The sequence below is a fragment of the Chenopodium quinoa genome, unplaced genomic scaffold (assembly GCF_001683475.1).
Source record: "Chenopodium quinoa cultivar QQ74 unplaced genomic scaffold, ASM168347v1, whole genome shotgun sequence".
Taxonomy (NCBI): Eukaryota; Viridiplantae; Streptophyta; class Magnoliopsida; order Caryophyllales; family Amaranthaceae; genus Chenopodium; species Chenopodium quinoa.
In genome coordinates, this window is record NW_018744813.1 from 1664674 (window position 1) to 1736762 (window position 72089).

The 72089-nt window shown below is 37.7% G+C and overlaps 1 protein-coding gene and 2 long non-coding RNA genes across 3 annotated transcripts; 1 reads left to right on the forward strand and 2 right to left on the reverse strand.

Annotated features, from left to right (window-relative positions):
- The first annotated feature begins 4282 nt into the window (after positions 1–4282).
- Positions 4283–5652, forward strand: LOC110704014. Its single transcript, XM_021881804.1, has 2 exons — positions 4283–5423; positions 5613–5652. Exon 1 carries the CDS (start codon positions 4431–4433, stop codon positions 5148–5150), a length of 720 nt encoding a protein of 239 aa, XP_021737496.1. The 5' UTR covers positions 4283–4430; the 3' UTR covers positions 5151–5423; positions 5613–5652.
- A 35704-nt stretch (positions 5653–41356) lies between these two features.
- On the reverse strand, positions 41357–43829 carry LOC110704015. Its single transcript, XR_002507844.1, has 4 exons — positions 43745–43829; positions 42288–42425; positions 41638–41804; positions 41357–41536 (listed from the first exon to the last, which is right to left on the reverse strand). It is a non-coding gene; the product is annotated as an uncharacterized LOC110704015 (long non-coding RNA).
- Positions 43830–44366: 537 nt separating this feature from the next.
- Positions 44367–45336, reverse strand: LOC110704016. Its single transcript, XR_002507845.1, has 2 exons — positions 44617–45336; positions 44367–44524 (listed from the first exon to the last, which is right to left on the reverse strand). It is a non-coding gene; the product is annotated as an uncharacterized LOC110704016 (long non-coding RNA).
- Positions 45337–72089: the final 26753 nt, after the last annotated feature.

Consider the following 72089-nt stretch of genomic DNA (forward strand, 5'->3'; position numbering starts at 1 on the left):
TAGAATTTAGACAAAATACATGAGATTACAAGCTTTCATTGGATAGATGTTCTTCATCTTCCACTTGTGTACTCATGACCACTTGAAAAACACCACTCATTTCGTTCCTGAAATAAGAGCATAAAACGAGTCAATTTTTCCGGCATCTAATACCTTATAAATTGTTTATTTTCAAGTGTGTAGATGATACATGAGATTGAGGCTATCTTTCCTCTTGCCTCATCTTCCAGATACTCGCTACATTCTCTTTTATAGTGGCCTTGCTTACTACAATAGAAGCAGCACATCTTTGCCTTGTTTTTGAACTCCTTTTTCTTGAGCCTTAGAGAAAACTTAGCCGCCTTGCAAGAATAGGTTTTCTTGAGCTCTTGGACAACTTCCTTGTAGGACAGTTTGTTCCGATTGTTGGTAAGTCGCATCTTAATTGCAACGTATCCCGAGTGGAGTGAGCTTAAAAGCATATGAATCGCTTGCTCATCCTCCACCAATTTACCAATCAGTTTCAGATGGTTAAATAACCTTCTCATCTTTTGCACATGGGTTTGAAGTGGCATCCCAGGTCTAAGTATTGCACTATAGACCCTAGCCCATACTTCTTGCCTTTCTTTGCTAAGACATCCATCTTGCGGTGGCTTGATCCTCATGTTAGACAATGACCTAGTCACTTCTTCCACGAGCCCATTATAGTTGCCCTTATCGCTCTTTGTTACCCTCAAATTGACCACATCTTCTAGAGCCTTGAGAAGTACATCCGGAAGGTAGTTGGATAATTTCTTCTTCCACTGTTCCGGAATGGAGTTTTCCATGAATCGAGAGACTCTCTTGCAATCATAACTCCACTCCTCATAAGCCATATCGCTCATAATCCCTTTTGAGTAGAAACTCGGGATGGGCGTATCCAAGATATGCTCTAGGTAGCAATTGCGGAGGGTCAAACGGAGTTCCTCTTCCCATTCCTTGAAGTTAACCAAATTCAAGCTAAATGATAACTTCTCGGGAAGTTCTGGGAACATAAGATTGTTATCGATAGTTGAAGACATGATTCTACATTTGAAAGACTTATGAAATGAAAAACCATTCATGATATTTAAATAAGATTGAATTCATGCATTTTTAATCAAACTTATTTAAAACATCTTATTCACACATTCAAAGTTGTCCCTAATTTGGTGAGAATAAGTCGATTCCAAGATCCGAAGAAACAAAGAGTGGTTAAGCATGCTTTGGCTTGTGTTAACACTCATCTCCTAAGGTAAGCAACGCTTTGCTAATGGCTCCAAGACACTCTTGGTTAAATAAATCGTCGCATCTAATGCTCTCTCAACAATTTATTCACTTTGCCACGACATGTTAGGACTCCATCACTCATATTGTTGAGTACAACCAAAACCAACTATCTTACCCGGTATGCCTTACGCTCCTAGGAGAGGTAGGGATGCCTCTCTTTGGCGTAGCCCACCACTATCGTCGTTCGGTTGGTAAGTGTTTTTTGGAATGGCAAGTTTTACTCAATATTTAGGGACCTAGGGTTTCTACGTTGGTTGATTTAAGTGAACTTAATTAATCATCACAACATTCGAAATCCTAAACATGCATCTAACATATAATTCATATACATAAACACACACATATATATATATAATTATATATATACATTATTATATATATATATATATATATATATATACACATAATTATATATATATATGTGTGTGTGTGTGTGTATACATATATATATATATATATATATATATATATATATATATATATATATATATATATATATATATATATATATCGGAGAACATAAATATAGATGCATTTGGCAACTAGCATGACCCTTTGAGATCTTCAAATTTTCAAAAGGTCTTCATTTGCAACTTCATGGCTACGTCTTCCAAGAACCTCCATTTTCAAGACTTGATCATAATTAAATGCAACTACTAGTATCTACGATTAGGACTAATCTAAATATTAAGGTACAAAAAATACTCAATGGTACGCAGACCGTATTTAGATTTACAAAAATATATCACGGATCGCAGTCCGTATTTTCTATCCTAATCGGGTCCCATTAGTTGCCATTTCATAAAACCTGTGAGAGAATATTCATTCCATTCATCCATTCACTATTTGTGAATGACCCATGCATTTTACAACGATAAACAAGTAACAATGCATAAACACGCGTGAACTAGTAACTAATTTAGGTGGTTAATCCAATTAACACGCCTAATTAAAACTAGTCAAAGTTGTTTTAACCAGTTATGTAAATAAACACAATTAACATTTGAAGCTCCCACTAAATTCCGCATCCAACTTAATTAATCCAATTAATTAAGCCGGTAAAATCCAAAATTTGTTAAAATAAATTTTGCCAATGCCGCTCAAAACCGAGGCCTAGCCTCCAAAATTTATTAAAATAATTAAAAATAAATTAGATTAATAAAAAAATTAAAATGACAATTTAAGCAAAAATTACGTAGTCCAAAATGTCTAAGTGCTTAGCACTAAGACGTGGAGTGCTCACATTTTGCACAACCGTCTAATGCTCAATGAACGTGGGAGTGGTCCCGATGTCGCTAAGCGTTTGATAAGTCCTATTTTGCACATGTTTTAGGTGGGTATCTAAGCTCATTTTATTACAAAATTAGAGATCTTTGGTGCATATTTGCATTATTTGCTTAAGTTGTGCTCTACTACTCTTCGTTTGTGTGTTTTGATGAATTTCAGGTGATTTATATGCAAATGGAGTATGGTTGGCTAATATTGAGTATAATAATCATGGAGTATGAAAACATATTGCTTAAGAATATCAAATCATGTGTTCGAGACGAACTTGAGTGAAAATGAAGCAAAACGTTGATGAAATACTTGACAAATATGACACCTGTTCACTATTATGCTCATAACTTTTGATATACAAATGATAATGGAGTGATTCAAATTGCATTGGAAAGTAGACTTGAAGACCTTTCCAACGATATATTACACGCCTCAAACAGAGCTCCGGATATGAAGTTATGACTGATTTAAGATGAGTTAAATACAAACTATTTGCTGCAGCCTCTACGTGCCCGATCGGGCATGGTCCGCCCGGTTGGACCGGGCACATAGGAGTTAGATGATTTTTGGTATTTTCGAAGGTAGAAAGCAATTTATGAAGACCGCCCCACGCGCCCGATCGGGCAAGGTCCGCCCGGTTGGACCGGGCACGTGGTGGAAGAAGTGCTACGAAGGAAAGCAACTCCGTACTCTCACCGCCCGATCGGGAGGTGCTTGCCCGGTTGGACCGGGCACAGTTATGCGACACTCCGTATTATTATTTTCTTATTTTTAGGTCATTAAGGGTATAAATACCCCTTGTAATCTTCATTAGAAAGAAGTTTTAAGTTTTCCATTATTCCTCTTTCTCTCTCTAGAGTTCTAGTTTATTACTTTGAAGCAATTTTAATTCTTTCCATTAGATTTGAGCATTGTTTTTCAACAATTTAATTCCTTTCAATTGAAGAATCCTTGGTATTCACTTCTACTTCATTCTCTTTCAATTATAATTGCTTTTCAATTATGTTTTCCATATTCATGATTGTTATTGTTTCTTTCAATATGTGTGAGTAGATTTTCTATTCCAAGATCTAGGGTAGCCCAATTATGATTGATGCATGAATTAAAACTTTAAATTCCCCAATAATAATCCCAATTGACATGCTTAATTGATTGTGTTTATGCCAATACTAGATTAGGAATAATTAGTATTGTTATCATCCCTTTGTTCTTATTGCAACGGAAGTTGGGTATTAACGGGATTAGGTTATTCCAATTAAGGGTTTGAAGATCATCACGGAAGTAGATGATTGAATAATTAGGAATCTAGGCATGGTGTTTAATGTCCCTTATTCGCTTGATTCCACGGAAGTAGGCTTGATAGTTAATTTGGGAAGCCATTGATAACTTGGAAGAGACCTTTGGTATTATTATTAGGGATTGCTTTTCTTCTTGTCAATTGATTTATATATTGGGGGTAGATTTATTAGTTTATCAATCATAATCGTGGTAATGCTTGATCTTGGATGCTTTAGTTTATTGATTAATATTTCCTCTAGTTAATTGTGTTATTTAATATATTAGTTGATTATTATCATCCATTATTGATTGGTGACGTGCTTAGTGATTAATTGAGTCTGATTAATTGAATGAACCATAGTCTCTTGGGATTCGATCCTTACTTGCCCTACTACACAGTTAGAAGGAATAGTTAGGTTATTTTTGTTAGGTACGCGATAAGCCTATCAAATTTTGGCGCCGTTGCCGGGGACTAACGGTTTTCATCTAATTATTTGTGATTCGTTTTTGCTAAGATTTTGGTTTGTTGCTTTGGCTATTATTAACTTCTTTTTCTCTTATGAGTTGATGATATACATGCCTTGGAGATGGATGATTTATTGTCACGTCTTGCATCTGGCCATTGTTCTTGTTATTATCTTTATCATGAAAACCCTGATTGCCCTTATAGTGAGTATTTTGTTCGAGCTCCGGATGATTTTAGAATCTTTCCATTCATATATGATTATTCTAAAAAACGGTTTGTTCTAAATGAAATTTATTGGAGGATTCATGATGAATATTATCATAATTTGTATAATACGTCGGAGGAAGAATCATTTGTTGAAAAACCGATGGTTAAAGAGTCATTGGTTATAGAATCAGTGGTTGAGGTATCATTGGTTCCAATAGAAGAAGAATCATTAGTTGTAGAACCATTGGTTGAAAAGTCATTGGTTGTAGAACCAATGGTTGAAAATTTTTTTTCTTTTGCTAATGAACTTATTCGTGAGCGTAAAATAATAGAGACGTTATTGGGTGATGATAAAGAACAAGACTACCTCCATGTTCGTTCTATTAATTCTAAATTTTTAGCGGAGGAAGCAGAAGGTTGTGGTGTATCTTCATCTTTTTCTTTTGATTTTTCTTTTTACCTTGAGTTATCTTTGTGTGCTCCTAATCTTTTCTATGTAAGGATTACTGTGCTTGCAATTGAGCCCTATATAGTGCTTAATGAAATGTTTGCAGGAGCGTATGATAAGTTACTCAAGGCGTTAAATTCTTCTGATGGAAGGAGAATGGTCAAGCTTAAGACCTTGATAAACTAGCGCTTTGCGGGAGGCAACCCGTATTTCATTATTTTTATTTTAGTCTTTTCTAATTTTTGTGTGTTTTCATTTTTCTTTGATTCTTAGAGAGGTAAGGAGAGTACATCTTATGCTTGTGGGAGTTCTCTTGGTGCAGATTTTGATCTAAAAGGCTGATTTAAAAGGAGAAGAATTCGCTGGACTGCGTTCGAGTTCGATCAGGAAGAGCTCGCCCGATCGGGCGCGCGTATGGATCAGCAAAACTGCTCAATTTCGACAGGCCATAACTTTCTGGTTAATTATCGGATTTTTTTTATGTGACCTATCGTTGGAAAGATCTTTAAGTATACTTTCCAATGCAATTAGAATCACTGCATTATATTTTATACATCAAAAGTTATGATCAAAACAGTGCACATGACTCAATTTTATTCTTTTTCCCACTAACACTTTGTTTCGTTTTTGCTCAATTTTGTTCCAAAGAGATGCATTGCAATCCTCGAGGCTTTGGTGACATTATTTTGGGTGATGATGAAGATGAGGTTTGACTACAAGTTTCCCTTTAAGACAATGAGGACATTGTCTGATTTAGCTTGGGGGGAAGTTCTTGTGTACACAAGGTACATCTTTCACTCTCTCTTTCTACTTTAGTGTGTTTTCACTAGCAGTAAGGTTTAATGCTTTCTTCTGGAAAAAGAAATGAAAAATAAAAGAATCATGATAATGAACGGCCAACGGCCATTGAACTACTTCCCTGTGCCCCTATCCTTTATGCCAAAAGGTTTTGATTTATTTTCGATTGAAAGACTTGCATAGTGGACTAAAAGATCATGATTTGACCTTGAATTTGTTGATCCCTAGTAGGAGTCAAGGTTATTTAACTATGTATGATTCAGGAGCTTGACTGTGTTAACCGTGAGGCTTGAGCCTTATATATTCATTCTTGTGTGTGTTTAGTTCCTGGTGTAGCATTGATCTTAGTTTTGACTTTAGACTCTTAGTAGTGTGTCGTAATGCATTGCACGTGCACATTGAAATGACGAAGGCCATGTTCATTAGGTAGCCTCCAGACAAAATTAGAACATCAGTTCCCTTCTTGCTTACCCATGTTGTAGCTTGACTATATTTTTCATTAACTCCACAAAAATTACCCCTTGGCCCCAATTTGATTACTTTTCCCAAGTCTAGCTTGGGGGAGCTATTTTATGCGGTATTTTTGCGTGATTCTGTTTCAAGTTGCAATTGATGCGAAAATATTGAAAAGAAAAGGAAGAAGAAGAGAAAAAGTGAGAAAAGGAGGTTTGATTGAATTACTTGAAAAAAAAAGTAACATTTCTTGAAAAAGAAAGAGAGAAATAAAGAAAAGAAAGAAAAATATTTGGAAAAAGTTTCAAATGAAAAATTGTTGGATTGAAATAAAAAAAATAAAAAGATAAAAAAAAAAATATAAAGAAATGAAGCAAACAAGTAAAAGAAGGTTGAAGAGTTGAGAATGTAGGTGGATGAGATGATGGTTGTGTTTTCATTGTAATTGGGTTTGTGTTTCATTGATCGAAGTTGATGAATCGAGGTGTGACTCATCGCATTTGATAGTTCCCCCCGGTTAGACTATTATAGCTCTCATTCCCCAAATTATTGTCCTACCCATTCTTATTCCCGACCTACGTTACAAGCTTCACAAAGTCCTTCCGATCTTCGTGCATAGCATTGCGTTCATGTGAATTGAGTCTTTTGTCAAAATGCTGGAGTATATGTTGCATTTCAAGTCGACATTGACTAGGTTGAGCGTTATTATAACCCTCTAAACACGCGAGTGTTGTGAGATGGGGGGATTGCATTGTTGGTGGGGATGGTGAGAGATCGAGCTCATTTTTAGCTCGCCACATAAAAAGTGTGTTGAGTGACCACCGATGTGAGATACTCTAGTCTTCGATTCTTGAATTATAAATGGTTGGTCTCATTTGACGATTAATTAGGTGGATCGACGGTTTGAGTAATTTGATTGGTTGATTAGGATGCATGCTCGTTTGATTTCGATTTTGAATCCTTGTTTGATTTTGCATTATGGGGTGAAGCATGTTGTTTGGTTGTTGATTGTTGTTGATTATTGTTAATTGTCTTGCTTGAGGACAAGCAAGAGTTTAGCTTGGGGGAATTTGATAAGTCCTATTTTGCACATGTTTTAGGTGGGTATCTAAGCTCATTTTATTACAAAATTAGAGATCTTTGGTGCATATTTGCATTATTTGCTTAAGTTGTGCTCTACTACTCTTCGTTTGTGTGTTTTGATGAATTTCAGGTGATTTATATGCAAATGGAGTATGGTTGGCTAATATTGAGTATAATAATCATGGAGTATGAAAACATATTGCTTAAGAATATCAAATCATGTGTTCGAGACGAACTTGAGTGAAAATGAAGCAAAACGTTGATGAAATACTTGACAAATATGACACCTGTTCACTATTATGCTCATAACTTTTGATATACAAATGATAATGGAGTGATTCAAATTGCATTGGAAAGTAGACTTGAAGACCTTTCCAACGATATATTACACGCCTCAAACAGAGCTCCGGATATGAAGTTATGACTGATTTAAGATGAGTTAAATACAAACTATTTGCTGCAGCCTCTACGTGCCCGATCGGGCATGGTCCGCCCGGTTGGACCGGGCACATAGGAGTTAGATGATTTTTGGTATTTTCGAAGGTAGAAAGCAATTTATGAAGACCGCCCCACGCGCCCGATCGGGCAAGGTCCGCCCGGTTGGACCGGGCACGTGGTGGAAGAAGTGCTACGAAGGAAAGCAACTCCGTACTCTCACCGCCCGATCGGGAGGTGCTTGCCCGGTTGGACCGGGCACAGTTATGCGACACTCCGTATTATTATTTTCTTATTTTTAGGTCATTAAGGGTATAAATACCCCTTGTAATCTTCATTAGAAAGAAGTTTTAAGTTTTCCATTATTCCTCTTTCTCTCTCTAGAGTTCTAGTTTATTACTTTGAAGCAATTTTAATTCTTTCCATTAGATTTGAGCATTGTTTTTCAACAATTTAATTCCTTTCAATTGAAGAATCCTTGGTATTCACTTCTACTTCATTCTCTTTCAATTATAATTGCTTTTCAATTATGTTTTCCATATTCATGATTGTTATTGTTTCTTTCAATATGTGTGAGTAGATTTTCTATTCCAAGATCTAGGGTAGCCCAATTATGATTGATGCATGAATTAAAACTTTAAATTCCCCAATAATAATCCCAATTGACATGCTTAATTGATTGTGTTTATGCCAATACTAGATTAGGAATAATTAGTATTGTTATCATCCCTTTGTTCTTATTGCAACGGAAGTTGGGTATTAACGGGATTAGGTTATTCCAATTAAGGGTTTGAAGATCATCACGGAAGTAGATGATTGAATAATTAGGAATCTAGGCATGGTGTTTAATGTCCCTTATTCGCTTGATTCCACGGAAGTAGGCTTGATAGTTAATTTGGGAAGCCATTGATAACTTGGAAGAGACCTTTGGTATTATTATTAGGGATTGCTTTTCTTCTTGTCAATTGATTTATATATTGGGGGTAGATTTATTAGTTTATCAATCATAATCGTGGTAATGCTTGATCTTGGATGCTTTAGTTTATTGATTAATATTTCCTCTAGTTAATTGTGTTATTTAATATATTAGTTGATTATTATCATCCATTATTGATTGGTGACGTGCTTAGTGATTAATTGAGTCTGATTAATTGAATGAACCATAGTCTCTTGGGATTCGATCCTTACTTGCCCTACTACACAGTTAGAAGGAATAGTTAGGTTATTTTTGTTAGGTACGCGATAAGCCTATCAGCGTTACACCGCCCACATCAGCGAACTTTCACACATCAATAACGTGGCCCTTGATAGCCATGTTGTACGAACTCATTACACTACATTGCTTCGCAAGCAACGTCTACGCATATCCCCTATTAAACGACACATGCACCAAGTCCCAAGCCACGCACCAACATGCTCTTGCTTGCACCAGCCGCGGCCAGCCAAGCAAGGCAGCACACACAACGCGCACATCACCATGCTGCTGCTGCGCCGTGTTGCTGCTTGGTGCTTGCTGGCGCGCCATGCTGCTGGCAGCAAGCAGCAGCCACGCATAGGCTTGCGCGCAAGCACAGGCACCATCCTTGGCAGCCACATGCGGGCTGCTATGCAGCCCGGCTAGCCAAGTGATGTTCTTGCCTCGTTTTGCGTGCCATAGCCTCGGGATTTTGATCCCAATTTTGTGTGACATAATTATTAATTCTAAATCAATATTAGAACTAATTTATTTGAGAAAAATAAAAAATTTAAACAAGTCTAACTTAAATAAAATTTTCAAAGTGCATGTAACCAAAATAATTCCCAAAAACCAATCTATAATTAAATTTGTTTAACTTGGTGCAACAAAAATAAGAGGGAAATTACTCACTATTAATTTAATTAATTTAAATTAATCTTGAGTTTTTGACAAAATAAGAGTTGGAAAAACGAACATAAGTTCAATAAATATTCCAACTTTAATACTTTTGAATCCTTGAAAAATTATATCTTCCAATATGATGATAAACAATTTTCTATCACAAAAATTCAAACTTTATGATTCCAATCAACTAAAAAATGATTAAATCAACAAAGTTTAACAAAAATTCATGGAATTTAGTAATATAAAGTTTCAATCACTTAACATAATTAAAGATTGAATCTTTAATACTTGGAAGCCTCAAAGAACAACAATTTCACACTTAACGCAATGAGTTTGCAATTATGTGAAAAATAAAACCAAGCTTTCAAGCACAAATTACTACCAAGTAATCATGCCTAAAGAGGTTTAAAATTGCATATAAAATATGTATTGAACTAATTACATAACCACCATAACTATGCAATTGAAAACCCTAGAAAATTGCATTTCTGGTCATTTTTTTGGGTAAAAACCGTCCCTAGAAGAATGAAACCATTTCCATAACACATTTTCCACCCAAAATTCACTATTTTTGGGTCGAAATCTGGGTTAGGGGGCTGAAGATAGCTTAAATACGAGGTTAAAATAAATAAAACGAGCTACTAATCTAATTAGCACTTCAAGACCAGAAAATTAAGCCATAAAAAACACCTTGAAAAAGTATTATGATTTTAAAAATAAACGAGCATGGCTCCGATACCGCTATTGGGGTTTGACAAGTCCAACTTACCACGGAAACAACCCCGACCCAAAGAACCACTCGCAATTAATAAAACCATAAAGCATAACAAATAAACATAAAAGGATAAAATTGAAATTTACTTTTGACGCGTGCTTCGCCCTCAAAGACGGGCTCTTACTTGAAAGCTTAGCCCCGCTAACACGAGAGCCTCTAACGAAAGTCCATTCGCAAAAACTACCAGCGACTTTTAGGTCTGTTACCTCGATGTTAGCGAGGTTCGACCAAAACCCGAGTATTATGTGAGTTTAAGAGTTTTTGCTGATGCAATGCTCTATTGTACTCCTACTCAAGCACTCTTCCCAAAAACCCAAGATGGGTATTTATAGGCAAGAGCGAGAGTAGGAATTTCTATCCTATCAATGTGGGAGTCATGAAATTCCACAATTTATTTTAAAGCTAAATTAAAAAAAATAAGCAAACTAATAATACATCTACAAGTGGCACTATCATATGTAAAGGGTGGTGAGGACCACATGGAGAGTAGGGGACCATACTTGCTCCCCACTCAATACTTTCCTTGTGCCACATGTCCCTCACCCCACTTGCTTTCCATATGCTCCCACTTGCTCCCTTAGTACACGACCGTATGGCCCAACCACAGCCCGCCGAGAGCCCAGCCCGTGCGTGCGCTGCTAGCACGCACGGCTTGCGGCATCAAGCTGCTGCTAGCACGCATGCTTGCGGCTGCTAGTTGCTGCTAGCTGTGGTGCGCTAGTACGCACCAGCTGGCCATGCATGGCTCGGCTTGGTGCGCTTGCTAGCCACCTATGCTAGGACATTTTTGCCCCTAGCACTCGAATGCTCGGGGCACTCCGATGCTAGGGGTATTTTGGGAAATATTAGTGACTTATTATTATTTGTGCGTCTAGTCATTTATTATTTTTGACTCGACTTCCAACGCTCGGTTTCGACTCTCTAAGCTCGAATTTTCGACGTTTAAATATTTAATACTCAGGCGACGAATTAATTTCTTCCGAATTAATTCGTCGAGTCGGTTCGTTTACTGCAAAGGATATGACCCGAATGGTTCAGTCAAGATTAAGCTTTAATATTAATTATGCATTAATATTACTGATCGGAAGCGGCCTCCACCTACACATTCCGATAACTTGACCTTACTGAATATATTAGCTTTCTAATAATTCTGAACCCACTAACGGAATAGTACACTTGTTCGAAGGACACCATTCCCTTCATTATAATATATTAATTTCATCGTGTTTGAAATCTTCTAGGAGTAATATAGATATCTGAATAATCTATAATAGATGACCTATGATATGAGAATGTTATAATGGTACCATTGAGAAATGTTTTCAAACATCATTGTGAAATAGATTGCTAAACGTCCTTGAAAGAGTTTTATAATGCCGGCATATGATGGAACCGATAAATATTATGCATATGCAAAAGGAGTGGACTTGCGAATAAGGGATTTGAAATAAATGTCCACTTTCCTGTCGACATATTGATGATATTCAAAAGCTTATCATGGACCAGAAGTCTAACGAAATATAAATGATGATCATGATCAAAGTTTTCATGGACCAGAAGTCCATGGAAAAAGGGATTTTAAGAATCCGCTCTAATACAGTGTCTTGCATTTTTGAGTCTTATGTGCATATGTGAATCATAGGTAAATTATCATTTAATTATTGCATGTGTAGGAAGTCATTAGATGCATCATTCCTTACACACATTTTGTTCAATTGCATCATTCATATGTCATGAATTCTACGTCTCATTTACATGCATTAATTCTATACAATAATTTTGTGGTATATAAAAATGTTCATTATATATATAGTAAGACATATTTACTACAACTTTGATGGAATATTATAAAGACATGTTTATATTCAAATGGGCTTATAATTATGAAGAAATTATATATGACGTTGATCTAATATTATTTATGAATCATGTTAGAATAGTTCCCGAAGAACTTATATGCAACGTATTTTATAGCCGTACAAATTTTATATTTTGAACATTGTAATTATTATCAAAATTTTAGTCAATGTGAATACATCATTGGCATCTCAACCTGAAGATGGCGCATATGAAAGTTAGTGAAAATTCCTATTTGTATTTGCAAGAGAACTATCATGCCAATTATGAATATTATAAATAATATCAACGGAATACTTATGCGTGGAGCTGTTTTATTATAGTCTAGAAGAACCATGATCAATGTATATAATTACATGTGTTATATTAATTCATACGAGATTGAAAGCCAACATTAATAATATCAATGTGTTTCCATTAAGGAATGTTTGATCAAATAATGATCATCAATTTATATTATTCATGACCTCTAGAAGAAGGCATAACCGCATAAGTTTAACAATTAAAGTAACTTTATTTAAATAGAGGTCTTGAATGATATAGAGATAAATCCATACATGGTGAAAAGGCACTTCATATGTTCACGTGAAGACTTGAAGATGCAAATTCAAATTAGGAGGGTCGAAGAGCAAGATAAGGAATGATATTGTACTACATATGAGATGACACCTAACCATGTTGGATTCATTGCAGCACTAGATAATATCCAGTTGTGTATTCATCGGGGGGAGAAAATACGCGTTGCACTTTTTTTCCCTTAACCATGGTTTTGTCCCACGTTGGGTTTTCCTGGTAAGGTTTTTAATGAGGCAGCATCTCGAGCGTGGTTACATACGAAGAATGTTGTAATCTTTTTCCTTCATTAGGTTTTTATCCCACAGGGTTTTTCCTATTAAGGTTTTGATGAGGCATAGTCTTCGATAATAGACATCGAATGGGGAGTGTTATGAAATATTTGTGGATGTCTATATACTCATGTACCCTCCGAACATTCTAGATTTAGGGTTTATCATAATCAAAGCAAATCCTAGCATTGTATTTGTATATATCCCCTACTCTATGGAATAAACACATATAGATTAATTCTCTCTCAAACTCTCATATTTCCCCTTTATTTCACAACAACACTTTTTTTTTTTTTTTTTATTTTAAAACAATTTGAGGTTAGACTAGAGAAATGGGTAATTTCTCACCAAAAAAAATAATAATTATAATAAAAATAAAAAAGGAGTTGAGGAATTAAGGGGAGGGGCTCTAATTTCCTAGAGAGAATAGAAATAATACTGGACTTTAGTCACTAATTAAATATATATACATATATATATATATATATATATATATGTATGTATATATACAATTATTGTTGTTGGAACATTAATACTTAAATCCCTCTACAAAAATTTAAGAACGCACCTGTGTGACCGTATCAAAACACGAATGTATGAATTTTAAAAAGAAAACCCAATTAAAATTTCTTTTATGTATTGATATCTATTAAAAAAAATGTTGTTTGATTGATACAGATTTAAGGTAATTTTCCCTTTTTCGTGTTTAATTGGTGTGTGTTATTAAAAGTGTACATTGTAACATAATTATCTATATTGAGCTATCACACGACTGTTGATGTGAAACATTGAGAGGGGAGTATTTTGGATTTTCTATCTTCTCCATTAACCCCACATCTAAATAATAATAATATACACTATAGTGATTGTGGTTTTTACAAAACTAATGCATTTCTCCACGAAAAATAAAAACTCATTAAACAAATATAAAGTTTGTCATGGGAAAAGAGCTACTCGTGGAACAAATGTTAATTTTGCCACAGAAAAGAGCTACTTGTGGCACAAATATAAAATTTGCCACGGGAAAAAGGGCTATTCGTGGCACAAATATAAAATTTTCCACGGGAAAAGCGCTACTCGTGGCACATGTGTGATATTTGCCACGGGAAATAATTACCCGTGGCATAAATTATTCTTCTAACTTGGGTTTTGAATCATAATTCATTTTTCCCGTGGCTAGATGAAATTATGCCACGAAATTTAAATTCTCATAGCATAATTCATGGCATAAGTGATGATTTGTTGTAGTGTTAGGGTTGGCCCAAGGCTTGTTGCTATTCAACTCATTGTGTGACTCAATGTGTTTGACATGTGTGACTCGTCATGACTCAAGTTGTAAATGACTCGTGCGTGCATTGTATTGTAATTGTGCTCGTGCGAATCAAAATGCAGAAAATTTAAAAAATCCCGTCATTTTTTTTTACTGACTTTCTTCCGAAAAATAAAGACGTGAAAAGAAAGAAGTGAAGTGTTTGAGGGTGCATGTTGAATGAATTTAGTCAAATGTATGTGCTGATGTTATAACTCATGGTGCAAGGATTGTAGCAACCTAGGCTATCTTAATATTAATATTTAGACGTCGAAAATTTGAGCTTGGAGCGTCGAATTCAATCATCGGAAGTCGAGTCGAAATAATGAAGGCCGAGACTGTAAAATAATAATAAATAAACAATTACTGAAATACCCGTAGGATCGGAATGCCCTGAGCGAACCGATGTCTAGGGGCATTTGGTAAAATCTGAGGTGGATAGCAAATGCACCAAGTAGAGCCTAGGCTGGCTGGTGCATGCTAGCACACAACGGCTAGCAAGTGTCAGCCACAGCAACTGGCCAAGGGGTAGCAGCCGCGCTAAGGCTAGCTAGTTTGGCTGAGGCAACACTCGCAAGCCGCGCCTTGGCCGCAGTAGTTGGGCCTTAGCAGCAAGCCTAAAACTGGCAGTCTTGGTGCTTCTCTTGGGGTGCCACGTGGTAGCTACTGGTTGGGTATGGGAGATGCAAGGTGGCTGGCCATAGTGTGCTCCTTGAGGATCAAGTGTGGTCCCCTTCCATCCTTGTGGTCCTCACATAACTCTTCTCCTAAATGTGTCACTTGTTGATTTATTAGTAGCTTGATAATTAATTTTATTTTTGATGTAAAAATAAAAGGAATTATCAATTCTCCTACATTGATGAAAGAGCAAATCTCACTCTTGTTTTTCCCTATAAATACCCAAGTTGGGGTATTGGCAAAATCACTTGAGTAAGGTGCTTAAAAAGGCATCTCCGTTGAGAAAACGTTTGAACACATATAATTATTCGGGTTTAGGAGAATCTTATATAACCTCTAAGCATTGGACCATTGTCGGCGTCGAGTTGCAGGTGGAATTTCGTTGGAGGTCTTCGTACGAGCGAGATTTAGAGCTTTCGAAGTAAGAGCTCTTTTAGTGAGCGAAGCATGCGCCAAAGGTATTAATATTTCTATTATCTTGTTGTTTAATTTAATTATGCTTTATGATTATATTAATTGTGAGTGTGGTCTTGGCTCGAGGTTTTCTTCCGCGGTGAGTCGGACTCGTTGAAACCCAACAGCGATATTGGAGCCTTGCTCATTAATTTTTAGAATCTTATTTTTCAAGGTGTTTTTATGGCTTAATTTATCTGCTTTTATGTTGCTAATTAGATTAGTAGCTCGGTTTTTTTAATATTAAGCTCGTATTAAAGTTGCCTTCAGCCCAGACCTAGATTTTCGCCCAAAAATAGTGATTTTTTTGTGGAAAAGGTGTTTTGGAAATGGTTTTACTCTTTAAGGACTGTGTTTTTAGCCAAAAACGGACCAGAAATTCCTTTTTTGAGGGATTTTTTTCGATTTGAAAAAAAAAATTGAAGACTTTCTAACCTTGAATATTAATGGCATATTTATGGTGGTTATGTATTTGGATCTTTCCTTAATTTATACCAACTTATTACTACTGTTGTTGTTATTATTATTATTATTATTATTATTATTATTATTATTATTATTATTACTACTACTACGACTACTATTGTTACTACTACTATTACTATTACTATTACTATTACTATTACTATTACTATTACTATTACTATTACTATTACTATTACTATTACTATTACTATTACTATTACTATTATTATTATTACTATTACTATTACTATTAGTATTACTGTTGGTGGTGGGATTTTCTAAGTAAGTGAGTAATAATATTATTTAGTGGGTGTTCTTTATTGTTTTTTCGAAGAAGGTGAAAGATGGAAGCGTGGGACTATATTGTTTTATTTTTAATTATGCATGTTAATTGAATTAACGACCTAAATTAGTTACTAGTTTGCACGTATTTTATGCATTGTTACTTGTTTATTGTTGTAAAATGTATGGGCCATTCACAAATAGTGAGGATGACTAGAATATATATTCTCTCACAGGTTTTAGAAAATGGCAATTAGTGGGGCCCGATTAGGATTTAAAATACGGACTGCAATCTGTGATGTATTTTTGTAAATCTAAATGCAGTCTGCGAACCGTTGAGTGTTTTTGTACCTTAATATTTAGATTAGTCCTAATCGTAGATACCAGTATTTGCATAATTATGGTCATGTCTTGAAGATGAAGGTTCTTGGAAGAAGAAGCCATGAAGTTGCAAAAGTCGTCCCTTGACTTGAAGACTTAAGGGGTCATGCTGGTTGCCAAATGCATCTTTATTTATGTTTTCGATATATATTTATGATTATATATATATATGAATTATATGTTATATGCACGTTTAGGATTTTGAATGTTGTGATGATTAATTAAGTTCACTCAAATCAACCAACATAGAAACCCTAGGTCCCTAAAATATTGAATGAAATTGTCATTCCAAAACACACACTTATCGACCCATTGAGAGTAATGATGGGCTACGCGAAAACAAGGAATCACTATTACTCCCTAGGATACGTATGGTATACCGGGTATGCAAGTTGGTTTTGGTTATACTCAACGATATGAGTGATGAAGTCCTAACATGTTGTGGCAAAGTGGATAAGTTGTTGAGAGAGCATTAGATGCGACGATTTATTCAACAAGAGTGGCTTGGAGCCATTAGCAAAGAGTTACTTACCTTAGGAGATTGAGTGTTAAGACAAGCCAAAGCATGCTAAACCACTCTTTGTTTCTTTGGCTCTTGGAATCAACTTATTCTCACCATAAGGGGAAAGGTTAGAAAAAGACCATTCTGCCTAAGTCTAAAGCTACCTACGATAACAAGGAGAAGAAGGTAGCGTCTTCTAAATCTGATTCAGAATGCTTCTATTGCAAGAAGAAGGGATATTGGAAGTGAGATTGCCTCAAGTTTAAGGAAGATAAGAAGAACGGAACCATTGCTTTTGGATCAGGTATATTCGTTATAGACTTAAACTTTGCTAGCTCAACATCATGGGTATTTGATACCGGATTTGGCTCACATCTTTGTTCCAATTCTTAGGGACTAAGGAACATTAGGAAGCTAGTGAAGGGAGAGGTTGAACTGCGGGTAGGCAATGGAGCCAGATTTACAACCGTATTTGTAGGAACTCTCAGTTTCTCTTTGCCCTCTCGGCTTGTTTTGGAACTTGAAAACTGTTTTTATGTTCCCAACATTACCAAAAACATCATTTAAATTTCGGCATTGGACGCCAAGGGTTTTGAATTTCAAGTAAAAGACAATGAATGTTTGTTTTATCTCGATAATTTTTTAAATGGTACTACACATTCTGAAAATTTTCTTTATATGCTTTCTTTAGACAAACAAGTTTATAATGTGAATAATACCGCCAAAAGGGCTAAGACCATAGTGTCAAATCAAACGTACTTGTGCCATTGTCGTCTTGGCCACATTAACATCAGACGCACCAAGAAACTTGTACAAGAAGGTGTTCTTGACTCTTTTTATTTGGAATCGTTTGAGAATTGCGAAGAATGTTTATTGGGAAAGATGTTTAAGCAGTCATTCTACAAGTAGGGAGAAAGGGCAGGAGACTTTTTAGGTCTAATACACACCGATGTATGTGGAACAATGAGATCCGCCACAAGGAACGAAAATTGATATTTTATCACCTTCTTAAATGACAATAGTAGATATAGCTATATCTATCTCATTTCGCACAAATCTTAATCGTTTGAAAAGTTCAAAGAATTTTAGAGTGAAGTTGAAAATCAGCTTGGCAATAAAATCAAAGCCCTTCGATCAGATCGAGGTGGTGAATACTTGATCCAAGAATTCGATGACCATCTGAAAGAAAAGGGTATACTTTCAGAATTGACACCTCTAGGAACTCCACAATAGAACAAAGTATCCGAAAGGACAAATCGAACCTTGTTAGACATGGTACAATCTACAATGGGTCTTAGTGATCTTCTTATCTCTTTTTGGGAACACGCACTTCTAAATGTGGCACCAACATCGAACCGTGCCCCATCAAAAGCTATATAAAAGACTGCATACAAATTATGGACGAATAAACCTCTTAGGTTGTCCTTTCTAAGGATATGAGGATGCGAATATGTCAAGAAATTGATTTCTAACCAACTTCTTCCCAAATCTGACAAGGTTTACTTTGTGGGCTACCCAAATGAAACCAAAGGGTATTACTTCTACAAAAAATCGGAGGACAAAGTGTTTGTTGCTCGCGATGGTGTCTTTTTTGAGAAGGAACACCTTTCCAAATGACAGGTGGGAGGAAAATCTAACTCGACGAATTTCGTGAGGATGAGCAACAAAATCAGAATGACAGTCAAAGTGCTCAAACAACATCTGTTGACGCTGGTCAAAATGTGCAAAGTCAAACCGACAATGCAAATGCTAAGTCCGTTACCCTACGTATGTCTCAGAGGCCGAGATCTCAGGCTGATAGATATCTTGGTATAGTATTAACCGAGAATCAGGACATCCTGATTATGGATGGAGATGGACCAGAAATTTACAAGAAAGAGATTTCAAGCACAAACTTTGGTAAATGGCAAGAGGCCATGAGATCTAAAACGGATTCCATGTTTGAAAATCAAGTCTAGGACTTGGTTAACTTACCCAAGGGTTACATACCTATCTGATGCAAGCGGATTTTCAAGTTGAAAACCGACAAAGATCACTAGGTGAAAAGAGTGCTTTGGCAGCGGTTCAAACCCGGTCTAAGGCACCGGTTTGAACCGTTGCCTAAATGGGGGGTGCCAAAAACCCCCCTTTTTAGCACCGGTTCAAAACCGGTGCCATATACCCAATTAGGCACCGGTTAACCGGTGCCTTTAACTTCTCTCCCGCCATTTTTTTTGGGGTGGTAGCTATTTTAGGCACCGGTTAACCGGTACCTATTCACCCAATAATTTTTTTTCCAATTTTCGTGCAATAATATTTTAAAAAAAAACCTGTTTCCAGCAATAATAATAACCTGTAATTCCAACAATTATATTAAATAAAATTATTAATAATATTATTATTATAATTACTTATAATAATAATATTATTAATTATTACAATAAGATACAAAAATAATATTAAAAACAAGAATTCAATTATATATATAGATATAAATATTTCCAAACGCAATACAATAAAAAAAAGTTGCTTACATATACAAATAATAGTAAGTAAATATATAATGAATAATAAGTTATATAGTTCAAAAGTTAACATAAATAATTTACAATTACAATGCCATTTACATGTTGAAGGTGATAAAAGACGCCAACATGTCACGAACTTCATTAAGCTCCGTAATTGTCAACGGACCATCCTTTTGGACCTTGCAAAACTTGAAATACAAAAACATTATGCTAAAATTAATTAATTGGGCAAAACAATATGTATTTTATCAAATATTATCTATATGACTTCTATGTAGCCCATTTCCTACATTACTTATTAAATAAACTATTTATTTCTCATAACATGTCAATGATGGGTAGTTGTAAGTGTGTAAGCCCTGAAATTGTATAGGAGAGCATTTTATTAAGGTTTATGACGCTTTTTACTCAAAATGGCCCGAATATAGCCTATATGACTTTACTTTGCCCATTTCCTAAATTTCTTATTAAATGAACTTTATTTATCTCATAACATGTCAATATTATCTAGTTATAGGTGTATAATGAAAGAAATCACATCAAAAGAGCATATTAACACAAAATAGCCCTAATATGGCCCATATGACTTCTATTTAGCCCATTTTCTATCTTTGTTGTCAAATGACCTTTTTGTTTCCATAACATGTCACTATTAGGTGATATTAGGTGTATAAGGCTAGAAATCACATCAATAAAGCATTTCAATAAGTTTAACACCGCATTTTACTCAACATGGCCCAAATAGAGCCTATATGACTTCTATGTAGCCCATTTCCTACATTACTTCTCAAATGAACTATTTCTTTCTCATAACATGTCAATGATGGGTAGTTGTATGTGTGTAAGCCCTGAAATTGTATAGGAGAGCATTTTATTAAGGTTTATGACGCTTTTTACTCAAAATGGCCCAAATATGGCCTATATGACTTTACTTTGCCCATTTCCTAAATTTCTTATTAAATAAACTTTATTTATCTCATAACATGTCAATATTATCTAGGTATAGGTGTATAATGAAAGAAATCACATCAAAAGAGCATATTAACACAAAATGGCCCTAATATGGCCCATATGACTTCTATTTAGCCCATTTTCTATCTTTGTTGTCAAATGACCTTTTTGTTTCTCATAACATGTCACTATTAGGTGATATTAGGTGTATAAGGCTAAAAATCACATCAATAAAGCATTTCAATAAGTTTAACACCGCATTTTACTTAAAATGGCCCAAATAGAGCCTATATGACTTCTTTGTAGCCCATTTCCTACATTACTTCTCAAATGAACTATTTCTTTCTCATAACATGTCAATGTTGGGTAGTTGTATGTTTTTAAGCCCTAAAATTGTGTAGGAGAGCATTTTATTAAGGTTTATGACGCTTTTTACTCAAAATGGCCCAAATATGGCCTATATGACTTTACTTTGCCCATTTCCTAAATTTCTTATTAAATAAACTTTATTTATCTCATAACATGTCAATATTATCTAGGTATAGGTGTATAATGAAAGAAATCACATCAAAAGAGCATATTAACACAAAATGGCCCTAATATGGCCCATATGACTTCTATTTAGCCCATTTTCTACCTTTCTTGTCAAATGACCTTTTTGTTTCTCATAAAATGTAACTATTAGGTGATATAAGGTGTCTAAGGCTAGAAATAACATCAATATAGCATTTTAATAAGTTTAACACCGCAGTTTACTCAACGTGGCCCAAATAGGGCCTATATGACTTCTATGTAGCCCATTTACTACATTACTTATCAAATGAACTATTTCTTTCTCATAACATGTCAATGTTGGGTAGTTGTATGTGTGTAAGCCCTAAAATTGTATAGGAGAGCATTTTATTAAGGTTTATGACGCTATTTACTCCAAATGGTCAAAATATGGCCTATATGACTTTACTTTGCCCATTTCCTAAATTTCTTATTAAATGAACTTTACTTATCTCATAAAATATCAATATTATCTATTTATAGGTTTAGAATGAAAGAAATCACATCAAAAGAGCATATTAACACAAAATGGCCCTAATATGGCCCATATGACTTCTATTGAGCCCATTTTCTACCTTTCTTGTCAAATGACCTTTTTGTTTCTCATAACATGTCACGGTTAGGTGATATTAGGTATCTAAGGCTAGAAATCACATCAATATAGCATTTCAATAAGTTTAACACCGCATTTTACTCAACATGGCCCAAATAGGGCCTATATGACTTCTATGTAGCCCATTTCCTACATTACTTATCAAATGAACTATTTATTTCTCAAAACATGTCAATGATGGGTAGTTGTATGTGTTTAAGCCCTAAAATTGTATAGGAGAGCATTTTATTAAGGTTTATGACGCTTTTTACTCAAAATGGCCCGAATATGGCCTATATGACTTTACTTTGCCCATTTCCTAAATTTCATATTAAATGAACTTTATTTATCTCATAATATGTCAATATTATCTAGTTATATGTGTATAATGAAAGAAATCACATCAAAAGAGCATATTAACACAAAATGGCCCTAATATGGCCCATATGACTTCTATTTAGCCCATTTTCTATCTTTCTTGTCAAATGACCTTTTTGTTTCTCATAACATGTCACTATTAGGTGATATTAGGTGTATAAGGCTAAAAATCACATCAATAAAGCATTTCAATAAGTTTAACACCGCATTTTACTCAACATGGCCATAATAGAGCCTATATGACTTCTATGTAGCCCATTTCCTACATTACTTCTCAAATGAACTATTTCTTTCTCATAACATGTCAATGTTGGGTAGTTGTATGTGTTTAAGCCCTAAAATTGTATAGGAGAGCATTTTAGGATCGAACCATGGGAACGAATCTACAGGGCTATCACCTTCTTTGGCCAGATCTTCCAACCACCCGGGTACAAATCAGCCAATAAAAAAAAGACAAGTAGAAGCGAGTTCAATCGGAGTAGGCAGGGCTAAGGTTTATGACGCTTTTTACTCAAAATGGCCCGAATATGGCTTATATGACTTTACTTTGCCCATTTCCTAAATTTCTTATTAAATGAACTTTATTTATCTCATAACATGTCAATATTATCTAGTTATAGGTGTATAATGAAAGAAATCAAATCAAAAGAGCATATTAACACAAAATGGCCCTAATATGGCCCATATGACTTCTATTTAGCCCATTTTCTACCTTTCTTGTTAAATGACCTTTTTGTTTCTCATAACATGTCACGGTTAGGTGATATTAGGTGTCGAAAGCTAGAAATCACATCAATATAGCATTTCAATAAGTTTAACACCGCATTTTACTCAACATGGCCCAAATAGGGCCTATATGACTTCTATGTAGCCCATTTCTTACATTACTTATCAAATGAACTATTTATTTCTCAAAACATGTCAATGTTGGGTAGTTGTATGTGTGTAAGCCCTAAAATTGTATAGGAGAGCATTTTATTAAGGTTTATGACGCTTTTTAATCAAAATGGCCCGAATATGGCCTATATGACTTTACTTTGCCCATTTCCTAAATTTCTTATTAAATGAACTTATTTATCTCATAACATGTCAATATTATCTAGTTATAGGTGTATAATGAAATAAATCACATCAAAAGTGCATATTAACACAAAATGGCCCTAATATGGCCCATATGACTTTTATTCAGCCCATTTTCTACCTTTCTTGTCAAATGATCTTTTTGTTTCTCATAACATGTCATTGTTAGGTAATATTAGGTGTCTAAGGCTAGAAATCACATCAATATAGCATTTCAATAAGTTTAACACCGCATTTTACTCAACATGGCCCAAATAGGGCCTATATGACTTCTATGTAGCCCATTTCCTACATTACTTATCAAATGAACTATTTCTTTCTCATAAAATGTCAATGTTGGGTAGTTGTATGTGTGTAAGCCCTAAAATTGTATAGGAGAGCATTTTATTAAGGTTTATGACGCTTTTTACTTAAAATGGCCCGATTATGGCTTATATGACTTTACTTGGCCCATTTCCTACATTTCTTATTAAATGAACTTTATTTATCTCATAACATGTCAATATTATCTAGATTTAGGTGTACAAGGAATGAAATCACATCAAAAGAGAATATTAATATAAAATGGCCCTAATATGGCCCATATAACTTTTATTCAGCCCATTTTCTACCTTTCTTGTCAAATGACCTTTTTGTTTCTCATAACATGTCATTGTTGGGTAATATTAGGTGTTTAAGGCTAGAAATCACATCAATTTAGCATTTCAATAAGTTTTAGGACTTACCTCATCAAGCTGTTGAGTGTCCGTACAATGAGTCACAATGTCAAGCATGAATCTCATCACATACAAAGCACAATCAAGTCCATTTTCTTATTGTGTGCACTAGCATATGACAAACAAATCACATCAGTGAAACATGCAAAGGAAATGAGCAAATATTTACTAACATAGTTTTTCAAGATAATCACAATATCATGTAAATTACCAACGGTGACTTCCATGTTGGCCCCTTTGGAGCACGACAATGTAGCTTCTTTATAACACTGTTGTAAAAAAAGTACATTCAAATTTGATTAGTCGTATGACCACTAAATTAGTTATTATTAGCAATAATCATCACTAGGTTTCTATATATATTTACTTTTGCAATATAGACTTCACGAGCCACTTCTCTGATGATCGAGCTGAATCAAGGTGATAAATTGTGTTATTGGAATTACAAATCACCATGAGGCTCCAATGATCCCTACATAAGTTCACAATAGACAAGCAAATTAATATTTAGGAGTCAACATATAATGAGGCCAAATCGATTGAATTTGACATGGTTAGACTTACTCTCTATAACATGGGGCGAATATGAACTTGTCTCCTGCACGCACTGTTTCCCTGATACTCTGTTCAACATAGTACAACACATCATGAGGGTTGCCTATGATTCTAGTAGTGGATAACTGCTCGGGGCATAACCACCCAACTTTACAAGGAGAATCAGTTTCAGTTAAGTGCTCCTGTAGTGCTCTGCGTGCATGAACATTGAATAATTAATCAGATGTAGGATAATCACCATCAATTTGAATAACTTGAAAAAAGTAGATTATGTGGGCATTAAAGTACCTCATGAATGTTTGAATGAGGGAAATGTTAAGATTTGCACCACGTAGAAATTCCTTCACAACTTCTTTGCTGATCCATGCAACTGCATCCTCATCATAGTGGAACATTGCCTTAGGAAGTGCAACATCCATGGGATCGACCAAATGACAAGCACTGTTATGATGATCCCGGTCCCTTGCATCATACTTCCTTCAGGGTGAGCCCGGTTCCGTACTTTATCTTGTAATGTACACATGTGTCTTTCAAAAGGGTAGCACCACCTCATGAACACTGGACCACACAACTTAATCTCACGCACCAAATGAAGAACCAGATGAACCATTATGTCAAAAAATGAGGGTGGGAAATACATCTCAAATTTTCACAAAGTCACAACCACATCTGCTTGCAAAGCATCTAGTGTATAAGGATCAAGAACTTTGCTACAAATTGTATTGAAAAACGGACAAAGGCTTGTAATCGCTTCCTTCACGTGTTTCGATAGAATACCACGGATTGCAATCGGTATGAATACTTGCATCATAATGTGACAATCATGGGATTTCATACTTGTCAGCTTCAATTCTCCATTTAAGGTTACAAATCTTTTCATGTTAGATGAGTACCCTGATGGAACCTTAATGTCGTACAGACATGCACAAAACATACGTTTCTCTACCCTTGACAATGTATAGCAAGCCGGGGGTAAATAATTCTTTTCATCCTTCCCTTTACCCTTAACTTTCTTCTTTGACGCATCTTTGGCCTTTCCCTTTCCCTGGCTCTTATCCTTCCCTTTTTTCGAAACATTATCATCTTCTATTCTCGGCTCCTTCCCCTTTTTAACCTTTTCTTGAGGCCACAATTCTGGACGAATCCCCATCTCTTTCAAATCTAACCGTGCACCCTTTCCGTCCTTTGTTTTGCCTGGGATATTCATAAGCGTCCCCAAAAGAGCATCGCACACATTCTTCTCTATATGCATCACATCAAGACAATGCCTAACGTCATGTTCTCTCCAGTACGGAAGCTTCCAAAAGATTGATTCTTTCTTAAACAAAGCACCTGAGACCAAAGTTTTTTCTGATTTCCCAAACACCGTTCGTATCCCTTTCACCCGAGCACTAATCTCAGTACCAGTCAATGGTCTAGGCGCAGTATCCTCTTCCACGTTTCCATCGAAAGCCTTTTTTGCCTACGGTACGAGTGATCACGCTTAAGGAACCTTCGAGTCCGTAGGTAGACATCTTTGTGAGAATGAGTCAGGTATATGCTTGATGTGTCATCAATACATATGGGGCATGCTTTTTTCCCTTTGACATTGTACCTACACAAGTTGCCATATGCAGGGAAGTCATTCATGGTCCACATAAGGGCTACACGCAATGTGAACATCTCGTTCTAATGAGCATCGAAAACGGAAACCCCTTCGTCCCACATCTTTCTCAAGTCGTCAATAAGCGGCGCAAGGTAAACATCTATGTCGTTTCCAGGTTACTTAGGACCAATTATTAGCAATGAAAGCATTACATACTTACGTTTCATACCCAGCCAAGGACGCAAATTATAAATCACTAAAAGTACCGGCCATGTGCTGTGTTGGGTACTAAGAAAGCCAAATGGATTCATCCCGTCCGTGCACAACCCAAGCCTTAAATTTCTGACTTCATTACCAAAATCCTCAAACTTCAAATCAATGTTCTTCCACTGTGGAGAATCAGCTGGATGCTTCAGCATTCTGTTTTTCTTTCTTCCCTCTGCATGTCACCTCAAGTTTTTAGCGTCTTTTGGTATTGAGAATAGACGCTTAAACCTTGGAATAATGGGAAGATACCACAACACCTTAGCAGGAGGTCCCTCCGTGCCAGGATTTCAACTCATGCGCTTGTACCGCGACCGCTTGCATCGTGGACACTCATGCAGTTGTTCATACTCATTTCGATACAGAATACAGTCATTAGGACATGCATGTATCTTCTTATACTCTAAACCAAAGGGACACATGAGCTTCTTTGCGTAATAGTAAGACTTAGGAATTTCATTCCCATCAGGCAACATATCACTTAATGCGGTCAACAAAGAAGTAAAACTGATGTCCGTCCACCCATGCTTCGACTTAATGTTGAAATGTGTTAGCACGGCCGATAGTTTGGAGTATTTTTTGCACCCGGGATACAAAGGCTTTTTGGAAGCCTCCGATAATAACTCAAACACTTCACCTTCAACACCATGCAACATCTCATCCACTTGTTCATCCTCGACCTCATCCTCCTGATAATCATCGGCTCCATCCTCACCATTATCAACAATATAGTCATCATTCTCGTATTCCTCGTCCACATGAATCTCATTGCTTCTAACATGCACATCATCCCGATCAAGATCCCCATTGTACTCTCCACTTTCTCCGTGCCAAATCCACACATGGTATAATTTCCTAAACCCACGACTAATACATGATCTCTAATGATTTCAAAACTATCGACCACATTCACATTATTATAATCAACACAAGGACAATAAAGGCCTTTGCCACCCAGTTTGCGTTGATAAGCTAAAGCCCTCTCGCAAAACTCTTGAACCCCATTCCAAAATTCCAATGTATCGCGTCTACCATAAATCCAACCACGATCCTTCTCCATTTAGTAAATTGTCTCTAAACATATATAACAACATATAATTTATAATGTGTAAGTGCTACATATTTTATCTAAATCAAATTCAAGTACAAAATGTGAATATACCATTCATATAGTGAAAAAATGCATGTTTCCAAAGGGTCCTTATCACTCCAACCTAACCCATCCTTGAATGTATACTCTCACTAGTGAATGTATGTCAACTTTCCAATTTTAAGGAAAATCGGGCAGCATTTTCCCCTAGTTCTCCAAGTACACGATGTAGATAATTAATTACCCACATATGTACCCAGAGAACATAGTGAGGAAATGGTAAGCCAAGATGTTCCTTAAAATCGAAAAGAAAACATACATTCACCACCTAAGTGAGAGTACACATTCAAGAACAGTCCCAACCGGGGACTATTCAAGACTTTCTCCTAATGAGAAAGCCTTGAACGGGTATCTAGGCATATGATGATGCAAGTATTCTATATATTGTTGTATTTATTTGCAATTAAACAATACACAAGTTGCAATTTCATGAATAAACTTTTATTAAATGGATAAATAGAAAGAAATATAGCTAAGTAAAGTTTATAAGTCATACCAATATAGCAACTACCCACTTCAGCTGAATATGTAGTCCTCAAGCTAAACTCGTGCTTCAATTCACAAATCTATTAAAAAAAAAACAATAAACAAAAATTAGGTTAAATATAAGGTATGTACTATTTCTTTCTCATAACATGTCAATTCACTAATTTATTTATAAGCTAAAACACATCATTCATCGGACTAACAATTGCTAAACAATGTATTCACTACATTAATTCATCTAATTTATTCAAAATTGCTAAACTAACAAGGTTACTAATCTCTAATTTTTTAAAAATTACCCATCAAAACAACTTAAAAGTAACCATTCACCCATTCCAAAATTCATCTACTTTAGTAACAAGCAAGGTTACTAATCTCAAATTTATTCAAATATACCCATCAAAACAACTTAATATTAACCATTTCAACATTCCAAAATTCAACTAAATTAATAACAAAGTTCACTTATCTCTAACTTATTCAAAATAATCCATCAAAAAACCTTCAAATTAACCAAGTAACATACCAAATTTCACTTATTTAAGTACCAAGGTAAATATAGTCTATAATTATTTCAAAATTATCCACCAAAACACATTAAATTAACCATTAAAACATAATAAAATAAAACTAATTGAGAATCACTAATATTTTCACAAATTCCCAATAAAGCAACCTAAAATTGAGAAAAATTAGAGTATACTTATATTCAAAACTAAATTTTAATTTGCAAACAATGATTCAACATGCAAAACACAATAATATAAGTAAATAATTAGAAAATAATTGTGAAATAAAAAAAAAGGAAAAACCTTGAAATAGTGAGGAAATTACCTCGGTGGTGGAGGAGGGCAGCAGCAGGTGGTGGAGGAGGGAACGGCGTGGCAAGCAGGTGGTGGCGCGACTTAGCTTCTACACCTTCACAACCCTCTTGAAATTGAACAGAGAAAGAGAAGGAACAGGGGGGAAAACCCGATCAGGGGAGAAAGAGAAGGGTGGGGCTGGTGGCCGGCGACGGTGGCAGTGGTAATGGTGGTGGGAAAATGGAGAATGAAAATGGAGAGCTTAGGGCTCGAATGAATGAATGAAACAGTGAAGAAAGAGAGAAGGAAGAAGAAAGAAAGTATAGGTAGGGCGCGTTTTTTTTTTAAAATAAGGCACCGGTTCAAACCGGTGCCCTTTTTATTTTTGGCACCGGTTTGGGCTGAACTGGTGCCTTTTCTATATAAAATTGCGCCCAATTTTGGGCCGGTTTAGGACACCGGTTTGGCTTGAACCGGCGCCTTTATGGGGGTGCCTTATTGTATTTTTCTACTAGTGGATGGAAAAGTATTCGTTTACAAGGCTAGATTAGTAGCAAAAGGTTACAGGTAAGTTCATGGTATTAATTACGATGAAACCTTTTCTCTAGTCGCAATGCTTAAATCTGTTCGGATCCTCCGAGCAATTAATGCATATTACAATTATGAAATATGGTAGATAGACGTCAAAACCTCCTTCCTCAATGGTATTTTGAAAAAACCTATGTATATGACACAACCTGAAGGTTTTTTTGACCAAAACAATGCTGGTAAAGTTTGTATGCTTAAAAAACCCATTAATGGGCTAAAGCATGCTAGTAGAAGTTGGAATCTGCGATTCAATGAAGCCATCAATAAGTTTGGTTTTACCAAGAATCCATATGAATACAGAAGGTCAGTGGGAGTGACTTCGCCTTCCTAGTCTTATATGTCGAAGACATATTGCTCATTGGAAACAACAATTCGTTGTTAGAGTCTATAAAGGCCTAGCTCGAAAAGTGTTTTTCAATGAAAGACTTGGGAGAGGTTCAGTACATATTAGGCATCAAGATCTATAGGGATATATCAAAAAGGGTGATTGGATTGAGCCAAATTACTTATATTGATAAGGTACTAGCTCGATTCGGTATGGAGGAGGCCAAGAGAGGTCACCTGCTCATGTCACATGGAATAACCCTAAGCAAGAAACAGTTTCCACATACACGTAATGAGCGAGAAAGGATGTATTAGATTCCATACGCTTCACTAATTAGATCGATCATGTATGCCATGATATGTACTAGGCCTGATGTATCGTATGCCTTGAGTGCTACGAGCCGTTACCAATCAGACCCATGAGAGGCCCATTGGACTGCGGCCAAGAATATCCTAAAGTACTTGAAAGGAACACTAGTAGAAAAATGTAAAAGAGCACCGGTTCAAAACCCCCCTATAACACAGGTTTTGAACTGGTGTTCGTTTGAGGGATGCCAAAAGTGAGAGTTTTTGCCACCGGTTCTGAACCGGTGGCAATACAATAATTATTGGCACCATTTCGATTCAGATTCGGTGGGAATAACACAGTTATTAGCACTGGTTTTATTCAAAACTAGGGCACAAAAAATGCCTTACAAAAACAAAAAAAATATATTTTTTTTTTTTGCTTTTTTCACCTGAAACTGTCAGCAAACTGTTATATATATACATAATATACTTGAAACTGATAATTTCATTGATAGCCTGTAATTTACCCTTGCAAAAACAAAGAAAAAGAAATACATTGGATATATTCACTATAACAAGAGTAACAAATTCCTACATAAATTCACTAATTCACTAGCAAAGCAGCAACAACATAGTAGCAGAACAGCAACATCACAATTACTAGACAGTTTCAGCTCTGAAACAGCAGCACAGAGCAGAAATGCAGCATTCAAATCCTGAATCTCACACCATGCCACTGGCTGTTCTCTGGTTAGTGCAGAGCTTGTAAACTCTATGCAAGTATTGAATGATTAACTATAAGTAATTAAGATTGTACAAAAATTGACAAAGAAAAAAGATATTAATGTGCAAGTAAGAAGATCTATGCAAGTTATAATAAAGTAATGTTGGGGTTTGGTGAGTCCGACTCAACGCGGAAACAAACCCAAAACAAGACCGCACTCGCAATAAATAAAACCATAAACATAATTAAATTAATCACAAGATTAAGATAAAACGATTACCTTTGGACTGTGCGTCGCCCGACCGGAAGGGGCTCTTACTTTGAAAGCAAGCCTTGAAATTACGACGGCCTCCAACGATAGTCCACCCACAACTCGACCACCGAAAACGGTCTAATGCCTTGGGGTTAGCAAGGCCCGACCAAAACCCGAGTAATTAATGAGTTTAAAGGTTTTCACAATGGTGATGCCTTTTTCAACTCTTACTCAAGTGCTCTTCCCAATGCCCCAAGTTAGGTATTTATAGGGAAGAGCTAGAAAGTGAAAAGCTCTGCCATCAATGTGGGAGAATTGGATTTTCCCATTTTATTTTAAAGCTTAAAATAAAATTAATAGTGAAACTAGTAATAAATCAACAAGTAGCAAGCTCATCAGAGAGGTTAGCTGAGGACCATTTGGAGGAGGGGGGACCAAACTTGCTCCCCACTCCCTCTCCTAAAACCGGCCAACACAACACTTCACACACCTCTCACCATGCGCCACATGGCACCCACCCTTGGGCATCAAGGCACCCAAGGTGGGCTGCCTTGTCCGCGACTGCCTCGCCCAGCAGGCCTAGCAAAAGCGTACGGGCTGCTAGCCCTACTAGCCAGCAAGCCCAGCATGCTTGTGCAGGCTGCTAGGGCTCTCAGCCAGCGAGCCACGCACCAAGGATGCGGGCTGCTTTTGGCCTTGCACCTTGGCCCAGCATTTCTAGGCAGCACGTATTGGCCTAGCCATGCTGTTGCGGCTGGCGCGCCTAGCTTTGCGATGATAGCATTGGTGCACATGCTAGCCACCATGCTAGGTCATATGCCTTTAGCACTTGTTTTGCTTGGGGCATTCCGAAGCTAGGTGTATTTTGGTGTTTCTTAATTTATTACCATTTTCACGTCTCGTCTTTTACTATTTTTCGGCTCGACTTCAGACGTTCGGTTTTGACGCTCTAAGCTCGAATTCCCAATGTCTAAATATTAATTACTCGGTCGACTTATTAATTCCTTCCGGATTAATTCATCGCTTTGGTTCGTTAGTTGCTTGGGTGTGACCCGAAGGGTTCAGTCAAGATTAAGATGTAATGTTAATTATGCATTAATATTATTGATTGGAAGCGGCCTCCACCCAGGCATTTCGATCACTTGACTTTACTTAATATATTAGCTTTCTAATAATTCTGAACCCACTAACGAAATAGTACACTTGTTCGAAGGACACCATTCCTTCCAATATCTCACTTGTCCTTCCGGACAAGTGCGCATTTAGTGTACATCCTTTTTCCTATGTCGCTTAATGTCTCTTCATGAACTATAAGGTAATATTATTTTGTGATCCTTATTACGTTCAAAAGTGTTTCTCGATTCCGGGTCCGACTGTCAATAAATAGATGATTTCTAAAATCCATCCGAGCACGACCATGCATTTTCACAGTCTCGCTCTACGAGAGGCCTTGTATACAACAAAGATATCTTCCATATTTTAGTAAGGGGGCATTCCCAGTCTTGTAATGTAGCTCCTCTTACTGAGAGGACCTAGCCGCCCGAGTGTTGTCGTTATAATCCCCTATTACGGTAGACGTTTGACAACATAAAAACGGACTAGTACTCAAGCAAGAGAACTCACAATACTCATGGTCGAGGAAATACGTTTCGATAGCCATAATGAGAAGTATACTTATGACGATTTTTAATCTCTTAAAGTATTCTTATAGGTTGATCCATTATGGTTCTAAACCAATACCTATGCAAATTATTTATGACAATCATGTCCTCGTAGCACAAGAAAAAGGGCTATAAATCAGACTACACACTAATCTCAATTGGTCATTAATCGTCCACCGTTTAAATGACCTTGATTAGGGATAATTTTTTATTATAATATTCAATGTTCACTTAATAGGTGTTTCCTTACCAAGAATGATCTTGATACCCTATTTTGAATATTTTCATAATTGAATGGACTCATTATTTAATCCTAAACCACAATTAAATAGCAAACGGAGTGATAAAATATTGCATGAAATCTTATTAGTCCAAAACTTGAATGGTTTTTCTTAGTGTGTTACATTAAATGTTCAAAATTAACTAGAACACTAAATAAGGAAATCAAAGACAGTCTCCTACATGCATGATTCCCATTGCCACAACGTGCTTGTTGTGCTTCACTTGAGGCAAAGGTTTAGTAAGTGGATCGGTTACATTGTCATCCGTTCCAACTTTGCAAATTCTGATTTCACCTTCTGATTTCCATTCTCGAATCATGTGAAACTGTCGTTTGACATGTTTGACCTTCTGATGTTCCCTTGGCTCTCTGGCCTAAGCAATAGCTCCATTGTTGTCACAATAGAGGGCTATTGGACCCTTTAAGGAGGGTACAACATCAAGTTCATCAACGAACTTACGAATCTAAACAGCCTCCTTAGTTGCTTCAGCAGCTGCTAAGTATTCGGCTTCAGTTGTAGAATCTGCAGCTGTACTCTGCTTGGCACTCTTCCTACTAAACGCCCCTCCATTTAGACAGAACACATATCTAGATTGCGATTTGAAATTGTCTCTGTCAGTTTGGAAGCTTGCGTCGGTATAACCTTCCATAACTAATTCCTTTGAACCACCATACACCAAAAATTTATCCTTATTCCATTTCAGGTACATTAGGATATTCTTGGCCGCAGTCCAATAAGCCTCTCCTGGATCTGATTGGTAATGGTTCGTAGCACTCAAGGCATACGATACATCTGGCCTAGTACATATCACGGCATACATGATCGATCCAATAAGCAAAGCATATGGAATCTGATTCATTCTTACTCGCTCATCAAGTGTCTATGGACACTGCTTCTTGCTTAGGGTTATGCCATGTAACATTGGCAGATGACCTCTCTTGGTCTCTTCCATGCCAAATCGAGCAAGTACCTTATCAATAAAAGTACTTTGACTCAATCTAATCATCCTTTTTGATCTATCCCTATAGATCTTGATGCCTAGTATGTACTGAGCCTCTCCCAAGTCTTTTATTGAGAAGCACTTTCCAAGCCAGGCCTTTACAAACTCTAACAATGGAATTCTATTTCCAATAAGAAATATGTCATCGACATATAAGACTAGGAAGGCGATGTCACTCCCACTGACCTTCTTGTAAGAACAAGATTCATCTGGATTCTTGATAAAACCAAACTTACTGATGGCTTCATCAAATCACAGATTCTAACTTCTGTTTGCTTGCTTAAGTCCATAAATGGACTTCTTAAGCTTACAAACCTTCTCAGCATTGTTTTGGTCGACAAAACCTTCAAGCTGTGTCATATACACAGTTTCTTCCAAAATACCATTAAGGAAGGCGGTTTTGACGTCCATTTGCCATATTTCATAATTGTAATATTCAGCAATTGCTAGGAGGATCCGAACGGATTTCAGCATTGCGACTGGTGAAAAGGTTTCATCGTAATCAATACCATGAACTTGTCTGTAACCTTTTGCCACCAATCTAGCTTTGTAAATGAATACATTTCCATCTTTGTCGATTTTCAACTTGAAAATCTACTTACACCGATAGGTGTATAACCTTCGGGTAAGTTAACCAAGTCCCAGACTTGAAGTTCAAACATGGAATCCATTTTAGATCTCATGGCCTCTTGCCATTTAGCAGAGTCGGTGCTTGCCATCGCTTGCTTGTAGGTTGCCGGTTCATCTCCATCCATAATCAGGATGTCCTGATTCTCGGTTAATACTAAACCAAGATATCTATCAGGTTGATATCTCGGCCTTTGAGACCTACGTAGGGTAATGGATTGAGAATTTCCATTGTTGGTTTTACTTTGCACATTTTGATCATTTTGACCCGCGTCAACAGATGTTGTTTGAGCTCTTTGACTGTCATTCTAAATTTGTTTCTCATCCTCACGAACTTTGTCGAGATCGATTTTCCTCCCACTTGTCATTTTGGAAAGGTGTTCCTTCTCCAAAAAAAGACACCATCGCGAGCAACAAACACTTTGTTCTCCGATTTGTTGTAGAATTAATACCCTTTGGTTTCTTTTAGGTAGCCTACAAAGTAAACCTTGTCAGATTTGGGATGAAGTTTGTCAGAAATCAATTTCTTGACATATGCTTTGCATCCCCATATCTTTAGAAAAGACAACCTAGGAATTTTCTTCGCCCATAATTCATATGGAGTCTTTTCTACAGCTTTTGATGGTGCATGGTTCAGTGTTAGTGCCGCAGTTAGAAGTGCGTGTCCCCAGAAAGAGATAGGAAGATCACTAAGACCCATTGTTGATCGTACCATGTCTAACAAGGTCCGATTTTTCCTTTCGGATACTCCGTTCCATTGTGGATTTCCTAGAGGTGTCAATTCTGAAAGTATACCCTTTTCTTTCAGATGGTCATCGAATTCTTGGCTCTAGTATTCACCACCTCGATCCAATCGAAGGACTTGGATTTTCTTTCCATGTTGATTTTCAACTTCACTCTGAAATTCTTTGAACTTTTCAAACGATTCACATTTATGTGACATTAGGTAGACATAACCATATCTACTATAGTCATATGTGAAGGTGATAAAATATCGGTGTCCATTTCTTGTGGTGGAGCTCATTGGTCCACATAAATCAGTGTGTATTAGCCTAATAAGTCTGCTGCCCTTTCTCCCAACTTGGAGAATGGCTGTTTAATTAACTTGACTAATAAACATCCCTCGCAATTCTCAAACGATTCTAAATCGAAAGAGTCAAGAACACCATCCCGTAGAAGTCTCTTGATGCATTTGATGTTAATGTGGCCAAGACGACAATGCCACAAGTAAGTTTGATTTGACTCCATGGTCTTAGCTCTTTTGGTATCATTATAAACAATTTTATCTAACCACACAAACGTTTCATTCCATAAATATAAACAAGAAAAGTCTTGTGATCAAATTCAAAATGACGTCTAACGCCAAAAGATCAAAATATGGTAGATAAAACTAAACAAGTTTTAAATATAGACAAAAATATGAGATTACAAGCCTTTTTTGGAAAGATTATCTTCATTTTTCACTTGTGTACTCATATCCACTTGAAAAGCATTGCTCACTTTGTTCCTTAAATAGGAGCAAATAGTGAGCTAATTTTCCGGTATCTAATACCTCAAACATTGCTTATTTTCAAGTGTAAAGATGATACCTGATGTTGAGGTTACTTTTCTTTTCACCTCATCTTCCAAATACATGCTACATTCTCTTTTGTTGTGTCCGGGTTTACTACAATAGAAGCAGCGTATCTTAGCTTTGTTCTTGAACTCCTTCTTCTTTGATCTTAGAGCAACCTTAGCCTTCTTGCAAGAATAGGTTTTTTGGAGTTCTTGGACAACTTCCATCAAGGACAGTTTGTTCCGTTTGGCCGTGAGTCACATCTTTAATGCAACATACCCCAAGTGGAGTGAGCTTAGTAGCATGTGAGTCGCTTTCTCATCGTCCACTGGTTTTCCAATTAGCTCCAGATGGGTGAATAGCCTTGTCATTTTGAGCACATGAGCTTGAAGTGGCATCCCAGGACTAAGTCATGCACTATAGACCTTAGCCCATACTTCTTGTCTCTCTTTCGTGAGACACCCATCTTGCGGTGGCTTGATCCTCATGTTCGAGAGTGACCTAGTGACATCTCCCACAAGTCCATCATAATTGCTTCTGGTACTCTTGTTGACCATCAAATTGACTACATCCTTAAGAGCTTTAAGCATAATTTCCGGAAAATAGTTGGAGAACTTCCCCTTCCATTGAATCGGGATGGAGTTTGCCATGATTCTAGAAACTCTTTTGCAATCCACACTCAATTCCTCATGTGCCTCATAACTCATAATCCCCTTTGAGTAAAAACTCGGGATTTGAGTGTCAAGAATGTGCTCTAAGTGGCAATTTTTGAGGGTCTTTCGGAGTTCATCTTCCCATTCCTTAAAGTTTACCAAGTTCAGAGAAATTGGCAACTTTTCAGGCAATTCCGGGAGCATAAGGTTGTTGTCATTAGTGGAAGACATGATTCTACAGTTGAAATAATTTGAAATGAAGAACCATTCATAATACTTAAATAAGATTGAATTCATGCATTTTAATCAAACTTATTTAAAACGTCTTATTCACACATTTAAAAGTTGTCCCCATTGTGGGTGAGAATAAGTTGATACCAAGATCCAAAGAAACAAAGAGTGGTTAATCATGCTTTGGGTTGTCTTAACACTCAATCTCCTAAGGTAAGCAACGCTTTAATTTGCTAATGGCTATCAGCCACTCTTGTTGAATAAATCGTCGCATCTAATGCTCTCTTAACAATTTATCCACTTTGCCACGACATGTTAGGCCTCCATCACTCATATCGTTGAGTACAACCAAAACCAACTTGCATACCCGGTATGCCTTACGTTCCTTGGAGAAGTAGTGATGCCTCGCTTTGGCATAGCCCACCACTACCCTCGTTCGGTTGGTAAGTGTTGTTTTGGAAAGGCAAGTTTTACTCAATATTTAGGGACCTAGGGTTTCTATGTTGGTTGATTTAAGTGAACTTAATTAATCATCACAAAATTTGAAATCCTGAACATGCATCTAACATATAATTCATCATATACATAAATGTATATATATCGAAAAACATAAATAGAGATTCATTTGGCAACTAGCATGACCCCTTGAGATCTTCAAATCTTCAAAAGGTCTTCATTTGCAACTTCATGGCTTCGTCTTCCAAGACTTGACCAATATAAATGCAACTACTAGTATCTACGATTAGGACTTATCTAAATATTAAGGTACAAAAATACTCAATGGTTCGCATACCGTTTTTAGATTTACAAAAATACATCATGGATCATAGACCGTATTTTCTATCCTAATCGGTCCCCACTAGTTGCCATTTCATAAAACCTGTGAGAGAATATACATTCCATTCATCCATTCACTATCTGTGAATGGCCCATGCATTTTACAACGATAAACAAGTAACAATGCATAAACATGCGAGAACTAGTAACTAATCTAGGTGGTTAACCCAATTAACACATCTAATTAAAACTAGTCAAAGTTGTTTTAACCAGTTATGAAAATAATAAATGAAGCTCCCACTAAATTCCTTATGCAACTTAATTAATCCAATTAATTAAGTCGGTAAACCCAAATGTTTGCCAAAATTAAATTTTGCAAATGTCGCTCAAAAAACCGAGGGCTAGCCTCCAAAATTTTAATCAAATAAACAAAATAATTAAAATAATTAAAACGACAATTTAAACAAAAACTTACGTAGTCCAAAATGTCTAAGTGCCTAGCACTAAGACTTGGAGAGCTCAAACCCCGCACAACCATTTGATGCTCAACGAACGTGGGAGTGGGCCCGATGTCGCTAAGCGTTACACCGCCCACATCAGCGAACTTTCACGCGTCAATAATGTGGCCCTTGATGTAACAAAATAAATTAGGGCAATTCTCATTATTAATTTAATCAATTTAAATTAATCTTGAGATTTTGACAAAATAAAAGGGAGTTTGAAAAATGAACATAAGTTCAATAAAACTCCAACTTTAATACTTGTGAATACTTAAAATATGAAGATAAACAAATTTCTGTCAAAAGTTTTAAACTTTATGATTCCAATCAACTTAAATGATTAAATCAACAAAGTTTAACCAAAAAACATGGAATTTAATAACTCAAAGTTTCAATCACTTAACATAATTAAAGATTGAATCTTTAGTACTTAGAAGCCTCAAAGAACAACAATTTCACACATAATGCAATTAATTTGCAATTATGTGAAAAATAAAACCAAGCTTTCAATCATAAATTACCACCAAGAAATTATGCCTAAAGAGGTTTAAAATTGCATATAAATTAAGGAAAGAACCAAATACATAACCACCATAAATATGCAATGAATTTTCAAGGTTAGAAAGACTTAAAAATTTTCGTCAAAACGAAAAATCCCTCGAAAAGTGCATTTCTGGTCGTTTTTTGGCTAAAAACCAGTCCCTAAAAGGATAAAGCTATTTCTAGAACGCCTTTTCCTCCCAAAATTCACTAAAAACCAAGGATGCGGGCTACTGCTGAGAGCTCCTGCTGGCCTCGTGGCTTGGCCCAGCATTGCTAGGCAGCACACATTGGCCCAGCCATGCTGTTGCGGCTGGCGCGCCTAGCCTTGCAATGCTAAGATTGGTGCGCTATCACGCACCAGCCAGCCTAGGCTCGGCTTGGTGCGCATGCTAGCCACCATGCTAGGTCATATGCCTTTAGCACTCGGTTTGCTCGTGGCATTCTGATACTAGGGGTATTTTGGTCTTTGTTGATTTATTATTATTTTCACGACTCGTCTTTTACTATTTTTTACTCGACTTCCGACGTTTGGTTTCGACGCTCTAAGCTCGAATTCTTTACTCGGTCGACTTATTAATTCCTTCCGGATTAATTCGTCGCTTCGGTTCGTTAGTTGCTTGGGTGTGACCCGAAGGGTTCAGTCAAGATTAAGGTGTAATTATTAATTATGCATTAATATTACTGATCGAAAGCGGCCTCCACCCAGGCATTCCGATCACTTGACCTTGCTGAATATATTAACTTTCTAATAATTCTGAACCCTCTAACGGAATAGTACACTTGTTCGAAGGACTCCACCCAAACTTAAGATTAATTTCTAGGAGCAGTGTTATCAAAACGATAATAAGTCGTAAGAGTTATTCTGCAAGTAAACAAAATTCTCAAATCCAATTTACCCCACATAACTCCCTCATTGCCCCTACTCTGCTCCTCACACATAGCAGCCCGTAATTTCAATTTAAGCTTCAAGGCAGCCTGTACACCAATGCACAATCACACCACAGGCACACACCACAACAGCTCTTATTCACAAGCAAGTGCGTTACAGCCTCTATAATCATATGAATTTACATATAAAATTATAAACAAAATCACATTAGATACTATTATACTCACAAAACCATTACAAACAAAACAGGGCACCAAATCCACACAACACACTCAAACATTTATTAGTCACTTGCACCAAAAGATGTTGTCACTAAGGATAATCAAGTAGAATCATTTCATTTAACTCTAACAACAATTTGCACCAAATTCAGTCATTTAAAATTCAGGCAAAGCATAAAATCAGTCGTCAAATACCAAAAAGAACATTTCAGCCCTGAAGTCGATCAATGAAAGGAATGGTGTCCTTCAAACAAGTGTACTATTTTGATAGTGGGTATAGAATTATTAGAAAGCTAATATATTCAGTAAGTTCAAGTAATCGGAATGCCTAGGTGGAGGCCGCTTCTAATTAGTAATTTTAATGCATACTTAATATTATAGCTTAATCTTGACTGAACCCTTCGGGTCACACCCAAGCAATGAACGAACCGACACGACGAAATAATTTGGAAGAAATTAATGAGTCGCCCGAGTAATAAATATTTAGACGTCGGAAATTCGAGCTAAGAGCGTCAAAACCGAGCATCGGAAGTCGAGTCAAAAATAATAAAAGATGAGACGGCAATATCGTAATAAATCAACAATGACCAAAATATCCCTAGCATCGGAACCCCGAGTGCTAGGGGATTAGCCAAGCTAGCAGCCCGCATCAAGTGCGAGGCTTGCTAGCAAGCTGCTGCCAGCAGCCCGCACTTTTTGCGTGCCATGCTGGCGCACTGCATCTAGCATCCCTAGCATCTAGCAGCAGCCCTCGGCTGCAGCAGCCCGCACGCATGAGCGTGGGCGTGCTGACCGAGAGAGCTAGCAGCAGAAGCCCGCACTTTAGTGTGGGGCTAGCTAGGTCCGTGAGCAATAGGGAAGAATGTGAGGAGCTTTAAGTGTGAGGGACATGTGGCACAAGAAGAGGAAGAGAGTGGGGAGCAAGTTTGCCCCCCCCCCCCTCCAAGTGGTTCTCACTTCCCTTCACATGTATTGATGACACTTGTTGTAGTTTGCTTATTTATTTTATTTTAACTTTAAAATAAAATGTGGAATTCTCATAGTCCCACAATGATGGGAGAGAATTTCATACTCTCATCATTCCCTATAAATACCCAAGTTGGGATTTTGGGAATGATGCTTGAGTAGGAGTTTAATAGGGCATTGCCATTGCAAAAACCCTTGAACTCACATAATACTCGGGTTTTGGTCGGGCATTGCTAACCCCGAGGCAACGGACCTTAAAGTCGGTAGTCGTTTTGCGGGTGGATCTCCGTTGGAGGCCTTCGTGTTTTCAGGGCTAGCTTTCAAGTAAGAGCCCAATCGGTCGGGCGAAGCACGCGACAAAGGTATATTTCCTATTTTTCCCTTTATGATTATTTTATGTATTAGTGATATTAATTATTGCGAGCGTGATCCTTGGCTCGGGTTTTTTTTTCGCAGTGAGTAGGACTCACCAAACCCCAACAATCAAATCCGCATAAAATCAATCAATACACATCTTAAGGAGTAAGGGATAGTTCAGGCTTATTTAATAGAGAAGGGAGGGATTCAACAAGTCAAAAATTTGATTGTTTAGAACATACATAATGAACAAATTCAAAAGCAGAAATCATGGCTTGAATATTTCCAGTACATTCGACACTTCTGTCCACGCCTCCATAAGTCATCTCAGCAATTATCTGATGAAAGAATCATAAAAACATGAATTAGTAAATCACAGTCGCAATAAGGTCATGTTATGTAGTCATTTAGGATCCAGAGTATGGAGTAAAAATCATACCCTTTTCAACTGGTTTATCATGATCTTTTGGGTTCACATATCAATCACACCGAACTCCTCGATGGCAAGGCAGCTATAGCAGCAGCCTTGGCAGGATAGCAGAAGCTGCAACATTGCCAGGTTAGCTTCACTAGTCCCTCATTCCTAGTAGAATTCCATTATACAACCTACATTTAAAATTGAATGTAGAATTCCATTATACAACCTACATAGCCAATACGATGGTTATAGTCTTTTGCATAATCTTACGCAATTATCTGCAGACTTCTTAGGGGTATAGTCAGAGCACCAAATTTATAACATACGGAAAATGAAGTCATTATAAACTACTAATAATAAAACAACATTTATCATTCATCTTCATGCATATCACATCCCTCCACGACTTCATCCATTCTTGTCCATATATTCAAGTGGCTAATATTTCAAGGAATAAAAAATCCTAAACTGAGTTTACTGTGTCTTTACAAGTCCTAGTTTAACCTCATTTTCATTATTCTGCATTTACCTTAATTATTACAAGGCCTAATCTAATCTGGTAGTAGAGCTAGAAATTATTATACAACAAGAACTTCAATAATCATAAAAAAAATTGTATAGTTACAAGCAGGAAAGAAATATGAAAGAAACAGATGATATAAGAAGCTTACATATTGTGGAATAGTGTTAAGCCAAGAGTGGGAAAATTATCAAACCCACATGAATCACCAATACCGCTGAAAAACCACTTAAAGCAGCTCCAGATTAGACTAATGCTTAAATACTTCCCAAGACATTTCACTTGTTTCCTGCAAATGAAGAAAGTATACAAATTAAAAGAAAGGAACAAATGAACTCATATATGAGAATAAAAGGCCAATATCCCTTTTTCAAAAAAGATATATGGTATTTTTTGGCGCACAAAATACTATATTATCTAGCACCATGGAGTTTAAACAACATCATACTGCAACTTCAATTACAGCTTTAAATTCATGGTTTCATATGCAAATTGCCATAGATAAGATAGGATAGGAATTTAACTTACAATATTCCTAGCCTTCCGGTGTCTTTGGAAAGAAAGAGGTGACCAAGTATATACTTGTGAAATGTTTTTTTTTTTTTTTTTTTTTTTTACAGACCTAGCAACATGGATTTTGGAAGCTTCCATTGGACAATTCTTAGTTAAGGGTTCCTATTTCATTCTTATAAATCATATTTGTGCCAGTAATTGGTTAATTGCTCAAATCATCATGTCCAATACCATAAAAGAATCAACCGTATTAATTTGGAATGGCATAATCAGATGTTGATCAGATTATAATTAAAAACAGATCTAAGATCATACACACTTGTCTAACAACCTTGTTATATGAGATATATCAAAAAGTACCTATTTCATACACCAAAATGTCATTAAAAGTTTAGCACTTTCATTAACCCAACAAAAAAGAATTGTGCAGTCATATTACTACAAGAGCAGAATATAACTGAATCCTATAAATTTGGCATTAGTATAAATAAGTTTATGTTAGCTTCATCTAGATAGAACACAAATTCATTGGAGTTTTCATTTACAATTAATGGTCTTTATAAATTATAACTTTGTCCTTAACCCACCCTAAACCCACCTGATCCACCACTTTAACCCACCCTAACCCTAACTCGAACCCACCTTAACCAACTAAATTCATACAGAACAATGGAACAACTCCTCATTTATCTTAATTATCATTCAGAAAACAGATGATTTCATACTTCATACACAATCAAGAATATTTCTTTACTAAATTCAATAACAATGCAATTATTCTACCAAATAAAACATAACATATATTCCACAAAACTTCAAATTAAGATCAAATTGTACTGGCTAAAATGATAATTTCTGCGTAAAATTGGCAGAAACTAAAGCAAGTCAAGTAATTAAGATCAAATTTGACACTATCAAATCAATAATTACAAAAAAAATAAAAATAAAAATTGTAAATTATCATATAATAAGCTGGAAACAAGATAAAATTCAACATTTTACAACATTGCAGTATCAAATTTGAGAAATTAACAAGCCCAAACAAAATAATAATATAAAGAAATTAAAACAGAAGTGAGAAACAAAAAAACGTACCGGATTTTGATGGGACTAATTTTGCCGGCGGCGAGTGATGCCGGTGATAAGATCTTGGCCGAATTTTGCAAATGATTTTATATTAGAGCATTCCCAACAGTGAGGGAAAAACTCCTCACGAGGAGAAATAAGGGTTGAAAAAGAAAAAAAATGCTTCACACTAGTGAGGAGTTTTAATTCTCCTCATGAGGAGAACAAGAACCTCTCAAGTCTTGAGGAGTTCTGGAAATGAATAGTGCAGCAACGGGACCCACTAAAAAATGCTAAAAGTAATTTTATAACGGCTATAAATCATATTTAATTTTTTTTTTTTAAAAAAAAAGTTTACCCATGATCATAATTTTTTTTTCTCTATAAATAGACATCCATTTCCATATATTTTGACATATTTTCAAAAACAAAAAAAATATCCTATATTCATTAATCACTCAATTAAATTTAAAACGTAATTAACTAAACTAAAAATAAAAACTTATGAATTTAATTACATTTTAATTGTATTGGAAAGTTAAATATGTAGTATAAATATTATTAAAAAATGAAGAGAAAATAAAAAAGGTGATGTGTATTATGATGGGGTATAGTAAATAGTGGAGGATAAAGTGATGAGGAGTTTTTTTTTTTTAAGCATTGATGTAGTAAAAAAAACCTCTCATGAGAGGAATTGGATGAAAAGAGAGAGAAAGTGGGTAGAGAGAGATTGAGAGGTTTTTTTTCTCCTCACTGCTGATAATGGTCTTATCGACAACCGAAGCAACTGGGTCCATTTGGACCCTAACCCTAGGATTTGAAGAGTGGATCGTGAGTAAAAATGGAGTAATTTTTCGAACAATATTACATAAGTTAAACCCAAAAAAATCAAGGCATTTAACTTGAATAATTGGACCAAATGCAAACTTGAAGAACCCAGAAACCCTATCATCAAATTTCTGATTTTTGAATCGATAATTGATTCAAGTTTGTTGTGGTTGTAGTAGTTGGTTCAAATTGACGACGGCGGCAACGGTGGTTGTGGCCAATCGATGCTTGCATGGTTCGAATAGGCGGCGGCGTTGGTGGTTGTGCAAGGGTAAATGAAAGAGAGAAATAGAGAGCTAAGACGAGAGTGAATGCGAGGTGGGATGGATAGATAGACAGAGAGCTGAGAGGAGAGTGCGCCGTCGAGGTGAAATGGACGACGGCACGTTGGAGAGAGGAAAGAGAGAGAGAAGAGGGAGATCTAAATGAGGAGGGTGGAGAAAGAAAAGAGAGATTGAAGGTCGAGGGTCAGGAAAGAGAAAGAGAACGCGGAAAGAGACAGAAAATAGAGGGGCGTTTTTTGGATTTTTTTTTTAAACTTTTGCCACCGGTTCAAAACCGGTGGGATTAATCTTTTCCCCACCGATTCGGTTTGAATCGGGGGTAATAATCTTCCCTCAAAATTTCACCCAATTTTTCCCTTATTTTTCCCACCGATTTTTAAAAACCGGTGGCCATTGATCGGTGTCAATGACCTTTTATCTACTATTGGAACAAGGATAAATTTCTGGTGTATGGTGGTTTGGAGGAATTAGTTGTTAAAGGTTATACCGACGCAAGCTCCCAGAAAGACATAAACGATTTCAAATTGCAATGTCGATATGTGTTTTGTCTAAATGGAGAAGCGTTTAGTTGTAAGAGTGTCAAGCAGAGCACAACTGCAGATTCTACAAATAAAGCCGAATACTTGGCAACTGTTGAAGCAGCTAAGCAGGTTGTTTGGATTCGTAAGTTCGTTGGTGAACTTGATGTTGTACCCTTCATCAAGGGTCCAATAGCCCTCTATTGTGACAACAATGGAGCTATTTCTCAGCCTGAGAGCCAAGGGAACATCTGAAGGTCAAACATGTCAAGCGGCGGTTTCACATGATTCGAGAATGGAAATCAGAAAGTGAAATCAGAATTTGTAAAGTTGGAACATATGACAATGTAGTCGATCCACTTACTAAAACTTTGCCTCAAGTGAAGCATAACAAGCACGTTGAGGTAGTGGGAATCAGGGACATTGGAGAATGGCTTTGATTTCTTTGTTTAGTGTTTTAGTTAATTTTTAAACATTTTACTGTAAGGCATGAAGAAAAATCATTCAGGTTTTGGATTAATTTAAAATTACATGCAATTTTATCACTCTATTTTCTGTTTAATTATGGTTTAGGATTAAATAATGAGTCCATTCGTTTATGAGAATATTCAAAATAGGGTATCAAGACCAATCTTGATAAGGAAACACATATTAAGTGAACGTTGAATATTATAATTGAAAATTATCCCAAATCTAGGTCATTTAACAATGGAATTTTAATGACCACTTGAGATTAGTGTGTAGTTTGATTTATAGCACCGTTTATTGTGCTACAAGAACATGATTGTCATAAATCATTTGCACAGGTATAGGTTTGGAACCATATTGGATCGACCTATGAGAATACTTTAGGATTTTAAAAAAAAACGTCATAAGTATACTTCTCATTATGGCTATCGGAACCTAGTTACTCGACCATGAGTATTGTGAGTTCTCTTGTTTGAGTACTAGTCCGCTTTGATGTTGTCAAACGTCTGCCATAATAGGGGATTATAACAGCAATACTTGGGCGGCTAGGTCCTCTCAGTAAAAGAAGCTACATTACAAGACTGGGAATGTCCCCCTTATTAAAAATAGGGAAGATGTATTTGTTGTTTACAGGGCCTCTCACAGAGCAAGATTGTAAAATGCATGGCCGTGCTCGGATGAATTGTAGAAATCATCTGTTTATTAACAGTCAAACTCGGGAATCGAGAAACACTTTTGGACATAACAAGGATGACGAATAAATCTTACCTTATAGTTCATGAAGAGACATTAAGTGACATAGGAAAAAGGATATACACTAAATGCACACTTGTCCAGAAGGATAAGTGGGAGATTGAAAGGAATTGTGTCCTTCGAACAAGTGTATTATTCCGATAGAGGGTTCGAAATTATTAGAAAGCTAATTATTCAGTGAGGTCAAGTGATCGGAATACCTGGCGGGAGGCTGCTTCCGATAAGTAATATTAATGAATAATTAATATTACAGTTTAATCTTAATTGAACCCTTTGGGCCACACACCCTAGCAACTAGCGAACCAAAGCGACGAATTAATTCAGAAGGAATTAATGAGTCGCCCGAGTAATTAATATTTAGACGTCGGAAATTCGAGGTTAGAGCGTCAAAACCGAGCGTCGAAAGTCGTATTGAAAATAATAAAATGACGAGATGAGACAAACTAATAAATCAACAATTATTGTAATGCCCCTAACATCATAAAACCCCGAGCAAACCGAATGCTAGGGGCATATGGCCTAGCATGATGATTAGCATGCGCACTAAGACGAGCTTTGGCTGGCTAGTGCATGCTAGCGCACCCATGCTAGCATGGCTGGGAGCGCAGCCATGTGCGTGCATTGGCTAGCAAGCCAAGCTACAGCATCCAGCCGCAAGGGCCAGCAAGCTAGGCGCGCCAGCCCGTAGCAGCATGGCTGCGTGTTGCTGGCCTTGCGTGCAGTTGGGCCTCGGCCAAGCAGCCTGCACGCAAGTGCGAGGCCTGCTGGCTGAGTGTATGGCAGAAACATAGCAGCCCACGCTTGTGAGGCTTGGTGCTTAATTGTGGGTGCCAAGTGGCGCAAAGCTAGAGGGGGTGTGAGGGGTGAGTTAAACGGTTTTTAGGAGAAGAGTGGGTAGCAAGTTTGGTCCGCCCCTCCTCAAAATGGTCCTCACCTAACTCCTCATGTGATCTTAACACTTGTTGATTTATTAGTAGTTTGCTTATTTATTTTATTTTAGATTTAAAATAAAATGAATAAATCAAAATCTCCCACATAAAAAGATGATCTGAATATTGAGAGCCTTTGCCTATAAATACCAACCTAGGTAATTGAGAATTCTTCACTTGAGTAAGTGTTGAAAAAGGCATCACATTGTGAAAACCTTTGAACACTAATTACTCGGGTTTTGAGGTCGAGCCTTGTTAACTCCAAGACAATAGACCGAGTTCGGTGGTCGCGTTGCGGGTGGATTTCGAAGGAGGTTGTCGTGTGAGCGGGACTTGAAGGCTTTCAAGTAAGAGCTCGTTTTGGTGAGCGAAGCATGCTACAAAGGTAATAATTAATTAATTAGTCTTGTGTTTAGGTTAATTATGTTTATGGTTTTAATTATTGTGAGTTTTGTTTGGGGGTCGGGTTTCCTTCCGCGGTGGGTCGGACTCACTGAAACCCAAAAACAATGGTAATGATCATAATTTAATACCAATAAAGGATTATTAGAGTTCTTCATTGTTACCAATAACCCAAAAACAATGGTAATGATCACAATTTAATACTTATGGATGATTAATATAGTCTTCATTAATCAGATTGGGAGGAATGTAAAGGCGTATATTGATGACATGAGAGTCAAATCCAAGCTAAAGACGGATCACCTTGCTGATCTCCGAGAAACCTGCACCTCACTTAGGCGGCATAAGGTCATGTTAAATCGCAAAAAGTGTGTTTTTGGTGTTGAGCCTGGGAAGTTTCTCCGATTTTTTATTGATCAAAGGGGGATAGAGGCTAACCCCAAGAAGATATAGGCGCTGATTGACATGAAGTCACCCTGCACTGTCAAGGAAGCCCAGAGGCTTACCGGTTGTCTGGGTGCGCTTGGGAGATTCCTTAGCCGGTCAGGTGACAAATGCCTTTACTTCTTCCAGGCAATCAGGAAGAAGACTAGATTTGAACGAGGAGATGATGGTGGGGAGGCCTTTCAAAAATTAAAAGAGCATTTACACTCCTTGCCAAGGCTTGTTAACCCTTTTCCATGTGTTGTTCTCCTTGCTGAGAGAGACGCCAATCAGCTTCTGATCTATTTCATTAGCCATGTGCTCAGGAATGTCGAACTCCGGTACCCCATGGTTGATAATTTTTGTCTTGCGCTTTACATGGCTGTTAAGAAGTTGAAACCACACTTCTTAGCACATTCGGTGGTGATCTACACAGATCAGCGCCTCAAGCGGCCAATGACAACTATGGACTCATCCGGCAGAATATTCAAGTTGGCTATTGAAATGCAAAGTCTTGAAATCACCTATGAACCAAGAAAGGCAGTGAAGAATCAGGCGTTTGCCGAATTCATTGTCCAAATAACAATGTCGGTTGCTTCGGATAACCTTGATCAGGTTTGGAAGGTGCATGTAGACGGGAGCTCTACTATGAACGGTTTTGGTGCAGGCATAATCTATGAATACCTTGAAAGGGACAGATATGAGTATGCACTACGGTTCAAGTTCCAGACCTCAAACAATGTGGCAGAATATGAAACCCTATTAGTCGGTATCCGCATGTGTAAGGCGGCAGGGTGCAACAAAAATTGACGCCTGCTCAGACTCTTAGTTGGTCGTTAGCTAATACCATGGTGAGTATGAAGCCACCCATTCAGCTATGATCAATTATCTTAGGCCGTTAAGGCTGAAGCGGGGGCACTTGAACAATTTCATCTAAATTAAGTGCCTCGATTGCAAAACAACCAGGCGAATGCTTTGTTAAAATTAGCATCCCCCGCCTCCTGTGATACGCCTCAGTCAGTCAGTTGGGAAATAATGGAAAAGCAAAGTATATCTGATGACGAGCCTATTAAAATTCTGGACCAAAGTTCTGCTTGGATTGATGGCATCTGGGCGTATCTCTCAAATAGCACGCTTCCTGATTCACCCCAAAAGGCAGCCGTGTTGAAAATGCGTGCAACAAACTTTGAAATGACAGATGGAGAGTTCTTAAAGGCGGGCTTTTTTAAGCCCTTTCTGAAGTTTGTTACCCCGGAAAAGGCAAGAGAAGTTCTCGAAGTGTTGTATGCGGGATACTGTGCCTCTCATTCATGCGGCAGATCCTTAGCCGTCAGAGCCAAGCGACATTATTTCTGGCCAACTCTTGAGTCATATGCCATGGAATTTGTTAAAAAATGTGACAAGTGTCAAATGTTTAGCAAGGTTATCTATCGCTCGGATACTAACCTGACGACAATCCACATCCCATTCTCGTTTGCTAAATCGGGCATGGACATTCTAGGTCTGTATACGCATGCACCAGGCGGAGAGCGCTATATTCTTGTGGTTGTGGACTATTTCACCGAGTGGGTTGAAGCAGAGGCGGTCAAAGGCATTAAGACAAAAGATGTCATCTCCTTCATCTAGAAAAACATTATCACCCAGTTCGGGGTACCTATGTCTATAGTATCTGATAATGGACCTCAATTTGAGACGCCTCAGCTCAAAACTTGGTTGGGAGATCAAGGGATCTCACACTATTTTGCATCAGTCGGCCGACCCCAAGAAAACGGCCAAGTTGAAGCCATCAACAAACTCATCTAAGACGGTATTAAAAAGAAGAATGTAAGATCCGGTGGTTTATGGGCCGAAGAGCTAATTCATGTCCTATGGGCCAACTGGACAATTGAAAAAGGGGCAACCGATGAAACCCTATTTCTCAGGGTGTACGGTGCCGAAGCCTTCTTGCCCATCGAGCATTACGAGTCAACTCTACGAGTCATGCTATATGATGAAGAGACAAACTGGGAGGCCATGCGGCTAGCATTGGACTCACTCCAGGAGCGCAGGGACAATGTTGTCTTTTGTCATGAGATCTACCGTCTGAGAATGACTCGTGCCTACAATAAGAGAGTGCATAAACGACCCTTGAAAGTTAGGGACTTTGTGTTACGAAAAATGGAGGCAACTTGTAGGGAAAATGAGTAGGGAAAGCTAACTCCTAATTTAGAAGGTCCCTACCGGATTTATGAAGAAGTAAGAAACGCCTCCTACCGGCTGGAAACTCCAGACGGCAGGCGGCTGCTTAGAACTTGGAATGTAGATAACTTGAAAAAGTAATACTTCTGAGACTTGTAAATTTTTGTAAATAAAAATCCCATCAATGAAAAAGTTGCTTTTTGTTTTCAATATTGATTTAATAACTTTGTATATATACATGCACAACTAAAGTTACCATCTGTGGAAAACACAGACGCACCGTAAAAGGAATAAGCTAGGTTAAAACTTAGTGGCTATCCTGATATTTAAGTTGGACCTTCGTCTGTGCAATGTAGAGGCGAGCCTTAAAATAAGTGAAATTAAACTAAGTCAAAAGACTTAGTGGCTAAAACTAAGATTAAAATCGAGGCCAACGACCGGATGCTATATTATTTTTAAAAATTCGTCTGCTCCTATTTCAGTATGGCGTCCGGCGACGCCCCTTCGGGTGTTATCGTCGTAGAGGGCATTCTATCGTTTGCTCTACCAGCATATGCAGACGGTAAATTATTAAGTTTAAAACCGAATGCCAAGTGACATCAGCCGGTAAATTATTGAAGTTCTCTGTTAGACTGTTCAATGATATTGTACCGGCTACTCCAATGGAGCAGGCGATTAAGGTGCAATGGATTGCAGGTATCCTAGATGACCTTTAAGTTATCTGGGATCCATCTGACAGGCGAACTATATGTCCCTTGTTCCATTGATTGTTAGGCGACATTTTCCCGCCTGACTCACAAAGATATTATGAAGGTTCAATGGGCACTCAAGAGGGGGGGGGGGTGAATTGAGTGTTAAGTAATCGTTGGCTAATTTTGCTTCTTTTCGGATTATGTGTGAGGAACCAGTTGTGCTGGTTCCCGTACGCAGCGGAATATAAATAAGCAATAAAAAAGACAACAAATTTAACGAGGTTCAGCCAACTCAGGCCTACGTCCTCCTATCCTAATTTCTTTATTAATCTACTCCGAAAAACAAAGACAAAGAACACTCTGCTGTTCCCTACTCCGGGAACCAGCAAACCCCACACTCTACTCCGAGTGTGCTCTCGACTTACACTCGTAAGCCCAATGTGTTTGAACTCACAAACACTCACCCAGCCTTTAACCCCTTTGTTAAAGACTCAATACAAGAATCAAGAACTCCCCTTTGATCTCACTTCTACGAAGCTAATTAAGAGAAAAAGTTTAAGTACTAGAATGCTCTTGTATATGACTTGATGAATGGGATTAGTGCTTAAGTATATGCTCTCAAATAATTGCTCTTTTAATTTCTGGAGAGGCACACGAAATATGTGAAATAAGATGAGTTTATATAAGCTTAGATTCCTAAAACCTAGTTTCCTTAAATCACACAATCTTAGAGAATAAGATATAATGTAATTTTAGGAAAGTTTTTATCTTATTTGATTTAATCACAAAGATAGAATCAATTAAGATAAATACTCCTAGATTTTAGGTAACCAAGAATATTTCATCTTATTTCCAGCTGCACAAAATATTTTCAAGATAATCTTTTCGAAAAAATCTTTTTTGTAAAATCTTTTTCCAAAACGGCAGCTCGAATACAGTGAACCTGGTTCCCCGACCTGGTTCCCTGAATTGAAACATGTTATGAAACCTGTTCCAACTTTGTACCAGATTTCATATCATACTTCAATATATTTTTTAAGCACTTATATAACCCAAACATGCAAGCATACTACGGAGCATATTACATGAAAACCTAGATAACATATTAAAGCATAAATCGTCTTTTCTTCATGTAATCTTCAAGACTTGAATCTTCCTTGAATACTTCTATTATGAGCAAACAATCTTTCTTCGAAATATCTTCGAAAGGCTTCTATGCTCCAAGTCTTGGAATCAACTCAACTACTGCACATGTAACATGGTTAATGCACAATAAAGAGTATGTGACTGCTTTACCACGTAGCAACCATGGAAACATTACATACTGGTTCCCTACCAGTACATAACACTTTTATCATATAACTGTTCCCTGTATAAAGACAAGTTAGTTCAATAAGAAAACTCATGTAAGTAATAACTTGTCTGGGGAAACAGTGTTCTATGTTAGCTGGTTCCCCCAACTGTATCGAACACTTTCAAGGACCTGTTTCCCTTAGCTGTTTGTCATCATTCAAAACTATCAATCAAAACCTAAGGGACTCAACATATTATATAAGAATACCCGGTTAGGTAAAACGGTCGTTGTTGACGGCTGTGTACTTGGTTTGGGGAAATCACTATCGTGATTGGTTGACTTAGGAACATTCCATACTCTTTAAAGTATCAAACATTCCAAATTCAATCAATCATACAAGTACTAAAACAAATCACACAGCCGCCAGGGGCAAGAGTAGCCGGTATACTATCTGAATTGCCGCATGCTTTAAAAAGTTAGGCAAAAATTTCGAAATAAAAATTGCAGAATTCACATGCAAAAATTGAATAAAAAATATATAATTTCATCAAGAATTAGTCGGCATATTTAATTCAAAATCGGCTAAACACCGGATAAATATTGTTAACCAGATCAACATCCGGGAGAAGAGAAGTTAAATTGTTACCCGACTCCATAGTCGGTAAAACAGACAAATACTCGGCACGCAGGCCGGAAAGATCTAAAATTTGGCATACTAGCGCTGAAACATCAAGGCTGAGGTTGGGCCGCTTGGTCCTCCTGATGCTGGACATCCTAGTTCTGAGCCGCTTGGTTTTAAGCCGCCTGACTCTCCCTGGGAATCTCCTCATCAAATTGAAGCTCAATGGCTTCCCCTTCTTCAGGGTGGTCATTAGCAGGCTTCTCAAGCTCTTTGTTTGCCTAGGCGGCGAAGGACTCGGGCTTCGACTCTTTTTTTCTCTTAAATAAACTACGTGTTTAGCATATTGGAAAGCTAGAGCCCACATGCCATAGTCTTTGTTGGGGTGATTATCAGCCCAGGCGATCTTCATTCGAGTATCGAAGTCTTCTTCACTCTAAAAAATCAGGCGCTCTTGCTCCGCCACGATCGTTGTCATGAAATTCTTTTGGACTTACTCTGCATCTTTTTTCAGCCTCTCAACCTCCACCTTGAGATTGGTATTCTCCTAGGAGCTGAGGCACACTGCAAGGTCCTGAGGTCTTCTTCCGCCTTCTTGAGGGTTGTCTCACTGTGTTGGCCTTCTCCTTTTCCTCCTCCAAGGCCTGCTTAAGATCCCTAATCTCATCCGCCTTTTGCATTAATTTGGCTTTAGTTTCAAGTTCATTAATTGAACAATGAAATTTAGCAACATCTAGGGAATCCCTAGCTGATCTAATGACTCTTTTTACCTCCTCCCTCTTCCAGGCATATGGCCGCTTAAGTCCCTAAACCCTGAGCATGGTCTGTAGATACAAACAGCGTCAATCATGCGGGATATTTTATAATTAAATTTAAAAAAAGGGAATTAGTTATAGCTCAGACAATAGTGCAAGGATTCATTCGACATTGAACGTCTCAATGCCGGGAATAGCGTCCTTCTCCTTCTTGTGCACGGCCGCCAGCATGGCTGGTCATTCAGCTGAACGCTCGGCCATCGGGGGGATTGATCTGCACCATATGTGAAAGGTGAGTGAGTATATAGGCGACACTAGTCTGATGTTGGCTGTTTGACGAGGAAGTTTGTTGAGAGTGAGATTTCACTCACAACGACCAGCCTAGCTCATGCAGGGATTCGAAGGGATTGTATTAACCTTCAAAAGCTTGTGGGATTAATCAACCCACAGGCGCCGAAAGGCCGGATGGGACCAAATCAAAGCCAATTCCAAAGCCTCCCACGGTGGTGTTCTTCCCCCTGTGTGGAGGTGGTACTTCCTAGAAGACCCCTCAGAGCCCATCTTACATGAAGTTGCTTTTGCAGACTTAACATGCTTGATTGGAGTGGAGGCGGTCTCCTTAGGCTCCATTTGAAAAGATTTTTGGTGAAGGACCTGGGAAGTACTCCACCCTGCAATTTAAGAAATTACTAAATGAGCAACCAGTGACGCCTGATAAAAATTTAGGCTAAGAAAAAAAAGTGTTTACCTCCGCCCTAAACTTGGCGGCCTTATCCTCCGCCAGGTCTCTCCTTATTTGTGCAGAGGATTGCTTGAGGTCTTCTCCTCAGCCACCATGTTCAAAGATTCTTCTACAAAAATAACCAACACATTAATTACAGAATCGTGATTGAATAGTAGAAGTACCAGCGGCATTAAACAAGATGTAGGTCAGACGTACGTTTTAGAAACATGGTGCTAAGGCCATAGGCGGACAAGAACGCCTCATCCTTGAACCATGCACATATGGGAATCCAATTATTGGGGACCTTGATTACGTCCCCGGTTAAGAGAGTCTCTGGATGGAGCTAAAAAAACTTGGTTTCCATGATTGCATGGTAGTCATCTCTCGGTATCCGGGGGAGGGCACATTTGCGTCCTAGAAGGTCAGGTTTTTTATTATACCGGCGCAGCTCCCGGTTCTCTAGGTGGGTTGGGGCAGACTACAAATAAAATTGGGTCTTCCAACCGTCATATTTTGACGCCTTGACCAAAGTCATCTGATATTGAGGGAGGGTGGTCAGAGTGTACCACGCCCTCCAGCCGCTTGGGTTGCGACTTAGATAATGCATGTGAGTAAAAGCCTCCTAGCTGGGGTTCAAATTTTGCATCGCACAGGCGGAAACATATCCAAGAATGTTGGCCTATGAGTTTGGGTTGAGCTACCATACTCCTAGGCTATAAGCCCTAATTAAGGCCCTTACTGCATGATGAAGCAGGAAACGGAGGCCTGTCAGGAATGCCGCCTCATAGCATCCAAAATAAGCATCGACATTCTCCTAGTCATCCTTCCATGAGATTGTGTCTAGCTCAGGCGGCAACCGGATAGTATATCCCTTTCCCAGGGGCCGTTTCACTACAAAGCTCTCAATATCGTTTGACATCACCCGCCTGTCTTTAGCGGAGATGTTAATTTTAAAGGGATCATATTTCTCTCTCCACTTCTTTTTCTCCACAACCTCACTATCCTCAAGCAAGGAGAGGGGGGTGTCACTATCATCCTCAGAGCCGAACCCTATAGCGAAATCCTCGCCCTCTCCCTCATCACATGCTGACCCCGAGGTAGACTCTTCCCCATCTGGTAGGGTCAGCTTCGTCAATGCCCATTTAGGAGACGACCCCCTCACCGTCTCTAACTGCATATAAGATTGTGTCGCTGAGAGTTCTAAGAATCCCAAACGGGGAATATTCCCCTGAGCCTTCACTGCTCTCAGACCCCTCAACCGGGGTTATCACATGCTGTCTATTTGGTTCTAGCCATCGTGTCCTACACGGAGTACAAAATTGGTCGATGCACCCAGAGTCCTAAACTTAGCCGTCCTAGGTGACCGGCTGACTACTGACCTAGGTCGTGCCGTATGTGTTGGTGATGAGTCCATTTATTGAATGAATTGAAACAAATGAAAATGAGTTGAAAGGGTAGAGGCGGTACCTCACGTTTGTCTCTGAAAGGGGGGCAAATGGTGATGACAAACTGCGATTGATGCTGCAGTTGATCTTGCTTGCTTGGGGTACAGACGGTTGATAACCGGTTGAGGGAGGCAGGAAAATAGCAGAGTTTCCATTCACACATACAAACGGAAGGCATACTCTCTCTAAATTTTTAACTTTATCTCTCTAAAATGTTTTGGAAACGTCTAAAACTAGGGGGGTGAAGTTAGTATTTATAGAGGGGTAAAATTGAAGGCAAATCCGTAATTTCCCCGGAACGTGAAATGTTAAAGTTTTCAAAGTAAAAAAAATGAATAAAAATAAAAAAAATAAATAGAAATAAATAATATATTGCCAATTGTTGAATGACATGTGTCATAGATGCCACGTGGCGCGCGCGCTATGTCACATCTGTGAGGGGCAAATGTTTTGAGTAATTTTACCCATGTCGCGTGGACTAATCATATCTTGACACATGTAATACCATGGTTGGTCCGAATTGGACCAATCTCTATTCAACACGTGTCCTTCCTAGAACTCGAGAGAAAAAGGCGGCCTTTAATGGCCCAAATCCCGAGTAAGCCATAATTTGGCGCAGCCTAGAATAATTAGGTCAAAGTGACCTAATCAAGGGCACATTTTCCGATGACCCTATTGATAGAGAGATTTCCCCCATTTTTGGGGCATCTACAATTATTACAGCATACCTTACATTCTCTCACATCAGAAAAACACCTGCTCTCCGAATCCGAGAAGATCTCACTTTATTTTCCGCACTTTCTCCTACTCATATTTCAGTACTAACTTGACGTCGGAGGCAGAGCTCAAAGCACCCGGAGTCTCCGTTATTTTGTCGGTACATGCGCGGTTGGATCAGTCCTCGAGCTGTAACTCTCCTGAGGGACCAAATACATTCAAAACAGGAACCACATTAGCTATCCACTCTGGATACTTGGACATTTAGATGAAACCTGCAACCAGTTGCTTTCTAATCTCTTCCTTGATTTTAAGAGCCACATCAGGTATCATACGGCGTAGCTTTTGTTTGATAGGCTTCATACTTGGAATGACTGGTATTGTATGCTGAGTTATATCCATCATGGTTCTTTAGCCATCATCATGTTTATCAACCATAACACTCATCATTGTTCTTGTTTCTCTATTGCTTATCATATATTGCTCAGGTTCCTTACATATATATATATATGTGTGTGTGTGTGTGTGTGTGTGTGTGACATTGCTCAGGTTCCTTGTATCCTGTTCCAAGAATAACTTGTTCTTTCTACGCATAACTTAACAAACACGTTAGATAGATAATCATCATTAGTTTACAATCATCAAAACCTAATTACTCAACAATTTCCCCCTTTTTGATGATGACAAACTAATGATTCTTATCACACATTAAAGAATAAATCGATGTACATTTATTCCACCTTAATTCTTCAACGAGATAACATTAGAACAAGTTAGGAACATACAAAGGAACTTCACACAGTTTGGAACTTAGCAATAAACACCATTATTAATATATATATACTTCCAACGATAATGATGTTAGAACTTTAAACTTAACTATTGCATACCATAAACATCATACATATTCTTCCCCCTTTTGTCATTATCAAAAAGGGTATTGTTCCACACATTTGTTTTCCGTAAAATACACACGCGTAAAGTCATATATGTCACACCTACCACCATATAATAAGTAAATATATAATGGTTAAACACTTGTTGTTCCTAAAATTCTCAAGGTACTCACTATTCAAACACGGATACCATTTCCACACTAATTTCCAACTCACAATCCAAAGGCCCAACTTCAAAACCCTTAATTGAACTTGACAAATAAGAAGTTAAAAATCAAGTAAATAACAGAGCTAAAAAGTTAGAAATGGATTGCATAAATAGGCAAATGAAAGCGCAAGCTCAAAGGATATATAAAGAAACATACGGAACAAAATAAGTAGAGGGAACATGAAGTGGAATTTGTGCTCTTCGTTTAGACCTTTTGAGATGATAAGATTCATCACATTTGTTCTTCATTTCATACTCTTGAACCTCCTGCTAAACACAACACATATACATCTTGCTAATTGATAACCAAGTTCCCTTACTTCAACTACCAACTTCTTTGAGAAACATTCTGCTTACTGGAACTTAAACAGATTTCAGCTTCATAGTCAAGTTCCTTCAACGTTTAATGTTGCTCCTTCACTAGCTAGCTTACCAAGTATATGAGTACACGACATCAACATAGTCAATATTCTTCATATTTAGATATCTAGGAAATTAAATATTGGATCACCCTTATTCTTCTTCTTCTTCTTCTTCTTCTTTTTTTTTTTAGGGTGTCATTACACAGATTTTGCATGATTTCTTAGAATAACACATTTTAAATCAATGAAGATAATACTTACTCATACACTTGAGTTCCACAACCAGCTTTGAACCATTTTGATTTCTTGGTTCCTACCTTATTCCCCCTGAGTTCCTTACCATTCTTCTTCCTTTTCAAGTGCTTACTTCTTTTCTTTTTCTTCAACTTCCCCCTCAACATGTAATCACCATTCTTCATGTTTCATTGATCCATAAAAAGATTATGAACAAACTTAGAGCACATGTGAATTAAGAATAAGAAGTATGGCTATATGAAAAGATAAGGAAATAGGGTCGATAGAATCTTTGAATATATGAAAATATGAAATAAGTATAGCGCAACACGGACACACAACCAAAAGTTGTAGAATAATGTTGCATTCGAAGAAATATGGTGTGGATGCTTGAAAGTTGGGTAAAAGATAGGTTAGTTCCCTCTGAAATTTAAACAAGTGAGGTACAAACGGTCTAGGAACTTACCTGTCTTGTTCCATCAAAGTTTCTTCCATTTTTCCTTTGGCAACTTAGGAACTTCGTGTTTGACAGCACCCATAGTTCTATTATGAGACCTCTAATACTCTTAGGCAAGTGAGTATGTCTTTTACAACATAAGAACTAAGTGGGACACATAAACAATAAGCGCACATTCTTTACTTCAAGTTTTACATGCATAGGAACCCCAACTTGACATAACTTAAGGGAAAAATACTTTATACTCATGTTATGTTTCATCAAGTCTTGTTCCATTAAGCAATATACAAGAATATGACAAGTCAAGACAAAACCATAAGAGAATCCATTCACAAATTCACATATTGCATTCATACCAAAAATATATCAATTCAATTTATTTAATGCCGACATGTGAAAAGGAACTTATATCTTATGTAGTCTATAACCAGTAAAAATATAACTTTTAAAACATTGGTTGACATGATGGCTTACCTTGGAGTTCTTGAAGTGGTTGTTTTGTTCCTTGATGATCTCAAATCTAATATGAACTTCCACTTCTAACTCAAGTTCCATTGTCAATGGTTAATGCTTACAAATATATTTTCTCATCATAGAATTATCAAAAACCAATGCACAATGGCTCGTTAGTTGTACCAAAAATTATAATCAATGAAAATAAGTACAACTAATACCTTAGTCCATCTTGAAAACAAAAATTGACAATTTTAAAGCTCAATTTTCAAGAAGGAACTTGGATAGCAATCTATCTTAGAGTATGTTCCACATAGACATCTATAACAGAAAGTTATACAAAAGACATCCATGACATCCATGTGGTACAACTCTAATCCCATATAAACAGCAAGATAAAATAATATTCAATTACCTTCAAGTCTAGCTATACGAGCAACAAGTTCCTGAAAAACAATACATACCTCTGTATTGGTTGTTTCCTATAAGAACCAACATGGCCTTGTTCCAATCACGTGCCTTACTCAACAAGCTTTTTACAGAACACCCTTTTTAATCTCCGACCCTTTTTAGGTGTTCTAGAATAGGTTCAGGATGTAACAAACACCTTCTTCCTTTTAAGCTCATTGAGTTCTTGTTACACATCTAACCTTCAAGTTCCATCCTCAAATGCTTCAATGTCTTGAGGCTCGGCCTTAGTTACATATGCATATAAGACACTGTAGCTCCATAGTTTGTTGAGATTTTGCTGGTCGGAACAAATATTATCTCAGCTCTAGAACTTCGTCGGAACTTGCTTTCTTGTATTGAGTTCATTGAATTTTGTTGCATGAGTTGGAACTTAACATCTAAAAGTTCCTCAACATGTGTAGCTAACCCTTGCTGTTATCCTTAGTGACATATTTCTTTACTAGGAACTCGGTTAGTTCTACAAGAACTTGTGAGTTCATCTTTTATAACCTGTTTGATGGGAACAAACCTGTTAGTCTCAAAATATGTTCACATATTGCACATTAAACATGATAGTTTTAGGGAATAATTTAAATCGTTAACCCCTAGCTTGAACCCCACTGTGATCATACACTAAAGTACGGTGGCGTCCAAAAGGGAAGAAGATAGAGCAAAAGAGTCGCCAACAAGTTTTAGGAACTTGTAAACCGTTCACGAGGTGAAGGTTACACCCCTTAACGATCCAAGAGATCGTCAACTCCATAAGGTCTTGAACCAAATAAGGGTTCGGGGATGAAGGTACAAATCCAACCTAAAAGAGATTGAATCTGCCCTAATAATAGGCCTCTACTTTATTCTGATCGTATTCATGTGCGCTTTCTGACTAAGATGCAATCAATAGGATTAACCCTAAACCTGTTTATCTATGTTGGTTGAATATAATGCGCAAATAAATCTAGTATTGGCGATCACTTGAAATTATAATCAAATTAACCCTAACAAGATTATCAATTAACTTATTAAGCATGATTACAAGTACCAATTCCCTTTAAACATGCATAAAAAGTGTGATCAAGCAATAAAAATAAATATCAAGCAACATAATGAATAATCAAAATAATAATTATCATCATAAAAATAATAATAATAATAATCATAATCATCATAAATTATAAGAATTATAATCATAATCATGTTCATATTAATATTAAAGCATAATAATAATAGCAAGATCCTAGGCATGATACTAACAAGATTAATAACAAACCCTAGCATGTCACTAAGCAATAAGAATCATAGCTTTAACCCTAACATGATACTAACATGCATGTTAGGAAAGAATATAGGAAGCATCGCAAGAATCATAATAAGCATATTTAATATTATAACCTTTTCCCTAAACATGATACTAGGAATATCTTAATAACAATTTAAACATGATTTCTACATCGTAATATCAATTAAAACCATTAAAGCACTTAATTGGATGCCTCGTACCTCTTTCTAATAACAAAGTACACACGTTAGTAACTTCAAGGAAAATAATAAACAAACAATCAATATAAATAATTAAAATAGAGATTTGGGAGCAAACCCTCAGAAATTAAACCTTTCACGTCTAGGGCGAAGGCACCTTCGAATATGGCTAGGTGTTTCTAGATCTAATGAATGCGGAATTTTGTATGTAAAAAGCAAGTTTAGAAAAAGGGAGAGAGAGAGATGGTGAATGATTAAAGAGAATGAGAGAATTGATGAATGAAAACTGGTTGTAAGCGAATGAATAAGAATTGATAAGAATTGATGAAAAGAGAATAGAGAGAATTGGTATTGATGAGAATTGATGATTATAGGTGAAAATTGGTTTTAGATGATTATAATTGAAAATCTAGTTATTGTTTAATGAAAACGGAGTTTTTAATACGTTATTTATAGAGAAAATCAGCCAAAAAGATAAAATATCAAAACAGAGTCTGGCGCACGCAAAACGAGATTGGCGCTAGGAATTGGCCATTGGCGTCAGGCGCCAACGTTAGCGCCAGGCGCCAATGCCGTTTTTGACGCGTCTTCTAAAATCAGATAAATTTTGCCGTACAGGAGGATAAAATCGTATCTTTCCTCAAAAAATGCTCTTTGATTTTAACTAAAACTCTAAAAAGTCAACAAAAGTCAATTTATCAATGCTAATTGAATTAGGAATGAAAAGAACCTTCTAGAAGAATCTAGAAGACTAAAACCACTCCTAATTGCATTAGGAATGATAAATCATATTAGGCCCTCCTCTAGATCATTGGGCCGCACATCAGGCTCAAACCGGGCCCAGTTTAGTAAATTGGCCATAACTTCCTCAATATTCATCGGAATTGGGCTTATAACATATCGTTGGAAATCTCTTGTCAAGCCCCATCCAACTACACTACTATTGGACCCATATCATGGACCAACCAAACTGGATTGGCTATTTTCTTAAAATAAGTTTTCAAAAACAGAGAGAAGAGAAAAGAAATTAAAACTATCCGCAACACTAGACTTTCCACACTTTCACTTCATTCGATTATGATTCGTCGTGAAAGGTACTCATCACTGGGTTTGGTTTTGGGGAGACACAAATGGGTGTCTACAATAGAGTAAACTCTTTATGTTTTACTATTCTCGGCTATAGGGAATAAATTTCAAGCGTTAACCCCTATCTTGAACCCCACTGTGATCATACACTAAAGTACGATGGCGTCCAAAAGGGAAGAAGATAGAGCAAAAGAGTCACCAACAAGTTTTAGGAACTTGTAAACCGTTCACAGGGTGAAGGTTACACCCTTAACGATCCAAGAGATCGTCAACTCCATAAGGTCTAGAACCAAATAAGGGTTCGGGGATGAAGGTACAAATCCAACCTAAAAGAGATTGAACCTGCCCTAATAATAGGCTTCTACTTTATTCTGATCGTATTCATGTGCGCTTTTTAATTAACATACAATCAATAGGTTTAACCCTAAACCTGTTTATCTATGTTGGTTGAATTTTAATGCACAAATAAAACTATTATTGGCAAACACTTGAATTATAATCAAATTAACCCTAACAAGATTATTAATATCTTATTAAGCATGATTACAAGTACCAAATTCCCTTTAAACGTGCATAAAAGGTGTGATCAAGCAATAACAATGAATAACAAGAAACACGATAATAATCATGACAATAAAATTATAATCATAATAATAATCATCATAGATAAAATCATCATCAAAATAATAATAATAATAATATTCATAATCATCATAACAATTATAATCATAGTCATGTTCATGTTAACATTAAAGCATAATAATAATAGCAAGATCCTAGGCATGATACTAACAAGATATATAACAAACCCTAGCATGTCACTAAGCAATAAAAATCAAATCTTTAACCCTAACATGATACTAACAATCACAAATATTAGGAAGAACGTAGGAAGTATCGTGACAATCATATTTAGTATTAAAGTTACCCTAGACATGATACTAGGAATGATATAAACATGATTTCTAAATCATAATATCAATAAAACCAATTAAAGCACTTACTTTGATGCCTCGTACATCTTTCTAATAACAAAATACACACGTTAGTAACTTCAAGGAAAATAATAAATCAAACAATTAAATCAAATAATTGAAAGAGAGATTTGGGACCAAACCCCTCAGAAATTAAACCTTTCACGTCTAGGGCGAAGGCAACTTCGAATATGGCTTGGTGTTTCTAGATCTTGTGAATGCGGAATTTTGTATTAAAAAAGCAAGTTTAGAAAAGAGAAAGAGAGAGAGATGAAAAAATCAAGAAAATTTGATGAGAATTGGTGAATGATTAAGAGAGAATTAAAGAATTAATGATTGCGAATGAAACCTGAATGTAGGTGAATTGGTGTATGAAAACGGAGTTTTTAATACGTAATTTATAGAGAAAATCAGCCAAAAAGGTAAAATATCAAAACAGAGCACTTGGCGCACGCAAAACAGAGCTGGCGCCAGCACCAGCTTATTAGCGCCAGGCGCCAATGGCTAGCACTAGGCGCCAATGGCTGGCGCCAGGCGCTAGGCCTGGTTCCAGGCGCCAATGCCTGGAGTCAGGCGTCAGGCCTGTTTTTGACGCGTTTTTGAAAATCAGATAAGTTTGCCGTACTGGAGGATAAAATCGTATCTTTTCCTCGAAAATGCTTTTTGATTTTAATTAAAACTCTGAAAAGTCAACAAAAGTCAATTTATCAATGCTAATTGAATTAGGAATGAAAAGAACTTTCTAGAAGAATCTAGAAGACTAAAACCATTCCTAATTGCATTAGGAATGATAAATCATATTAGGCCCTCCCCTAGATCATTGGGCCGCATATAAAGCTCAAACCGGGCCCAGTTTAGTAAATTGGCCATAATTTCCTCAATATTCATCGGAATTGGGCTTATAATATATCGTTGGAAAGGTCTTTGCAAGCCCCATCCAAATACACTACTTTTGGACCCATATCACGGACCAAACAAACTGGATTGGCTATTTTCTTAAAATAAGTTTTCAAAAACAGAGAGAAAAGAAAAGAAATCAAAACTTTCCGCAACACTAGACTTTCCACACTTTCACTTCATTCGATTATGGTTCGACGTGAAAGGTACTCATCAGTGGGTTTGGTTTTGGGGAGACACAAATGGGTGTCTACAGAAGCCCCCACTGGTCTTGCTTGATGAAAAACGCTTAGCAGCTTTGCATCATGTCCAAACCTACCAACAGCGTATGGCACGACATTTTAATAAAAAAGTCAAGACCAGAAATATCAAAGAGGGTGACCTAGTGCTTAAGGCACTTCGTAAAAATGTGTTAGATCCAAGAGGAAAATTCAGACCGAACTGGTCAGGCCCGTACATTGTTAAAGCCATCCTGTCTGGCGGAGCGGCACAATTGGTAGACATGGATGGTAACGGCTTCCATAATTTAACCAACTTGGATCAGCTCAAGAAATTCTATGCCTAGTCGCATGGGTTGGCCTGATTCCTTTTTAGGATACGTAGGCAACCCCTCAAGGGGGCCCGGCCACATTAAAATAAAAAATCCGCCCTCTGTTGATCAAATACGCGCGTTTGTTTAGCACTGCGTCACGGCCAAAAAAAAAAAAAAAAAAAAGGAAATTGCCGCGACACGGGACATCCTACCGTGTCACGGTACTGTTCACCATGACACGTTAGGCCTGAACGAAAAAAAAGGAAAGAGGAACTCACGTGACACGGGAATTTATCCCGTCTGACGGGAGAAGTTCCCGTGCCACGTCACCCTCTGTCAGCAAAACCAAAAAAATATAATATATATATATGTATACATATATATATATATATATATATATATATATATATATATATATATATTATATATATATATTGCCGTGACGCGGGAATTTGTATCGTGTCACGGGACCCTTTCACTGTGACACGGTGGAATTTCAGTTTTTCCGTTTTATTTTTGGAATATTGGTGCATTCGTTAACTGTTCGAGTTTTATTTTCGTTCTTCCATTGCGTCCGACTCCTTGACTCGGATAAATAAATAATAAATAAAGTCATTGTAATTTTTATTTTTAAGGCTGAAATAAAGGTGCTATTATTAAAATAAATGCGACTACAAGTATTAGCATCATATGCCTTATTTTAAATAATAATTATAAATCATAAAATGCAAAGAACTATTGATCTAATCTCTCTTCTCTTTAAGAACATCCTTCTCTTGCTCAATTAGGTCGGCCTTCACCATTAATGTGTCTTTTATAGCCCGAACCGTCACACCCCTAGTCGAACTTTCACCCCTTTCACCTCTCTTGAACTTTTTCGGTTGTTTCTCCCTATACACCATTTTTTCTTTACCCTTCCCTTTCACATAGTTATTCTTTCTTGGCATCATAGGAGTCTTAAACTCAATTACTTGTGTTCTCGGACCTAGACGATATTTAGGAGGAGCTTTCTTATTTCCAAGACGACTCTCTTTTTTTAACATCAGACTTGCGTGATCCGAATCGTTCCCTCCTACTTCTAGGGTTCAACCTTGCCTTGTATGCACTAGATAAAGGAGGAGGAGCTTGGTCACTTGCAGAAACGGTCCACAAAGGTCTTCCTATCTAATAAGCCTCGTACTTGTGAACGTTACGCTCATGCAACGATACTTCACGAGGACTATCGTTATAGCGTGGGATTACTTGTTCAAGTCCATACTGCCGCATCAGTCGAGAAGGACAGTAAAAGGTCAGTTTGGAGATACTTGGAACACGACAATATGGAGTTTCATTCTTGCCAACCATCCTAGTAAACCTCCACCAAGGCACCACCCAACGAATGGAAAATTCCCTCTTTGCAAAGAAATTTTTCTAATCTTCAAACGACATGTTCGTAGAGTAATTCTTTTTCTTACGGACTAGGTCGTTAGGGCCATATTTTTCTATATCGTCGGCGGCTTCAAATAATTCCAAACGCTCCATCAACCAAATCTGCAAAAAAGAAAAAAAAATTAATTAATAAAAAAAAAATTGAAAATTCCCGTGACACGGCAGTTTTATCCGTGTCACGACAGACACCCACCGTGACACGGTGCCTGTTTTGTGTCACGGGGGCTATTCGGAGCGTGTTTTTACCTGCAGTAGTACAAGAGAGCCCTTCCTGATGGCTTTCCGGTCAGCTTTTGCCTCGTCAAGACCACAAAATGTTTCTCCAAGGCACGTCGGCATAAGAGATCTTCCGGATTTAACATGCTCAAGCACAGACGCTAGACAAGCATGTCCTACCCTACCGTTTGCAAATAGTAGCTTGCTAAACATGCAAAAAATATATACCCTTCTACGATATACATGATAAGACTCAGAGATAGGGCGATTAAAATATAAATTAGCCAGTTTTTCTAAGTCTACTTCATTACCACAATCAATTCTATTTAAATCTGGATCTGTTAGATTCAGATGGCGTTCAAAATCTTGGTAATAATATTCACGTAGGGTAGGCATGGCGATAAGATTTCTAGCAGGAAATCCAAAGATTGCATCAAATTCCTCCGGCAGAGAACAGATTTCATCATAATCAAATTTGAAACAATGTGTTTCTGGACTCCAGTAATCTAATGTTTCCCTAAGAAAATCATGTTCAATAGCTACGTGTCACAGGGCTAGCAAACCCCTGACATTAAATAATTCTAACTCTCTTTTTTTAACATTGGTCAAAGAATAAGACCAGTCGCACAATGTATTATAAAAATTCTGAGACTTGATTATTGAAATATGAAATTCTAAATTATTTTGTGTTTCGTTATTATGCATATCATGAATAATCTGGTCTTATTTTATAGCAAAAGCGCTCGAAACTGCCCAGAATTTATCTTTTCATACGCGTAAAACACACCGCTGAATAATATGCGTCCCGTGTCACAAGAAGTTCTACTGTGTCACGGGAACCTTTGCCGTGACACGGTACACAGTGCCGTGTCACGGCACTTCACGCGTTCTCCTTTTTGAATCATTTCCCGTATCTATCCGGATTTTTTATAATATTTTATCCTCAACGTTTATTTTTCAGTTTTTTTTTTCTGAGAGTTTTATTTCTAATAAAATTCTCACCTTTTATATTCTTAATTTTATCTTTATTTTATTTTTTTTAAGATTTTATTTCTTTATCACATTATTTATATTTTGTCTTGGGGAAAGTAATTTTATTTTGCTTGTCGTTTTATTTCTTTTTCTTTTGGGGAAGGTCAGCGGAACTGAGAATAAGCCCGACACCGGTGGAGGAATCCCGGACAATGGAGCTGAACGAACCAGGATCCAAGGGAGTCAAAACAGACCCAAACTCAGGCTCTGGAGGCTATTAAAACAACTGACGTTGCTCCTGACTCTAGCCCGGAAAGCGCTGAGAAGACTGAGACTGCTGCCACTGAGCCTCCTGAAATGGCAGAGTAACCTGAGGCTCTCGCTAAAAAATGAAAACGTCGGTGAATCTCAGGAGATCGTCTACCACGACCAAGCTCCTCCTCGTCCGAGCCTTTATGCCTCGAGCGCGAGCGGGACCTCCGTTGCTCTTGAAAGATACAAAACCAAAAGGTGTCAACAATGCAAAATAAAACAAATGGTAGAAATAAAAATGAATGATACCTCAAGCACGTCGCTAGAGCTCCGACAACTCGCACCACGCCGAAGCTTGATGATGCAATACTTCAGGGCGTCAACCAGCTTCATGAGTCCCATCATCTCCGGGCGGTTAGGCTGAGGATAAGACAAAGAAAAGTCAGTAACAAACAGTGTTAAAAGGATGAATAATGCATCCAAGAGAACTCACCGGCTCAAAGACCTCGGGCAGAGACTCTTGCGCCTGTCTGTAACCCTCTGGCGCGTCAGCAATATGGTCCTCTGTGTTACCAATCGGCCGTGGATAGCGAACAGACTGAGGAGGAATCTCGATCCTCCCCACAGGGCGAATAGTCGTCTGAAAATATGATCGAATAATCAAGTTATTCGACTATTTAAAACAGAGACTAATAAAGAAGATCCTCAAAAGAAATCATACCTCAGGAAGACGGGGTGGAGGAGCTAGAGAGGGAAGCAAATCCCGCGCATAGTCACTCTCCATGTGTACAAGCTCCTGCCATGGAAAAGTATAGCGCTCTCCCCTGTTGATCAACTCTCTGATCAAGCGTGAGTCCAGTATCAACTCTGGTGGAGATGAGGGCACCACAAAACGATCGCCGCTATGCTAACGAACGACTCGCTCCCCCAAATACCAGACAAAGCGTCCGGTACCAACCAAAATGATGCGGTGCGCAGAAAGACGCAAGGCCTCAAGTAGATCAGTCATCCCGGCCCAAGGACGATATTAGACATCAATGGCAACCTGAAAACCATAAAAAGTCGGCGTGAAACAACGTCAGAGGGAAAATAACAGCAACAAAACTGATTCTTACGCCGACAGAAGAGGTGCCTCGGCGTAGCAGCCCACGTAGTGCAGGGACAGACTCCACCCGCGACTCTCCTCGATCACGCCAGCTGGCCCCGACAGGAAAATCATGGACCGCTCCACGATACCGGCGAGGAGCCAAGCCTAGGAAGTACTCGTAGAACCACAGCTGCGATGAAAAGTAATCTTTAGCACATGAGTCGAACAAGTTAAAGTGAAACAAAAAGGGAAAAGATCGTCACCTCTACGACTCTCCACAGACCATAGACGGTGATGGGAGACTCGTCATTCAGCTGCCGACAGCCTTGACTTAGCGATAAGAGGAGAACGACGTATCCAAGGCTGGCCCAGCTATAGGATCCTATCTCATGGATCCTGACCAGAGCAGGGAGGTAGCAAAGGAGTACACGTGAACTCCTATCGGGAGAAAGGGTCATAGGAATCAGGATCAGGATGAAAATCCGCACTCGCTGCTCAGCCGTTGTATCCTCCATGTCGAAGCCACGAGCTAAAACTGAAGCCAGCTCCGATCGTCCGCTCCTAGGACCACCTCGAGACACTGGTCGGGACCTGATGTACTGAACAATCGGACCCAACAAATTAGCTGTCTCAGCCGATCCCTAAGACATATCAGACATCTGAGCTACAGCCCGGTCGGTGAAGCGCAACCCGCTGATCATACTGAAGTCTAGGGGGGTCACCGTCATCTCCCCCCAAGAAAAATGAAAAGTATTGGTAGTATCCTAAAAATACTCCAACAATGCGCGAACAATTGTCGCACCGCAACCCCGGGGGCTGCGAAACCCTACAACCGCCGTATAGAAATCTACTAAACGAGCAGATTCCCATAGGGCGCTCGTAGCAAGATCCCTCGTAATGATCTGGTGAAGTCGAGGGATCAAATCGCCAGCTCCAGAACCGTGGTGGCGAAGCGTGCCATCGACTATGCCGGAGAGTGCGCGATGAGAGACATGGTTTTCATGGCAGAAAACCAACTGGTCTGGAGTCCACGAAGGTGGAACCCACCTACCTCTACTCGTGGATGCCCGAGGCTCGGACTTTAAAGCATCGTCGTCCATACCCTCAGGAATGGTGGGAGTGTCCTCCCGAAAAGCCCGACGCCGGCCGTGGGTAGAATGATCGCAATCTCGTCGTCTAGGCATATATTATCAAAATCTAAATGTTTAGCATCATTTCCTAAACATTTAATTCAAGTTGCAAAAATAAAAATACTTAGCATCATTTCCTAAGTTATTTAATTTTTGTTGAAATTATATGCTAAATTTTTACCTCAAGGCTAAAAATTTGCAAAATTATGGTATTTAGTTTCTCCATGACAAACTAATACTACAGGTCTCCTAGCCGCATGATACTATGTTCTCCACGACAATATAGTACATACGCGAGATATGAATCAACACATCATTTCACCAGATTCACCACCATTTTTTCACCATTTCAAGAGCAAAACATGAACATTATTTCACAAAGTAGCACCCAAAAATGGTGATTTGCTCAATTCTCCATCAAATCATGCAATTTTTGTGTCAAATTTCTCACAAACACACATACATACATATACAAGTAAAATCATGGCAAGAATTTCAACATAAAAAACCCCAAATTGATTTTTAAGGGTTTGTCATGAATTATTTACGACAAAAAATCAAAGGAAACTTACATGGATGCTTGTAAAGGGTCGAAAATGAGGAAAATAGCAAGAAATTACAACAAATTGGTGAAAATTCGAACTCCAAAAGCATGAAAAAAAACTTCCGGCCACCAGCAGGATCGCTGCAACACGGTCAACAAAATCCGTGACACGGCGAGGCTGTCCCGTGTCACGGCAAGCTTCACAGGCGACGGAGCTCTTGCGGTTCAGACGGCAGCTCCGGCGGAGACAGCAACAGCAGCAGCGAACAACAGCAACAAATCGCAGCAAAAATAAAAAACAGAAAAAAAATAGATCTGCAGAACCGCCGTGTCACGGTTGCCGATTACCGTGTCTCGGTGAGCTTCGACGGCCGGCGGTTTACCTTAAACGTGGCACGACAATTTTTGTAAGCAAGAAGTGAAAATGGAGAAATATAGAGGAGATGAGAAATGGCGAAGATGTGAAGCAAAAATGTGATTTTAAAACAAAAAGTAACTGTGCAACGGACCCCGTTAACCGTGCCACGGTTACCGTTATTTTGTAACGGCACAATTTGACGTGGCGCGTTGACCAACTCAAACAGCAAAATAAAAAAAGGGGGGAAAAAGTTCCCGTGACACGGGATTCTGTCCCATCTGACGGGAGTCATTCCCGTGTCACGGGAAGTATTTAACGTGGTGAGGCAATTCTGCACTTGGTCAGGGAATATTCGTGGCCTTTTTGACTAGTTTGACTGATTTTTCGAGATTATTGAGCGGTTATTTTTCGCTAGAATTACGCGGAAAATTCCAACTGATATATAAGGGGGACTAAATTACCATTTTACCCCTGGCAAGCGTCAAAGTCTATTTTTCGGCATTTTAAGCATTTAATATGGTCGGATAATCGACTTAAAATTGTGAATCATCTAAGGCCCACGTTCGGGGATAATCGAACCATCATACACTTACCAATTTCAGCAATCGTCGACTTTCCTCAGGCTTGGAAAGCATTATCGGTGGATTTTTCTTCAAGTATAGAAAACCGCCAAGTCGGATTTCCTAAAGTATGGAAAGCGTTATCGGTGGATTTTTTCTTCAAGTATAGAAAACCGCCAAGTCAGCTTTCCTCAAGCATGGAAAGCGTTATCGGTGGATTTTACTTCAAGTATAGAAAACCGCCAAGTCGGCTTTCCTCAACCATGGAAAGCGTTAGCGGTGGATTTTTCTTCAAGCATAGAAAACCGCAAAATTCCTTTGTCGGCTTTCCTCAAGCATGGAAGGCATTATTGATGGATTTCTTCAAGCATAGAAAACCGCCAAATTCCTTTGTCGGCTTTCCTCAAGCATGGAAGGCATTATCGGTGGATTTCTTCAAGCATAGAATGACACCAAATTCGTTTGTCGACTTTCCTCAGGCGTGGAAAGTATTATCCGGTAACTTTCTTCAGGCTTAGGAAGGTACCAAACTCTTCACTCGGCTTTCCTCAAGCATGGAAAGCAATTCAACGAATGTCACTCGGTGAATTCCTTCAAGCTTAGGAAGCTGCCAAATTCGATTGTCACTGATACACTGGTGTCAGATACGCATTCTATCCCTTTACTCTTTTATCTGTAGAACTAACATCTTTCTGCAGGTATCGGCGTATGCAGAGTGATTTAGGATCGCAGAACGTCTTAAATCATTCTCCGTCCCTATCGCCTACTTTGACT

What these genes read in the sequence shown, in the direction of transcription:
- LOC110704014 (XM_021881804.1), top strand. Translation starts at nt 4,431, where the DNA reads ATGGATGATTTATTGTCACGTCTTGCATCTGGCCATTGTTCTTGTTAT.